Source organism: Mixophyes fleayi, chromosome 6 (genome assembly GCF_038048845.1).
Source record: "Mixophyes fleayi isolate aMixFle1 chromosome 6, aMixFle1.hap1, whole genome shotgun sequence".
Classification (NCBI taxonomy): domain Eukaryota; kingdom Metazoa; phylum Chordata; class Amphibia; order Anura; family Limnodynastidae; genus Mixophyes; species Mixophyes fleayi.
The window spans coordinates 54,024,105-54,083,788 of NC_134407.1; the positions used below are offsets into that span (position 1 = coordinate 54,024,105).

Consider the following 59,684-nt stretch of genomic DNA (forward strand, 5'->3'; position numbering starts at 1 on the left):
TATACAATTATACAAGATCTTAAAGTGCCAGGGCATTTCCTTGTTACTGATTGGCTGATGAATCCACACAACCTTACCTGATGGGGCTCATGGACCATCCCATTTTATATTCTGTCCAATGAAGCTTTATTTTGATAGTAATCATTTTGATGGCCAGTGTTGACAGTTTGTTTGAAAATAAATTTACTGGCCAGGTATACATATCCACAAGGAGGCTTTTCTTGCTTAACAGCAATGAGAACTGTTTCAGTAGACATTGTCATAAGGTTCATGGAAACTGAACTAAAGTGAACAATGTTCATGGGAGTACTTGCCCAGGGCCACCTTAACTACTTTATGGGCCCCCGGGCAATGCAGTGCACCGGGCCCCTAAAAAAAAAAAAAAATATATATATATATATATTTATATATATATATATGTATATATATATATATATACTAATGTGTGTGTGTGTGTGTGTGTGTAAAAAGAAAAGTGATTTTATATATATATATATATATATATAAAATCACTTTTTTTTACATATATATATAATATATATATATATATGGGCCCCCTTAACTTACCATAAGTCCCTTCTCCTTTTTTCTGCACCGCTGAGTCTCTTCTGCGCTCTTCCGTGCTGTGCTCGCAGTGAATGCTGGGCGTGACGTCACGAGCACAGCACGGAAGAGGGGTCCAGGGAGGGAGCCGGATCGCTGCTGATTTGACCGCAAGGTAAGTATTTTCATTTTTATTTCAGGATTTTTTTTTTACAGAGCTGCCTCGGACAGGCCCCCTTGCCTGCAGGGTCCCCCGGGCACCTGCCCATTGTGCCCAATGGAAAAGATGGCCCTGTACTTGCCTACTTAATCCGCACAGAGAAGGGTTTTGTTGCCTTAACTAAAAATGATTCTCTATGTATTTTAACTCTATGGGGGGTATTCAATTGTTAGCGTTAACGGAAAAAACGAGCGCTCAAAAAATTAATATTGCGCGAGAAAAGCGTTAATACGGTAGTTTACTCGCAGAATTTCAGCTCGCCGCTCGGGGAGCGGCGAACTGAAATTCCGCGAGTAATTACCGTATTAACGCTAAGATTTTTTGAGCGCTCATTTTTTTTCCGTTAACGCTAATTGAATACCCCCCTATGAGGCAATACAATTCAGAGCAAGGTGACACAATGTGTCTCTGGAGACACATTGGAGGGAATTCAATTGGCCACGTTACTTTCAAAAGTAAAGCAGCCTACGAACTATTACCGATATAACGGTAATAGTGCACATAATTACCGTTAATACTGTATTTTAAATGCCAGCTTTTTACTCGTGGCTGCAGCTAGCAGGGTTAAAATTACTGTATTAACGGTAACAGGTTTAGCACGGAGTTACTCTGGGGGGAATTCAATTCCCCCCATTGCGTCATAGTTTTTACAGAACTCTTTCCTCATTTTCTCTTGCGTCACATAGAGGTGCGCAAAAAAATGAGCAGAGATTTCTTACCGTAATAGTTTGCAATATGCGCATCTGAAAAGTGAGGCGAAGTTCAGCGGCACTTCACACTGAACTGAATCTGCCCTATGTGTTGGCTTACAGGACAAGCCCTATGTTTATAAACAATAAGAATAACAGGCCCTCCAACATAACCCTTTCCACATGGTAGAATGCGCTTGGATCGCAAACTTCCCACTCAGTATAATGTTGGAGTTTTCTTTGGTGAATTCATTAATTGATGATAGAAAAAAAAAACATTGTGCTTTTCAGTTAATGAATTCGGCCCATGTGCCTACAATAGTAAATTAAAGGGAGAGTTCAGAACAGTTATATCCGTTACACTGATTGATTGTCAGGAATGTAGTAGACAGAACATGCTACTGATTAAGGAATGTACAGATTACCCTGATACTATGTTAATATTACTACTAGTAGACTTTACTAGTGAAGACTGAGTGCTTGGCGGTTACATACTTTGTAGACACTAACGAAGTGCGCAATATTAATCAAAAGACAACCAGTTATGATTTTGTTGCACAGACCAGACGTGTAAGAGCCGAGTGACTTCGCACATACCCGGAACATTTCGGGAGCAGAAGTTTTTGGCGCATGCGTAGTAGCCTCCTGGATTGCGCCTGCGTTGGTTGTCCGGGCCAGTGTGAGGAGTCTCACGTAGGACAGACTGGGGGGCTGGAAGAGCAGCTTGTAGAGGGGGGTGGAGGGGACAGCGCTGTATAAAATACGGGCCGGAGCCTTGGGCTGACACTCTGGTGGGACTGGGCACGGACAGAAGAGGAGAGTGGCGCAGCACTGAGCTCATCCTGATTTACAGAAGTGACAAGAGGTGAGAGCAGTCACTGCCTGTGGGACACTCACTCACACACTCACCCATGCAGATCACTAAACTTTCACTCCCGGCTCTGCCGTTACTTACAGACCATTCCTCCTATGCATTATTATCCCATGCTTTGCATTGAAAGCATAAATCAAAACCTTACATCTCTGCAATGTATGTTCTCCATATTTGGGTGGAAATTATATGATCATACGTAATTCTCGTATTGTATTTGGTAAGAGAAATGTATGGACACTGATTGCATGTTTTAGTGTCATGACAACTCTTGTTGGACCTGGGCAACTTTACAAAACCATTAGCCTTTAAGTATTGAGTTCTTCTGCTGTTGGTGACCGCTTTGGCCATTGGATAAGTAGATGTGAGATGTTGTACAAAGTAGCTAAATAATCTCTTTCTGCTTCTGTCACCTATTGAACTGACTGAAGTGTATTTCTAGTGTTTAATCACCTCTGACTAACCAGACTGTAATGATCTCTGGTTATCAGCAGACTAATCCAGATGTGCATTTTAGTAAACTCTACTTTACTCCTTAATCACACTGGGATGTTGTTGGCTGGTGTGGCAGAGCAATGCCGGCTGATTCATTGTAGTCCTCTGCAGGAGATGGTTACTGTGCAATGCTGTAGTTGTCTCTTATTGGTTTCCCCGTCTTGCCAAGCACTTACCCATCTAGTGTGTGTGTTAATGTAATACAATGCCAACATGGGCTGTATTCCTTTTATTCTGAACAGTAGCAGCAGCAGCAGTCAAGTCTGATAGAAACTTCTAGTCTGATCATTACGTTTCCCTCTTGGCAGTTTGTAGAGATTGGGATATAAACCGTAGACCTATTGTAAATGGAGACGTGATGTGCGAGAAGGCAGCAATGCTGGAAATGAGCGATTTTCTGTGGAATATAGAAGGGCTCTGGGGGTCTATGTGCAGAATGACATTCCCCAGCTGGGGGAGGGGGCTGTATAGATATATACGTGGCAGAGGCTTCCACAATCAGCCTTACTCCAGAAGCCCTCTCCAAACAAGCTGTTTCCGCTACTTTGTTTACTTTTACACTGATTTATACAAAGTCTTCACTATTTTGTTAATGACCAGGATGTCTTCATTTTCTTTTTAATCTTTAATCGCGTATACCTTTAGAATGTCTTGTGTTTCTGTAGGAGGGTAGTGTGATGGTTGAACTGTTGCCAGTCTGAAATTTATTTTTATTTTATTATTGGAATTGCTTTTTGCAATTTAATTTTTTCTCTTTAAATACAGTAATACTATGCTGTATTTCACACATATCCATCACTTAGTATTTTGTTACACATAATGTTTCAATAGATTCTCTCCTTCTTTTCTGAACTATTTAATCGTGGTATTTTGGTATTCAATGTTGAATATTAATTTCTGAAATAAATGTGCCAAAGAACATGTCACATCTGGCTGAATATAAAATGCCAGTACTTTATATGAAGAGGTGGTTTGTGTTTTTTGTTTTTTTTTAAATGTTCATTTTTCCATTAGATTGTGCCTATGTGTTGTCATGGCTGTACTGATTATTGGCTTAGTGGTTGCAACAACTGGATTTCCAAGGCAGCACATCTGTAAAACTCATGATGCTCAAATTTAGGAGTAGTACTCGGCCCACCAAAGGGGTGTGGCCAAGACCCTTTGATACCTCATGACTACGTGACTTGTACAACTCCAGCAATGGTTTACCATGGAGATGGGCTACATGTAAAATGCATTCTATAGCTTCAATCTATTGCATTATGTTCATTATCTGTGATTTAAAATATGTGCTTTGTTAGGGAATTCCAGTAACAAGCATAAATCAACATAAAATCTGACTACTTGTCAGACATTTTAGGACTGATTTAAGATACATTGGTAAATAATTGCCATTAATATTGTATGCTAGCAGAAAAATACTGTTCTGTTGCAGAGGGTTTTTTTTATTTAACTTTTTTTTTTTATAGCTAAATCTAATCTCTAGAGTGAAGGTGGTGGATAGGGAGGACTCCAGATGTTTGATGCTGAGGTGTCTGGAGAAGATATTGTATTATGAAGCAATAGTTTCAGCTGCAGTGTTTTTGGTCTGCAAGCAAGATAATGTCATCCTGTACCCAACATATTTTTCATACACTTTGTTTAGCTATAACATTTTTTTATGAACTATACAATGGGGGGTAACTTTACTGTTACTGCACCTTGGGTCACCCTCACCCCCTACCGGAAGAGATCCTAAGGTAAGGACGTACCATTACAGAACGTGTAATGGCTACTCAACCATAGTTAGTTAATGCTAAATAGGGTGGGGACATTATTTTATTTATTTACATATGGCCTGCACTCCTTGCTGTGCAGCTATAGGGCTTGACAACCAATAAGGATTTATGTGTTTGAACTGTGGGATAAGCACTCCCTGGAGTAAATGTCAGTAGTAATCTAGCAGTCTGCATTTCTGTCTGCACACTTCAGCACAATGTCCCACACATCAGGGTCCTTGTGTGCTGGACAAGCCACATTTGTTTCTTGAAGCTAGATGGCCGTAATTGTAGCTCGTCTAAGCTTGACTTTTCCTGTGCAGGTGTTTGTATACACGTCACCTTCTTTTTGCCTTTAAATACAACATACTTGTGTATATTATTATTATTGTTATTGTTATTGTTATTATTATTTCATTGTTCTTTATCATTTTACATCAAAACTGAAGGCTAGCATTAAAGGGCAATACAGGAATGTGTAACTTATGTAGCAATAGCCTGCAAGACAGTATGAGATATTAGTCTGCCCTGATATGCCTACCAGAAAAGGGGTTCTTCTGGCTGATGCAATATTAAACTGGATATAGAGGATTCCCATAAGTCTGTTGTATATTTGTACTCAATTTTTTTACTGGAAGTCTTTTTTTGTTTGTTTTTTGCTTTAAAAGTGTTATTTTCCTCACACTGTAGACTTGAATTAGATCTTTTAGGTGAATGTGTACAAAATATTGTAAAAATAAGTCAGGAGTCAGCAGGATCTTTTAAGGAAACCAGGGAAGATATGCATCAAATTACCTTAATGGAAATTATTTCCAAAGGTTGTTCATCATTAGTGATTTTAGGCACATTTGCTACTTAGCTTATGGAAATTGTCCAGACATGTTTACATAAGGTTTACTATGTCCCTCTGCACATGGAGGAAAAGCAGTCCACAAATGGATCCATCCATCTGAGCACCACCTATGAATGCATACCAATGAATTTATATTTGCTTAAAATAGAAGCACACAGAAAATCTACTTATGCAGTCTTATGAAATGAGCATTCACGTTCTAATTTTTGCAAAGCAGTAAATCCTCATTTCCAATGGGGATTTTCTGTGACAATTTAAGTGCTTTTAAAAATTGCATTTCATTTGAAACTGTGTCCCCAAAAACCACTTTACTCTACATGTCTGCGTTCAGAAAGGACCATGAATTAAAAGTTGATCCACAATGGAAAGGCATCTGGTAATATTAATTTCCCCATAATATAATACAATAATATTGCACCCTTAATATAATGAAAAATTTAATTTGCCCCATAAGTTAATTATAAACTTATTTTGATAAATTTTAATAACTTATTTGGCCCATTAATAAGTAATGATTGCATCCATAATGTATATGTAGATGGTGCTTCCACTTATCTTCTGAATGGCCATATATTTCAGCATGTTTCAGCTATATCTCATCTCTCACAACCACCTCTTTTGTTCTGGCAGTTTTCACAGCGTTTTGTCAAACAGCAGCTTAGTTAACCTGTCTGTTTGTATTTTGATCATGTTAAAAATCAAGTTGGTGATTTACATAGTGGTGGTTTGTTGAACTATGGTTTTCAGCCTTTTAACTTGCAGTTTGGCCTTTAGTATAGCCAGGCCCAAGTGTCTCCATCAAGTACTTCAGAGTTTGAAACCTAAATTGTGTTTCATTATCAGCAACGTAAAGCAAATGTGCCTAAAACATCCATCTGTCTCCTCCTGAATCGTGTTTAAACATCAGTTGCATTGTTATAATCTACTATCGGACTCTATTTATTTTTATTTCTATGAATTTATAGCCAGATTTGTCTAAGACAATGCTTTTTTATTTGTAAAGAATTCACAGGCTATATATCAAATAGTATAATCTTTTCTGCCTTAAACTGTCTTCCTAAACCTATTTTTTTTACCCGAGAAGTACTGATGAAAATATAGCTTTCATTAAAGTATACAAGGCTTCTATTGCTGCAGGGTGTCCTTGAGATTCCTGCTAAATTCCAGCATGCTTCTAGAATAAAACTGTAATCTTGTTCAGCTGAACAGAATTGTCGTGATAAGATGACTGAGAGTAGCCACTAAAAGCTTTAGCAGCCAATGGGTAGTCCTTATAAATAAGTTACCTAGCATTAAAATAAGGTATTCACAAACCACAGAATCCAGTATGTCAATGTGCAGAGTACTAAAGATGTCCATCCAGGGTCATTCTTCCCTACAGCTGTGCCACTGCCTAGCTGCTTACAGTTAGCATGTTGCTTGCTATTCATTGTCTTGTGTAACTTAAATGGAGCCTTCTTATACCCTACATAAATTAACTTCCCCTTCCCCTACAGAATCCTTTTCAAACTCCTCACCACCACTTACAAGGCTCTCTCCCAGTCTACTGCCCCTTATATCTCTAACCTCCTCTCCATTCACACTCCCGCCCGCTCCCTGCGCTCGGCCAATGATCGCCGCCTCTCCTCCACTCTGATCACCTCTTCCCACTCTAGAATACAAGACTTCTCCCGAGCTGCCCCCCTTCACTGGAACGACCTCCCTCGCTCCATCTGTCTCTCACCCAATCTGTGCTCCTTCAAGCGGGCACTTAAAACTCACCTGTTCCTTAAGGCCTACCAACCATCCACTTAACCTCTCACCTCTTCTGTTTCTCCCCTGGCTCCTTTTTACTCTCCCCTTTGCTTCACTGGCTCCCTCTTGTACCTTATTTTGTTTACCCTCCCTTAGGATGTAAGCTCGTATGAGTAGGGCCCCTCTCCCCTCCTGTCTCCACACCTGTTCTTCCGCTCCAAATTTACAGTATTGCCTGCCTGGAGTTTCTGAAGTTCTGGAACTTTGTGTTTATTGTTCTGTATTGTTTTACCCTGTATAGTGTACTGTTTGTGCTGTGTACGGCGCTGCGGAAACCTTGTGGCGCCTTACAAATAAACGATAATAATAATAATAATAACTGGATGTTTGTCTACCTAATAGTTCCATTGTGCATCATAGAACTCCCTACAGCAAATGACTAGATCCTGTGCCATAGGTTATATAACATTTACAATGGAAAGGCAGTCCTTACCTATGGATACCCAGACAAGCAGGACAGAAATCTAGTAGGATTTATCCTCAGCTGACATGAGAAGACCAGGCCTCAGAGTGTGGATGTCTATCAGCAGGTAGTGTGTGTCACTCTCTCTCATTCTTGTGGGTTTGTGACTCCTGCCAGGTTACATCACTGGAATGAGATGAATCATCTGTGGTGATTCAGGATAGTTTTGTAATTGGTTATTTCCTCCCTGCTCTCATATGAGCTAGGAACCACCACTGGCCCAATACGTGCCCCAGGGCTGAACTGGAAGGGTAAGCTTTTTCAGGGACACAAGGAGACACGGTGGCTAAGTGGTTAGCACTTCTGTCTCACAGCACTGGGGTCTTGAGTTCAATTCCCGACCATGGCCTTATCTGTGTGGAGTTTGTATGTTCTCCCTGTGTTTGCGTGGGTTTTATCCGGGTGCTCCAGTTTCCTCCCACACTCCAAAAAAAACATAGTAGTAGGTTAATTGGCTGCTATCAAAATTGACCCTAGTCTCTCTCTGTCTGTCTGTGTGTCTAAATTAGGGAATTTAGACTGTAAGCTCCAATGGGGCAGGGACTGATGTGAGTGAGTTCTCTGTACAGTGCTGCCGAATCAGTGGCGCTATATAAATAAATGGTGGTGATAATGATGTATTGAAGCCCAATGCTGTTCATATTGGTAGGTAGAAAACAAGGCATTGGTACAAAAGAAATCTAGGAGATTCATATAAGAAACCACTTTGCCATGCTTGCACTGTACATGTGGTCAAAGAGGAGACAACTTTTGTTGTGTGTGTGTGTGAGTACACGGAAGTGGTATATTTACTAAACTGCATGTGGAGATGTTGCCTATAGCAATCAGATTCTAGCTGTCATTTTGTCGAATGTAGTAAATAAATAACTAGAATCTGATTAGTTGCTATAGGCAACATCTCCACTTTTTCAAACCTGCAGTTTAGTAAATATACCACAAGATGTTTAGAGGACTGGAAGGAAGAAGTAAAAGTCTTGCCTGTTCACAGGACATAACCTCATACATAAAAATAATGACAACCCAGAGAAGCTGTTTGTTAGCAAAGCTGTGAAGAGCAGGTCCATTTTTGAAGAAGTTTCAAAATGTAGAAGACCTAGAAACTAATATGTGTCTTTTAAAACGAACATGAGGAGCCTCTGGGCAATTTTCAGCCAAATACAGGCTTGAGCTGTGTAGACGGAAAAGCACTTCTGTGAAATATGTTCAGAAGAGTCACATGGTCAAAGAACTCCTCCTCTAAATAGACTCTGGTTTTCTGTTTGAAGGCGAGTAATTAAGGCCACAATTGGATACTACTTTATAGATGCAGCAGATGCAAGAAATATAATGCCAGAAAAGAAGAACTATTTGTAGCAGGATGTCAAGGACTCGCTATTGCACACGTATAGCACTGTGACTTGGGGGGTTACATACTGGTAACTGGGTGCCAGAAACTCAGGATTTCAAAAGTCGTCTTGGTCAGGAAGCATGAACATCAGAAGTATCTAAGGAGAGAAATAGCAGTAGAGCGCAATCGTGACATTTTCTAGTTCGCAAGTCTCCCATTCAGTCTTCAGCTCAAAGGATCTTCATGAAAGTAATGACTGAGATTGAAGCCTTCAAAAATATTTTTTCGGCACATTCTTCTACGTGCTTTCCAGAAACAAGAATTCTTCTATATGAGGTACCTCATGTTGTAGTGGGGCTGATAACAGCCGGCATAACGGGGGGTGAAATAAGCATAGTTTAATTCAAGCACTGAACTTCCTTATAATGCAAATCAATGTAAGAATGGGGAGTCCACAGTAGGGACTTCTAGGGCCTTTGGAAAGCCTAATAAAAGAAAATCTGTTCCAACTGCAGAGAACTTGAAGTATGCGAAGCATTGAAGACTGCTCAACTCTGGTATTCAACAAAAGCGTTTGAGTAAAACCAATCTGTTTACCTCCACAACAAACTGGAAGAAATATTTTTCATTGAACCTCGGAGGTCTACTGGCAGTAGATGACGTCCCAGAAATGGTATTTCAGCCTAGCTTACCTTACCCTCTTTCCCCTTGTTACTGAGGGTGTTAAGGAAAATATAGAAGGAAATCAATCCTTTATTGCCACATTTTGGCAGATTTTGCAAATCATGCTTGACGCACAAGATATTGAATACTGTACTTTACCCCAGTTATTGTGGGAATCCACTTTTAGCCATGACTGCATTGATGTTGGACACACTTAGATGCAACTGTTGTTCCCTTTACAGTGAACCCTATCTGACATCCTGTGAATACTGCCAACCTTTTCAACCCTGCTTCGCCAGTACTTAATAGCCTTGATGTAATACACAGCAGCTGTGTTTACCAGTTTTATTTTGAGTGTACATGAACAAAACATCTTTTTAGTTCTGGGATTCTCTTTCATTGGGATTTGTTTTCAACAGGTACATTGTGTATACTTGAACTGCTCAATAAAAAATGCCATTCCATTTAAAACCCTCTAATATTTTGCAATGAAGTAACATTTTAATGAAAGTGTATGCATTTATATGTGTGTGTGTATATGGATATTTGTGTATGGATAATATGTATACACACACAGTACTGTGCAACGTTTTTGGTAGGTGTGGATAAATGCTGCAAAGTATCAAAAACATAAGTGTTAATAGTTTATTTTTTTATCAACTAACAAAATCAAAGTGAATGAACAGAAGAGAAATTTAAAGCCAATCAATATTTGGCTTGACTACCCTTTGCATACAAAACGGCATCAATTCTTCTATGTATGTTCACACAAAGTCAGGGATTTTGTAGGATTTTAGTCTGGTATGATTGGTTAATCATAAACCTAACAGGTGATAATGATCATAATTTACATATGTAGGATGAAACAGTCATTAACTGAAACAGAAACCGTTATGTAGGAGGCTTAAAACTGGATGAGGAACAGCCAAACTCTGCTGCAACGGTGAGGTTGTGAAAGACCGTTTCATGTCACAGGTCACACCATGGCAAGACTGAGCACAGCAACAAGACACAAGGTAGTTATACTGCATCAGCAAGGTTTCTCACATTCAAACATTTCAAGGCAGACTGGGATTTCAAGATGTGCTGTTCAAGCCCTTTCAAAGATGCTCAAAGAAACAGGAGACGTTGAGGACCATAGATTATTATTATTATTATTATTATTTATTATTATCGTAGATTTGTAAGGCGCCACAGTGCTCCAAAGCACCGTACATTAGGGAAGACATGGACATACATAAAACAAGAACAGACAAGGCAGATAAAATGAATGGAGGCATGAAAACAAAGGGTATTGAGGACCTTGCTCATTAGGGAACTTACATTCTAAAGGGAAGAGGGCACAGCTGAAACAAGAGGGGCAAGTGTGGCTCAGAGTGGAGATTGGGATAGTCGTGAGTGCATTAATGTGAATAGTGTTAGGTCACCTCTTGAAGAAAAAAAAAAAAGAGATGGGTTTTCAAAGAGGATCTAAAGGTTTGAAGGCTGTGGGAAAGTCTGATTGAGCGTGGTAGGGAAGTGGGGAGCAGCACGGGAGAAGTCTTGTAGGCGGGAGTGAGAGGTGGTTATCGGAGGCAAGACAAGACGCAGGTCAGAGGTAGATCTAAGAGGACAGGAGGGAGAGTATTTTGATATGAGATGTGAGATGTATGCAGGGAGTGTTGTTTAGGGCTTTGTAGGTAAGGGTGAGTAATTTGAATTTGATTTTGGAGGACACAGGGAGCCAGTGTAGGGATTTGCAAAGTGGTGCAGCAGATGTGGAGCCGTGAGAGAGGAAGATCAGTCTTGCAGCAGCATTTAGGTTGGATTGAAATGTGGATATATGGGTGTCAGGAATGCCAGATAGCAGGAGGTTGCAAAAGTCAAGACGGGAGATGATGACAGAATGGATAAGCGTTTTGGTAGCTTGATGAGTAAGAAAAGGATGTATTCTGGCAATGTTAAGATGGAGTCGACAGGACCGGGAGAGAGTCTGGATGTAAGGAATAAAGTAGAGGGTGGAGTAAAGTGTGACACTAAGGTAGCGGGCTTAGTTGACTGAAGAAATTGTGGTGTTTTTAACAGTGAGGGAGATTTAAGGGCAAGTGGTGACTCTGGCAGGAAGTAAGATAGTAAGCTCTCTTTTGGACATGTTAAGCTTTAGGTAGCGTTGGGACATCCATGTGGCTATAGCAGAAAGAAAGTTGGTTACACGAGATAGGAGAGAGGTCAGGGGAAGAGATATAGATTTGAGTGTCATCAGCATAGAGGTGGTACTGGAGGCTGAATGAGCAAATTAGTGGAAGAGAGGGAGCGGAGAAGTTGGGAGGGAATAGGGTCGAGTGGACACGTTGTAGGGTGAGATGATAAAATGTATTAATTTCTTAATGGAAGGTTTTATGTAAATTTATATACTCTGTGTGAGGCACTCAGTATGTGCAATTGTTTTATTTTTTGACACAGGTGTAGATGCTACACATTTATTCTAAATTTGCTATTGCATTTTATTGAATATTTTATGTTATTGGTACCGTTAATTATTAAACAGAATTAAACCACTAAGGTCTCAATTATTAGGAGCCAGGATACAATAGCAATTAATGAATATGTATTAATTGCCAGGATAGGTAAGATCAAAATTTATATACAATAACTGATTGGAGACATTAATCAATGTAGCATAATCAAGCTAAGACTGTAACGTCAGCCAATGAGCGCATAACCCCTATTAACTAATTGTTTTATTGAGGGAGGGATACCCTTTGTTTATGCAGTTCTTGCAACATTGGAGTAGAGCGCAAATCCCCCCCCCCCCCCCCTTGTATTTGGCACACCTATGGAGCTGCCTATGCATGTCTTTATCTTGATCAGATTGGTCTTAGCCAGTGTGGCCATGGCTCTCTTACAGGTATAGTATTAGTACAAGCATGGACACAGTTTAAACACATCATATATGAATACATATTATTTGAAACCTGGAAGGGAAATCCATGCCTGGTTCCAGTCTATCCTTGAATCTGGGGACAAACAAGGAAAAAGTTCTCCTAACCAAAGTCCATACTTTGTTGGAAATGAGGTGCATTCATGGGGGGCTAAAATGAATCCCTGTTTTGTCACATGATGTCCAAAGAACTTACTAGCTCCCTCTGTACAGTCCTCCTCAGGATGCACTGATGGAACCAAGCAGAGTGGTAAGAGACTGCAGCTTGGCCTGTGCACTAAACCACATGATCTCCTCCTGTTTGGTAACATTAATTTGTGACAAATTGCACCCTGACCCATTCACATGGGACAAGCAACAGATTCTTTCCTTTGTAGCTGTGAAGGTAATGTGTATGCTTGAATGGCAACTTGGCCAAAAAAACCAAACCTCCTTATTTAGAGTTGACCATAACATTCACAAAGGTATATGTAAAATTATATTTACATTGAGATGTGCATTTGCTATGCAGATAAGTGCAATCTATTCTGTGATTAGCTATTTTGTGGAAAGGCTGTCTAGTATCCTTCAAAGGCGTTACTGATAAGTCTACTGTTAAGAAAAAAATATCTTCTCAAGATCACCAATCTTGAGATTGTCTTAAATATCTGCTGTTCTGACAGATTGTGTTATATTTTTCCATCTATATTTGCGATCTCTTGTATTTTATTTTTCAATGTATATAATAGTATGCAGCATGTCTGTTTATTCGCTTCTAATAAACATTAGGACTCATATACTAGCATTGCATTTAGGTGCAAAGTGTGCACTGAACTACATCAACCAGTCAGTTAATTGCTTTCAGGGCTGCCATCAGAAACTATGGGGCCCAGTACTAATTAATCTGGCAGCCACTCTCCCCTCCCTCTTTGCCATACATGCTCCACCCCTCCCCTCATCAATTACATACGCCCCATCACAGTACATGCCTCCCTTTTCTCCCCTCTATCCCTCATAACCCTAAACGCCCCAGCATGCTCTGGGCCTTCCCTTCCCCATATAATCGCTCTAGTTCACTTACCTTGTCTCTGCGATGCGGTGGCACCCAGACCCTGATAGACTGAGAGCGAGCCATGCAGTGATGTCACCGCGCTGCACTCCCAGGTTATTACTGCCTGGGAGCCGCTGCAATCACAGGCAGCTGGGCTAAGGGGTCCAGACAGACCAGGTTGGCCCTGACAGAAGGAGGGATCTGGTCGAACCCTCTAGTCTGACCGGCCCTCTCACAGCCATACCGGCCGTACCCTCCCTGATGGCGCTCCTGACTGTTTTTACTGTCTAACTTGTACTAGACAGATGAAAGCTGATTGGTTGCTGTGGGTCACAGTAAATGTACAGAACTTAACCCTTTTGCTTTTAAATTGGAAACACTATTGACAGTTTTTTTTTATTTTCTATCTTCAGTCACCATAGTGTTTGTTGAAGTGGCTAGATCTGTCCGTACAACCATCTATACATAGCAGCACATTTTACACTGCTGTTAGAAGTTGTTTAATAGAATACATTTTTATTTTTATTTTTTGATGTGGTGTCTTGGATGTGCTTATGTATTACTAGCATGTAGGCACCTAAATTATTGTCAATATTTACATTATTCTCCATCATATAGAATGTTGTGCTTGTAGCAATTAAACGTAACTCCGGAAATTCTAACACTGTTGACAAAGTAATATATTAATCTACCCTAGGAAAGACACAGGAAGCCAAGTCGCATTTTCTGCATAGTGTACAAATATTTAATAAAACAGTTTCAGCAACTCATTCAGTTTCCAGAGGGGTCTGGTTAATGGTTAGTTGTATATTTAGGAAATTCTGACTTTAAAAAGCTGCAAAGATATCAAATATTTATTAAGAAATTATCTTCTATACATCTGAATCGGGGTATATCTGGATTTTTATTTTTCATTTATTATTATTAATGTATACAATTTCCTTTTCCATTTTTTTGTTTTAATTAATGCTAAAAATGTGTTTACCCATAAGAATATTGTATCATGAGTGCTTTTTTTTTTGAATGTCTGTTAGCTAAATTAACTGTGTAACCAATAATCTGTAACCATTGTGGATTGTGCTTGTTTTATTTCTGTTTATTTTGTTCTTGGTGTGTTTTGTGTTTGTCTGCACATGGTAAATTGTCCCATGTGGTGATGGTACATCCTTGCTTTTAGACCATTTTCATTCTATAGTTCCTCCATACATATGTCTTGTAGTATACATGTTTCTAACTGGTACATGGCACTATGATTGTGGAGTAATTGTGTAGTTTGGTAACTGTGACAGGATGCACTGCCTTTGCCACCCTGTCCGTTGTTGCTGGGAACCGGATGGGCTTACTTTGCCACCGTTCACTAAAGTTATCCCAAATGCACCCTCTTTCCGCAGTAGGATGGGCTTACAAATGCTGCCACCACTGACCTCCTTACCGGCATCCAGAAACGGGTTCTTTCTGTGTAAATGACGCTGCGAGTGTACCCCTTTACTGGTATACCTGGGCTGGTACTCCTGACCTCTTCCTATGGATCAGGATTGTTGTGTATGGATCCCCCCTGGCATATCACACTGGCCAGAGCTGCTGGGTAGCGGGCAGAGTGGTGGTACTGGATGCTGGGTCCAAACCTCAGAAACAGCCAGGAACGGATTCGATTTTGGGTCTAATCTGTAGGTCACAGGATTTTGAGCATATAAGACATTTTCAAGCAGGTCTTTGAAGCAAGTGATGTCTATTTGCAGTCACACTGATTGAAGGTACCAGGGATCAGGTCAAATGGAACAGAAGAATAATTTTCAATACAAGTCAGTGCTTTTTATACAGATTTGGATACCGTTTCACAGGGTAAGCCAGCATCCTTGAGGTCTGAGCTATTTTTAGAATCAGATTGCAATTTGTTTACCCAAACATGGATTTACATGCATTGCAAAGCTAACAATATTTACACTTATCTGTGATATCCTAAAACTTGCAGTGATTTCCTGCATCTTGTACTGGACCCTCACACATCAGAATGTCTAACATAAGATTAACATGGGTCCTTTCTTCAGACAATTGCAGAAGACACATTCCCAAAGAAAGTCACAAAACCCCATGCAAGTCATTTCCCCACATCAGGATACTCAAAAGACTTCCTCCACAAAGGCTTATTGTATCAGATATATACCTCAGAAATCATGCATTTCCTCTAGCAAGGTTAAAACAAACAAATTTCTTCCCCTGCTCTCAGAAATAAAGATATCTCTTTTACCAACATACCCACAATATCAAAAATAAGTACATTTGCGATTTTATATAAATAAGCACCCTGCGCTATTTCCTTTAAATAAATTTACACCATAAGTTATTTATAAGTGATCCATTCACAGTAACTATGAGAGCATTTCTTAACGAATTAATTTTGGACAGTCAACAGCTGGATGGTGTACAGTATATAAAACCATTAAAGCTGACTATTTTGTTTAAAAGAGTTTAATGTTTATTTTTATTTTTTTTAAATTCTTCATGGAAACCTAGATAGATTAAACAGTCTCTTTACAACATGAGCAGTCTGACTGGACATTATTTTCTTTGGCAGTTTACTGTTTCATGTGTCATCTAGACAAGAGTGAAGCCATGTTTTGTTTTTTTTTCATTCGATTTGTATGATCTCGGTTAACATTTCCAGTAAGTGGAACATTGATATGCTACACTTTTGCAGCATCTTCCAAAAGTGGCAGGGTTTCTTGTTTGTTTTTGTGTGGTGTGTTGTGTGGTTTTTTTTTTGTTTGTTTTTTTAAATAAAGCTAAGCTGCATTCCCACCTTAAGTGGTGAACGTTTTTGTTCACCAATGTAAAATGGCTGCAGAACGGGGTGGAGAGTGGGAGGATAAGTGAGAGAGAGCACAGATTTTTTATTTTTTAATTTTGAAGACTATATTAAAACCATTTTAAATTGTTCTGATGGGAAATCTATTGTTTAGGACTACTGTTTTGAATTTGTTAACATAATAAAGCTGCAATTTCAAAAATGGCTAACCCCTGAAAGTCAGGGCTGTGTAACGCTGCAAATGTGGATGGGGCATTGTGGACCAATATGAAGACACAAATACAGAGCTTGTGGCTTCTTATCTGTCCTCCAGTCTACAACATCCCTGCAGGCCTTTTAGAATGGTGAACGATAATTCCAATGGCTAACCTGGAGTGCAGCTTTAAACTTTTTTTTGTTTTGTTTTGTTTTGCTGAATATTTATAGTAGAATAAATACCCACACTCCTGTATGTCTTGACTATGGAGCCCCTCTACCCAGCACCCTTCTAGTTACCAGCATTCCAGAGCTGCTGCAGATCACAACTCAATCTGTCCTGTGCTAGTGACAGGCTCATCCTGCGCGGTCAGCGGCAGCACCTGCCTTTACATAAACTATATATGGAGTGTGGCCAATGTACCAGCTGCAGGTATCTAAGCTGGTAAATGGTGAGGGCATGACTTGGCCTCTTTTACAAAGCACCAAACAGCCAAGGTGCAGTGCAAAATCTTATTTGTGTGCCTTAATTTGCGCAAGTGTGCCTACGTTTCCTTTACAGGGCATTGGTTTGCAGAGCAGGTGGCAGCATTTGCAGAAGTTAGGAGTAGGGAAGAGACGAGGACAAGTAGAACAGAGTAGGTGCATCTATATGCCTAGTTTTGTGGAGCAGTAGATAAATATGATTTCAATGAGACAAAGTGTGGAGAGGGGCGTTCCTTGCAGTGCTGAGGGGCCTGCAGCATTCTTACTCTGCTGAAAGACTTTTATATTTGCACCACCTCTTGACTGGCAGATATTGGGTCTTATCCTGTACTATTAATATGATGCATTTTGCTCCTTCCAGTTGCGCTATAGCAGAGAACACATTTCTAGGCACACTTTGCCTAATGTTAAAAAAGCAAACTAAAAAAAAATCTTCATACACCCAAGACTTTTGATGTGACATTTACACTTTTACATGCGTCTCTTTAGATTTGTCCATCTCTCCGCAAATCCAGACACTCTTCTACTAGTTTGGTCCAGTGTATATCAAGCGGCACTCTTTGGAGATGCCTCTGACAACGAAAAGTATATCCACCAAAATCTAAGGCCTTTAATATACACAACTACTTGTGGTGTTAATGCAGTGTTAGGGTTTGTCAGACTAAATATTCATGTAGTAAAATGCAGTTTTTTTAAAAGTAATGTGTACAAAATGTAATGTCTTCTGTTTAGTAGCAAGACCTTGTGATTCCTAAATATTTGGAAGCCCTGACATTTCTATGGCTTTTAAGTAGAAATACTCAGTGCAAATGAAAGTCTTGGTGAGTGTCCAACTTTATAAGCAGTGAATTGTGGCAGTATGTTTTATGCCAAAATGTGTGTTCCTGTGAGCTCTCCAGAAAAAGTTGGCTTCTTCTAACCAACTGATTTTATTGTTTTGTAATGTGAGGTCAGGTTTGCACTATATTTACACTCGCCCCCAAAAGTGTTTAAAGGATTTTTCTTCTTTGAAGACTTTAATTGCATACAGCTATATTCAAAAAGTGATTGGTATTTCCACGTATTGCAATATATCATAGACCAACCAATGTTTGTCATCCCCGATTTGGTTAATGAAGTTTCAGAAGTTTTAATTAAAAGAAATTCTGGACTTCCCCTCTCACTATACTGAACATTTCTTAAAGCATTAGCATTACTGGTTGGGCACAAAAATTACTTGGTGGTTCACTAGTTAAACTTTAAAAATGGTGATCTATTAGTACTTATCCTTGCCAACTAATGCGGTTGGGTGAAAAGTTAGTGTCTTATGCATCTGGCAGCTTGTTAATGTCACAGGGATACAATGGCTTAGCTGACTTCCTACTCTGTGTGAACTTGGATTTCATGCCCAGCCTCCCCTGAACTTCGTTTGGGTAATGCAGCTCAGAGGGGGTGGGACGCCAAATCCCTTTTTCAAGCAGAGCTCATCTTAGACGTGGGAGCATCAGTAGAAAGTGAATTATGGGGGTCAGTGGGGGCGTACTAATAATATTTAATTAGAAGTACCTAGTTATTTAAGTGTAGGTGCAGAATGTATCTAACTGTTAGGGGTATCTAACTGCTACAAGAAGAACTTGTCATTGTGCCTCATATTATGCTGACTTTCGCTGGGATGCAAATACATGATTATTTTTGGGATGTTTAAATGCATGAGAAATTACTTTTAATGCCAAATATTATATGATGTTGATACATCAGAAATGTAGATACTTGGTCACACTGACAAATACATGGATAAGGGTGATTTTGCTGAAATAACAGACAACCTGAAAACCAATACAGCCCGGTTCAAACACAGCCTTGGTTTGAGACGAAGGGGGACCTCTGAAACGTCGCCTTGTAAAGACACTGTAATCTGTGAAGGTTTATTTTCCACCTCTGAGTGAGTTTGTCATATGCATCATATTCGAAGTATTATAGATGGATAGATAGAGCAACTTTGTGAACATATAACTAGTTAAAATATTTTAATTGCATTCCATTTTTATATTGCAACAAAACAAATGCCAGCAAGGAAAGGGGGGGGGGGGGGGGTCATTTCTCTTGGCATCTAGAAGTTGCAGGTACAGTAGAATCCTGACTATGCCAGCTTGGCATCTGTTAGAAATATAATAGGCTTGTGGGGGTGGATGGCTTTCATTTTCTGCAGTGGAAATGAAACTGCTGTTGCCACAGACTCCCATTGGCATTAAGTAAATATAATTAAAGTAAAGTAAACATAAGAGAGAAGCTTCAATAGATTCCGGCTTCTGACATACTGCATCAGATCCTGTATGGGAAGGCGCTCTCATTTTCACATCTATACTGCTATCAGCCCATGCTAGTTTCTGTTTTTATCAATCTTGACTCTGCAGGAGAAATGACAGTAAAGTGTTATGTGGCAGATATTGTACAGCATTTATCATCCAGTATGCTGTCAGTTGTGCTGTATGCATGCACATTGCATACAAGTAGTGTACAAACTGAAAGAGAGACTACAGTGGACCTGCCCATGATGGCTAACTCCATCAGATAGTAAGAAATAGCGGTTACTAAAAGCATTGGTGGCGTTTAGGATGGGAAGGAGGATGAAGGATAGAATTTTCTGAAAGGCATGTTTTGTGCACACATTTGTAGTTGTTGAGTGCCACCTCTGGGTTTAAAATGCAGATTGCTGATTTGCTTTGAGTTACTATTGACCAACAATATGCTGCCTTCTACAGCACTGAATGCCCACTCCTGTTCTTTGCTGTGAGAAAGCATCAATCAACACTTTAAAGATTGAGAAACTGGAGGAGAGTGTAATTTAGTTGTTCAAAGCTCAGGACAAAAGATGCAGCTCTAGAGAAGGGTTGAAGACACACATGCGATGTGTCCAGTCCAGAGACAAAAGCTAGATTACTCGTAATATATGGGATAAGAGCAGAGGTTGCAGAATTGTGGCTGTTTTAATATTTAAATTATCATGCATGGTACAAAGAACAAGCACTGACAGAGGATGTGCAGTTGTGGTGATGAGCTTGGTAGCTGAATAATGGATTGAAGTGTTAGACGTTTGGGGAGACTGCAGAAATGTGCAGTAAAGAAAGCTTTTATAAGAGTGAAACAGGATATGGGTGATATCAGGTGTTAGAAGAATGTGTTTTGGAGATGAAACTTAGAGCAGAATGGCCAGTGATTGGATGTGTGGGATGGAAGTGTTCCTAAAAGAAATGTACTTAACCAGGTCTACTGCTGTATCTTGAATGCAGTGGGGTCCTGATTCATTAAGACACGTAAACACTGATACATGCCGTATTTTATGTAAAATAACACTCCACGTGCCCAGAAACTAACCATACGCCAGTGAACACTGCATCGTCCAGTTAATCTTTGAGGGAAAAGGCTACAGCCTATGATATTTCCTGAGCAGAAAGTGGAGGGTACTGAGCGTATGCATGTAGTCACTGTGCAGTAAGGATGTGCTAAGGACGGGCGCAAGCGACAGAGCTCAATTCAAGCTCTGGGCCTCTCTAAGGTATGTGATTATCAGTCGGATCACTTACACCAGACTTGTAGCTGGTGGAAGTGCTGAGTGATAGTGAATGAGGGTCGCGTGTGTTTGCAATCAGAAGTAACTGTAAAATATTACTTTTACGTTTTTATGGAGGAAAAAAAAAAGAAACAGAAATAATAAAGAAAATAATTTGTTTTGTAATTTAAAATCCATATGTGTATGGTTGTATCCTGCAGTGTCTTGTCTTATAGTGCAGAGTGTACCTAGACCATACATTAACAGATCCGCTCCTTGTTGAATATGGCCAATGCATATACACATTTAGTAATGAATCAGGCCCTGTGTGTCTTCAATAACATTCGCTTACATTTATTTTTTTCTATCTTTTTAAATGTACATTTGAAAGGATTTAAGAGTACATGTTAAATGCTTTAAAAGCAGCCATCATATGTACAGGCTCTAACATAGTTAAAGTTTAGATTTGCCTGCAATTTTTAATTAAAGAAACCTTTAAATATTTTACCATATTTCAAGCAAAAAATCAAACTTATGCAGGGGTGATGCTATGTTTTCTCATTAGTTTGGAATGACTAAATTAAAGAACAGATGCTCTTGGCATATCCTTAAGTTATGTGTGTGCTAACTTTTACAATGTACTTGGACTCCAGCCGTGTGCTAGTTATATAATATTGTATTGTAGAGAAAGGAGGTACATTATTTCACTCTTTTTTTGGCATTCATGTTAAAATAGGTTATATAACACATGATAAACTATGTAACAGTTTGTATACTGTAATTCAAACTATTATGACCCCACAGTGTATTTATTAGGATGCTCACGAAAATGGGAGGTTTTGTAAACCTCATTTCCTAAAACCGATACCTGTGGCTTAATAGAAGGGACAGTGGCAACTGTTACCGTTAACATAGTTTAATTGGCCGTAGTGATTTGTGGTATTGAAATGTGTAAGTGCAATGATACTCACCATAGCTATATATTGTGAATGTAAAATGTTGAATAATCTCCAGTATTGTGTAAAAAAGAAAAATAATGCTGTGTCTCACAGCTGGTGGAGGTTCTCAAATATCACTGCTCAGTTATGAGGGTATATTTACTTAATTGTGGGTTTGAAAAAGTGGAGATGTTGCCTATAGCAACCAATCAGATTCTAGTTATCATTTATTTAGTACATTCTACAGAATGACAGCTAGAATCTTATTGGTTGCTATAGGCAACATCTCCACTTTTTCAAACCCGTAGTTTAGTAAATATATCCCATGGAGTGGATGGAGCCCATCTGTTAAGACGGGACTCGGAAATGTGTTGTGTGTTTTTGTTGTTGGTGGGGATTTTTTCCGCTTTTAATTGTGATTCTTACCGTCTCTGTAGGTTTACAATGAAGGCCATGAAGATCCTCTACATCTTGCCCGTCTTGGTTCTGTTTTCCTTATGTCAAGCACATACAGACTTTTTCACTTCCATCGGTAAACCTCCTTTCTCTAAATACTGTTTTTTTTAAGAAGAAAAAAGCGTGCGACTCCTAAATTACACACAAGAATACATCCAGGATGCAAGTAAAATGATCATGAAAAATATGTAAAGGCTTAATAAAAAATTGTATCATGGACCTGTGATCACACTCTAAATTGCTTGATAAGGACAGATGAAACTTGGGCACCCAATTTGCATGTTTCATATATATAAAAAGCTAGTTATTACATAATGACAGCCTGGCTACAAAAGGCTCGAATTTTAAAGCATTAAAGCTTTAAGCTACTATGGTGCTGCTAAATGTCCTCTTTACACATAGAAGCTAGCAAGAATTTATGGTGTAAATCTGATTTATATTTTATTTGCATTCGCAGGTCATATGACAGACTTGCTCCACACTGAGAAGGACCTGGTAATATCTCTAAAAGAGTACATAAAAGCAGAAGAAATTAAATTGGAACAGATTAAAAAGTGAGTTTATGCTTTTGCCGTACATACTGGTCCCTGTGTGACAAGGCATTTTGTGATCACTATATATTACATCATCCATAAAATGTCTTGATAATACCTGCTTACTGCATTAGGATAAATTTGGACATAAACGTATGTATGGTGGCTATGTGGTTAGCAATTCTGCCTCACAGCACTGGGGTCATGAGTTCAATTCTCGACCATGGCCTTATCTGTGTGGAGTTTGTATGTTCTCCCTGTGTTTGCGTGGGTTTCCTCCAGGTGCTCCGGTTTCCTCCCACACTCCAAATACATACTGGTAGCTTAATTGGCTGCTAACAAATGGACCCTAATCGTCTGTGTGTGTGTCTGTGTGTCTGTGTGTATGTTAGGGAATTTAGACTGTAAGCCCCAATAGGGCAGGGACTGATGTGAGTGAGTTCTCTGTACAGCGCTGCGGAATTAGTGGTGCTATATAAATAAATGGTGATAATAATAATATATGCAACACATTATAGTACTATAAAGATATTATTTATTTTTAAGTGTTCTAAATATCTTGAAAAGGAAGTTAAAAATTTTGGTGGTCTAGGAGGCAAATTCATACGAAGACCCTATATGCATTCCAAACACCCACAATTTGCAAAATCCACCCACTGGTTATTATTTATTTATAAAGCACCAAAAGTTTGAACAGAGTTCACAATTTATTTCTTGTCTGGGGTTTTCTTCCATTTATAAAAAAAAACCCAAAACCCAGCTGGAATGACAATAATTTGCTCCGTGAGGTGCCGCAATGCTAATGACCTTACTAAGCAAAACAGAGCAACTTCGCTCTGATTGGACAGAGCATGGGAATAGTTGCTCTGTATTGGCTGGTAATGGGGACTAACCACAATGCGCCAATGGAGTTTGTGTGTGTGTGTGTAGCCAATCTGGACAGATTCAGTTATTCCATGTAGTTTTGGGTTCTAGTTTGTAAATGAAAGAGAAATGGTATTTTGATCCCTCCTGCTGCTTGTACTGTCTTTGTGAGCTGCTGAGTCTATCTCTAAAATGAATTTTTGTTTTCAGATGGGCAGAGAAATTTGATGCAGTGTCAGAAACTGCTATACAGGACCCCGAGGAGTTCCTGGGTCACCCAGTCAATGCTTTCAAACTAATGAAGAGACTCAACACAGAGTGGCTAGAAGTGGAGAATCTGGTGCTCAAGGATGTGTCAGATGGTAATGACCTAATTAGTTAATTGCAAATGCCGTGCAGCAAGGCAAAATATTCACATACACTTTTGGTATTTTTAAAATGTAATTTTCTTGCATCATGGAATGAAAATTGCTTCATTTGGGAATTCTTACCACAGATCAGTGCAAAATACTCTGTCAAGTTTTACAAACAAAAAAAAAAAAAAAGACGCTTTTCCTAAGAAATAAGGAGAGCATTGATTACATAAATACTTACCTTCGTGTTTTATTACTTCGTAGAAGCAACCTTGGCTGCACTTACATCTAGCAGAGATGTTCACCAGCAGTGAAAAACAATTTTCAGATCATTCCACAGATTCTAAGAGGGCTTAAGGTCTGGGCTTTGGCTAACTCGGGCCTTTATTTTTTGTAGGCAGCAGCAAGTTTTCAAGATTTGTCTGTCACACTCCATCCATTTTTACAGGTTTTACAGTCTCTGAAGCAGCGAACATTTTATGTGAGCTTTCTTCAACCGTACGGTGATTTAGTTTTTTCCTAGGCAATAATCGATTTACATAAGTATTCACCCCTTTTACTGTGTTTTAATTTGTATTTATCTTTTTTTTTTTTACAAAGTATTTTGCGTTGATCCGTGTAATACTTCCTGTATAAACCAATTTGGCTTCCATGATGTCAGAAAATGTGAAAAAATGCTGAAGGGGTGAATAGTTGTTACACGTATGGTGTATGTATAGAATATACACACATATTGCACCAATTGGTCTTTGTCTGCCATAACTATTCTGTGTTTTATTAACAAACTATTTGGGTTTATTGTATTCTATGTTTTAAGGATTCATTTCCAACCTAACTATCCAACGTCAGTATTTCCCCAATGATGATGACCAGAAGGGGGCAGGCAAGGCTTTACTTCGTCTACAAGACACGTATAACTTGGCTACAGACACCATCTCCATGGGTAACCTGCCAGGTAATGCAGTGTATGTATGTATGTATCTATCTATCTGGGACATTTAGGTGCCATAGTTAAGTAATTATATTTTTAATTTATGAACATTGTATGTGAGGGTGGGGGGTAGTAGCTACTATTATGTAATTGGACACTCAAACATTAGAACTTGCAACATAGAAGTATTTAATTTAAATCAAAAGGCATTTTTTCTAGCTTGATGTTTAAATTCTTTTTATTTCACTACTCTGCAAATCTACTGGTTTCATTTTAAGTACTAAAATGCCTTCTAAATCTGTATCCTCATTTACATTCTATGTTGCTGGCATTAGGAGGGTTACAGAGTAGGCATCTTAAATGTTAACCGTTGTTTGTAAGAGTTCCTAACTCTGACTACTCATAGGTGTAACGCACAAAGCCACACTGACTGCCGGAGACTGCTTTGACTTGGGAAAGGTTGCCTACACCGAAGCTGACTACTACCACACGGAGCTTTGGATGGAGCAAGCTCTGAATCAGCTGGAGGCTGGAGAAGAATCCTCCGTGGACAAGGTCTTGGTTCTAGATTACCTCAGCTATTCAGTGTACCAACAAGGAGACTTGGACAAAGCTTTAATGCTAACCAAAAAGTTACTAGAGCTAGGTAAGTTATTTGTTGGTGCGCATTACAGTCTAATAAAGGTTTTTCTAATCTGAAACAAAAACGTAATGGCAATTAATCCGTTAGGTCGGTTTCACATTTTCTGGGGGGGGGTTTGTATGTTGGCACTAGGGTGAATGTGTCACAGCATTTTGGGTGCGACGAGTGAAAAGTCGAAAATGTAATCGGAATTCTATGTGAAATCTACTTTGTGTTACGACTGAAAGTGGTTGGAAATCGCATTGATGCAGTACAGTTTCAAAGGGGCAGTATATATATATATATATATATATTATTGAGATCAGAGGAGCTGAACTGGAATTGACAGTTTACTAATGAATCAATCTCTATAGAAGGTATCCTTGCTCACCATTTAGGAATAGTTATGAAACACTTTCCATTGATAGTAAATGGATGTAATGCAGCATTGTGTGACTTGTACATCATAATTTGAACTAAATGTTCAGTTCTTTTTGCTCCATTCTATTTGATTATCTGTTTAGGAAAGTGTTAGATTGTAATCTAAGTATATAAAATATTCTTATGACGATTTAAAGGCTGACAAATTATTGTTTCTGACCTAAAAATATTTACCTTCCGTCATATTCAAATTCAGAATTTGTATATATCTTATTATGTCACACCGCTATATTGTTGATTTATTTATTTATATATATATATATATATATATATATATATATATATATATATATTATACAGTCACAAATACAGCACAGCGTGACTTTGAAAGAAATGTCTCATCAGCTTTAAGTCTCTACCTAGTCTCGCAGCAAGCACTTGTACAGCATAGTGGTTAGAATTAGTGGCATGGGTTGATTCCAACCAGGGCCACCAATCTGGATTTTGTAGGTTCTCCCGGTTTTTGGATAGGTTTCCTTCCACTGTCCAAAAACCTGCTGATGGGTAAATTGGCTACTGTAAGCTCCAATGGGGCAGGGACTGATGTGAATGATTAACTGTTCTCTGTACAGCGCTGCATAATATAAACAAGCAAGAATAAATAAATGTACTGGTCTGCTCAGAAAGATTGTTCTTTTACACCTTAAAATGATGGGCTTGGTAAAGTTTCAAAATGGCTTTTTATCCTATTCTATATTTCAGTTTATATAAATTAGGTACCCGTCGTTCCTGGTTCTGTGTAATTAAATGTTTGGACAGTTGAAGGTCACTTTCAAACCCTTTTACAACTAGTCTACAGGATATCTATATGGCTTAGAACACTGCATTTAAGGGCACTTATAATTTGAAACAAACTTCTTTGGAAAGTGATTTAAGCTATGTAATACATTATGTTTTATCATTGTATTTACCAATTGAAGCATAACCTGATTGTAGTAAAGATCTTTTGCAAGTTCTAACAAATTCAGTCCTCTCTGACTAACATGTTGACAGTTTATGTAAAGTATTGTTAACCCCTCAGTGTATTAAGTTTTTTACATTTACCTATTCTTACTCCAATTTAACTTGTAGATCCTGAACATCAAAGAGGAAATGGCAATCTAAGGTACTTTGAATATATCATGGCAAAACAAGCAAACCAGTCCGCCACGTCCGATTCTGAAGGCGTAGAGGTTACAGAAAGGAAAGGTCGGCCCAAAGATTACCTGCCTGAGAGGCAGAAGTATGAGATGTTGTGCCGTGGAGAAGGTATTAAAATGGTAAGAAAACAAATAAAGTGTCAGAAAAGGATGGTTGGCTTATAGCACTGGCCTTACACTGTATAAGCCTTACCCTTTCCTTTATCTAATCTTCTTTCATCTTCTTTGTCTCAGACTGCTCGTAGACAAAAGAGACTTTTCTGCCGTTACTATGATGGGAATAGGAATCCTATATTCGTCTTGTCTCCTACAAAGCAAGAGGATGAATGGGATAAACCTCGCATTGTTAGATTCCATGATATCATTTCTGATGAGGAGATTGCAAAAGTCAAAGAGCTAGCAAAGCCCAGGGTGAGTAATGGTTGCTTTCATGTGTAGCTTATGTTCAGATTGTGAGGAGTTTTGCTTCCCCTTGACCATAGATAACTGCTATGATCTTCAGTGTCCGGTTGTCTCCTGACCGCACAGTCACACAGGAGTGTATGGCCAAATTGGACAATGATCCTGATGTTTGCTTTGAGCAACGGGATCGCTCACCTAGCTTTAATGACACATTTATAGTTCTAGTGAATGGAAGCAATTAAACACATATGGTATAATCATATTGCAGATGAATACAGCGTAGATCTAACACAACTGAAAATAGCTTCCTCTAGTTATATCACTCCTGTCAGATTTCTTATATATTTTAAGCATGCTTAATATTTAAAAGAAAAAAATTTGTGAGTTGCTGTTAGAATGTATGAAATCTTATGTAAGGCTTCAGATATGTGTAGTCTTATAATTTTATAAAATGTTTTTAACATTTTCTAATGTTGTCTGTTTTTTTATTTGAAGGAAAACTTTGGTTAAAAAAAAATAATAAACGTTTTCTATCCCCCAGTTTATCAATTTGCAAATTATGGTTGTTTACTTTTGCCTGCCTGATGGATTACATAAAAGGCTAACAAATTTTATGTTAATTTGATTGTATTCTGACGTTGAAATTCCAGATGACCTTTCTAAAATTTAATATGTTGGTTGCGATGGAGTTGCATTGACCAAAAAGGTAACTCAAGCTGTTTCTTGCACTTTTTGGTTGGACAGTGGCCCCACGCACAGATCATGATTAGGGTCATTGTGTAACCCTTTTTCCTATCTGTTTCTGGTCTGGTCCACATACAGGAAATCAGCTGGTCATATTTGGTTGTTGACCAAACTGACAATTAAACTGGTGTGGCCATCTTAAGACCTCTGCAGAAAAGTGAACAACCATGATTTGCAAAACATATATATTTAGCATATGATGAGTATATCTACCAGTTTTAATTTTAATATAGCTTGCTGTCCACTTTCATACCTTAATGTGCATCCAAAGGGCTTCTGATTGGTTGGGTGAATGCTAGCTAATGTTTGTTACAACTTATGTGATTGGTTGGCTTCACAGTTGAGGCGAGCCACCATATCAAATCCTATCACAGGAGTCCTGGAGACTGCACACTACAGAATTAGCAAAAGGTAAGATCAAAGTGTTCTATAACCCTCTGTGTAATGCATTTCTTGGGGTAGGCAGTGATCACTACATCAAAGAATTGACATAACAGGATTTAGTTCCTGCTATGTCAGTTTCATTCAGGAAGCGTCACTGTATGGGCAGAGTTATTTTTCCTATTTCAGGCTGTTTCTTTGGGCTTCCCCCTCCTCCTTTTCTATCCAGAAAATATAAGATACAGGCTGCTTCTTACAACTTTTAAAGAAAACCATCAGGAATAGTGGATAGTAAAATGCGCTTGATCACTTTGGATCTGCAGAATGAGCAGGCATCACCCTTCGGTTCTTCTGGAATATGATATTTTAAAGAACATCATCATGAATTCTTCATTTCAGATGATTGGTTCACAGCATGTAAAGCTTAGTCATCATGTTCATAAAGACTTGAGACATTGTAAAATCACACAAATGGTGTTTTTAATCAATACTTTTTTTTAAGTTTATTATCTCACCATGCTAACCAGAAGTAACCAAGGTTCTATTTGATTTTTGTCATGTTAATAGAAGGAAAAACAGAAGCCACCATTTTATTTTTATTATTTTTAATACCCTTGTACCATGAGGAGCTACTCTATTTTGATTGCCTTCCAGAAGCCTAAATAAACCTTGTTTTCTTTTAATTGGAACTAAAAGGACTTTTTGATACTCTACACCATTAAGTGATACATTTTCTGTGTCTCAAACAAAAAAGTGAAAGGACGTTAAGCTGCTGATCAAATATCAATTATCTTCCTGAGGAGAACCGAACTACCGCTTGCTTAAGACTAAATTCACCCAAACCAATCAGAACCAGTGGCACGGCACATATCACGCCTGCTCCCAAATTAAACCCCAGTCCTTTCTCTTTTTGTAGCTGAAACGGGCTACAGTTCATGACCCTCTGACAGGACAATTGACCACAGCACAATACAGAGTCTCTAAGAGGTAAGGTAAAGTCCTATAGACTTGGACATGTGCATTGGTGAGAATACTAATCCAGAGCCATTTGTGTCATTGTTCCCAAATTGTTAACAATGCAGCTAAGGAATTGGCTAAAGCTGGGTACACACTACAGTTTTTTCATCCAATGATCGTGCGAGCATACGATACAGGACTGTAATGTCTGACATCGAATTAGTTGATCATGTTTTATCTATAATGTTGTCTCCTTTTTTTTTTTTTTCTTCTCTATGGTTAATTGTCCACTTTGTTGCCAAGAACACGAGCGTTGTCTTTATTTGAGCAACTCATTATATAACGATAATCCTACTTTGTGTACAGTTATGAAAACAGTTGCCGAACATATTCTATACACGAAGCAGAACAAAGCAATGAATGGCAATGATGGTATTTCCTGGTCCTGGATGTTTGTGGGCCCTGAAGTTCAACCCACTGTGTAAATTGCTTTGCATATTGCTGCAGGAACAGCAGATGTCTGTACAGTGTTTATGGAGTCACAATTGTTTGAGCAGATGGTTATGACAGACCAAGATCTGACTGTAAACCGTGTAGGTGTGTGCGCATGAATTGGCATGTTCATTGGGAATTTTAGTCGTTGGTAAAATTGTTTCAGATATCACATCGGTAGAAAACTTCTGTACTGTGTACCCAGCTTAACTCTTCAAATTGTGGCATTTTAAATTGGCAGACCTGTTGTCATTGTAATCGCAGAATTTTCTCTTTTTCTAATCGTTTAGTAGGACCTACTGTAAGGGATTCTATTATGGCTGGGGGGGGCAAAGTTTTGGAAGCCATTTAATTTATAATGGAGACTTTAGTATGTCTGATATGTGGAGGTGTTTTCTACATACTGTTCCCTCACTGTAAATGTGTCCCAGGTAAAGCTTAATTGGATGACAGTGAGAGTAGGCATCAGGGCTCTGTGTTGATCTCTAAAACATGGGAACTAATTGGGTTTTTGTTTTGTTCCCTTCCACTGAAGACTCCAAGGACTTTTATTATGAATGAGCTTTCTAAGAATCTTACTTATTCAGACAATGTTTAATTATTTAGACTCCTATTTCCTTTCTCCCTTTGTTTTCTATTTAGATTTTAAACCCTTTACTTACTTCTGGTTCCTGAGTTCATAACATCTTTTAAATCAGGCTTTTTAAGCAGAGTAACCCACAGCAACCATTGAGACATCAGACGTTAGCTGTCATTAATCTAGTACATTTTCAGCTACTAAATCTAATGTCTATTTGCTGTGGATTAGAACACATTGGGTGCGATTCAATTAGATGCAAGTTGCCTCTTTTTTTTTTTTTTTTTTTCTGGTGAAATGTGACAATAGTAATTCAATTACAAGCCCCATGGTAATGATGGCGTCTGAAAATAGGACTTAATTCGCACATTTTTGCTCACTCCCCTAGGAGTTGCAAGCAAAAAAAATAAACCCTATTTTCAAACATCATCCTAACCGCGGGGCTTGTCATTGCATTACTCTTGGCACATGGAAAACTAATGTGTGAGGCAACTCTCATCTAATTGAGTCTCCCCCATTGAGTAGCGGTTTGACTTTTGTAATGGTGCTTTGGAAGGATACGATAGTATGTTTGTTTGTTATTATTTTAATTTGTATCCTGAAAACTTGGGCGCTACAATCTAATCATGTTTAAACAATGCTCACAAGCACTTACAGTCATTTATTTGTTTCTGGGGTATATGCATGTCTATATAAAGTTTACAAGTGATATCTTAGATCTTGCTGAATGTTTAACAATGTGATGACCATATGTACTGTATAAAGGGCTTCATTGAGAATATCAGAAATGGGCACGTGAGGAGCACTGAGCAGTTTTTATATAAAAGGAAATCTCACTCTCTTTACACTATAGAAGATTGGGGTGATCTTAGTCATTTGTAGTGTTTATTATTTATAGTACAAAATGAAGAGTGTTGCAGATCATTGGCTATTGTTTAAAACTGTTAATTTAGCCTCCTTGTTAGCAAAAGTTCTATCAGCCAGTACATAAGAGAGTTAAACACATTCAATTTCTATTTCCTTGAACATTTGTCAGTCTTGCTGTCCTAAGCACTTTATTTCAAGGCGGTACTGAAAACTAAACTGGGGAATAAAATTGTACTATTGAATATTCTATATAGTTACATTTTCTTCTGGATATAAACACCAGCTGCAAAGCTATGTTTTATGACTTACAGGCTCTGTTATGATGAGATGTAGCAGAACTTCTAACACCAGTCTGGGCAATATGCTGTAACTTTATGTATGCTGTGAATCTTATTTTGTAGGAGTGTTTTCTGTGGCACAGACATAGTGGATTCCTTGTGTATGTAGTTCCATCTTGAGATCTCTTCTATTTTAATACTCTACTTTTGGCCTACTCTGAATTACAAAGCTCCCTTGTGCACAGTACGTGGCAGAATAGGTGGAGTAAACCATACTCCCTTACTTAATGCAACAGGGCAGCCTGTGATGTCTCATACATGCAGAGTGGAAAGTACTGCTGTTTTCTGCTGGCATTCTAGGAATTCTGACTCTCAAAAGGGTTACTGTACTTTTATGACCGTCACAGTGCATATTCCAGCTCAGCCTCTTCTCCTCCTCCCCCGGCATATCCTTAGTTTCTACACTCAGTTTGCTATACTAACAAGTTTGTGGAGTGGTATGAAAAGCTATGGTTTAGATTGATATATTTACTTGTGTTTACATTATCTACATTTTAGCACAATTATTTCTCAGATGTAATCATAAAGTCTGGTATTGGGAAAGCTGCAATTCACAGCACAGCTGCGGAATGTAAACCACTTTCAGCAGTTCACTTATTTTATAATCCACAAATAGGCTATGTAGTCCCTTCATTTGATCGACAAATTAAGTTCTGTTCTGAAGTTTTCATGATTTAATATCATGTTTTCTTGTTGATGTGCGACTAGTCTTAATTTAAGATTAAGTTTAACTACAATCGAGGAACAAAATATAAAAAAACAATTTGGAAATGAATACTATAAAGTGATGTATGCAAAAGTCCTAATGTCTAGTACATAATCTACCATGGCTTAGATGGAGACCTGGGTGAGGGATGAGGAGGACCACTCAATTTGCTGATCTTTCCATAGGAACAGTGGCTAAAGTAATGTTAGCAAGTATGTTTGAGGAACAAACATCAAACCTAGAGCAATTGTGCAAAGGTTTTTTGCTTTTTCTTTTGTCCACTAAACATGACTGAGCATTGGTTAAACATGCAGCGCAGACAAGCACATTTATTGTGTAATCATTTTTTTTTACATCCGTTTTAATAGAAAAACAAGCAGACCTATACCATACAGTAAATTGGTACAATAAAGCTGTCTCACAAAAGGCGTGTGTATGTGTGCGTATAAACTTTTCCGTAAACATAGTTTTTGGGTGTGTTTTTTTATTTATTTTGTTATGTAAAATAAATATAAGGCAACATAGAGTGAAAAACAGGGGTCATTGGGAAGGGGGGGGGGAGGGGGGGAGTGGCAGGACTATGGTTCTGCCAGGAGTGGTTTAGCAATATGAGGTATATAGTTCCAGTGAGCTTGGAAGTATAGTGACCCCTAGAATATTGTTCAAAAGCAAAATTTGCCAACAATGCAGGCTGGTGGTGGCAGTAGGTGTGAGGTGTGTGTTGAAGGTATACACTGGGTCCCTTGTAATGTGAAGATACTGGAAAGTGTGTGAGTGTTGCTGTGCTTCCTACACAAGAAGCAGGTTTAGCATGAAACGTCATGGAAGCGCATAATTAAAAAATAAAAATATTGATGGAATACATTCAGTGTTGGACTGGGGCATGAAGGGCCCACCAGGGGACTGCAACGCTAGGGGCCCACCAGAGAGGGTGTGGCCAGCCATCATAAAGGCGAGACCAGACACTAGAGGGGGAGTGGACAGCCCACGAAGGACAGATAGCACCCATAGGGGCATATTCAATTAGCTTTCCGGTCCGCGGGATCGCGCCGGAACGGGCCACGTAGTCAATACACGGTACCGCAATAACGTGGATTTTCGTTCGCAGCCCATAGGGTTGTGAACGAAAATCTGCGTTAATGCGGTACCGTATTAACGGCAATAGTGTGCAGGATTCGCGGTAACGCACGTTACCGCGAACCGGAAAGCTAATTGAATATGCCCCATAGTGTAGTATATAAAGAATGCAGTGTGTATATAAAGAGTACACAGTCTTGACCTGCACTTTAGATTGGGCAGAACAGTCACCAAAAATCGGGATTGTCCCACTAGAATCAGAACATTTGACAGACTGTCCTACCTGTTCTTGTCACCACATGTGGCTGCTGGTTTCTTTAGTTGCAGCTTGTCTGGACCCTGGAATGTTGGGGGCCCTATTTTGAAAAAAAAATGGGTACATTTAGAAAATTCCAACCAGCCCTAGCGTTAAATCAATAGGACCCACAATTAATAGTTAGGCCTTCCTCCAACCCCAACATTAAAATAATAGTATTCATATTTAATAAATAAACCTATCTCCCTCCTCCAAACAAGCCCAGCAATAAATTAATAGCATGAAAAAACACACTACCGCGCAAGTGCAGAGAGCCCAGACGCGGCTCTCTGCACTTGCGCGGTAGTGTGTTTAACACAAGTGTCGCCGTCGGGGGTCAGCCGCATGGAAGCTCCGCCCTAACAGCGGAGGGGGCGGAGCTTCAATGCGGCAGGGCCTACCGGTGGATAGCCCTGCTCCCTGGCAAGCCAGTCTGAGGCTGAATACATTTTATATATACAAATACAGCCTATATGGCTACCAAAGCCCAGTAAACGAATTCTAAAATGATATTGTGAGGGTATTGTGTCCCTGCAGTATTATATGAAACCTCTCCTACTGTACTTATCCAGGGAATGATGACCTGTCTGCTAGGCACGTCCCCTAATCAAACCATTCTGAGATAAGGTATTTGGATTAATTGAAGTGTTTATACATTAGCCTGAACCATATACTCCGCTTCTATGAATGCTCACCTGTCACATTTGATCATTTAAGAAAAGCTTTCTCTGCCATTTGCTTGCAGGAACATAAAGCTCTATCTTTCCAATGGAAATGCATAAAAACTCCAGGAATATCAGAGTTAGTCAGAGGATTGCCAAATTATAAGAACAGAGAAGCTAATGGGGATTAGTCATGGCTAATCTGACAAATGTATGCCATATGGTTTGAATAGTTTCTGTGTTTGGACACAGATGAGTTAGTAATGTTATATGCAGATGGAAATTCGTTGTCTACTTTCATAATTTACATATACCCAGTTTGTTTTCATCTTGTAGATACGCCATTTGAGATATAGCCCCAGGTATGCAATTTAACGTATAATGTGAAGATTCTTTAAATATAGAAGTATCATTTCCCCTCTCTCCTCCTGACCCCCCTTTTCTCTCCCCCTTGCTTCACTGGCTCCCCTTTGTGCCTGTTCTGTTTACCCTCCCTTAGGATGTAAGCTCGTATGAGCTCGGCCATCTTCCCTCCTGTTTCCATACCTGTTCTTCTGCTCCGTCTTTACTGCATTAGCCTGCTTGGAGTTTCTGAAGTATTGGTATTTTTTGTTTATTGTTCTGTACTGTTTCATCCTGTATAGACTACTTTTTATACTGTGTACGGCGCTGCGGAAATCTTGTGGCACCTTAGAAATGAACGATAATGATAATAATCATTTGTTAAATGTTCAGTTTGTTGTCACAAATAAATGTTTGCATACTAGTCTATTAATGTACATCGGAGACATGGGCCATAATCTCTCTCCTTACTACTCCTTCCGTCCTTCCTTCCTGTAGATCACTATAGATGCAGAGCTACTTATAGCTCAGACACTTGTTCCCTTGCTACACTGCATTGTGAGTTTCTTTTTCACAAGTAAAAGGCAGAACTACAAATGATCACATTTACCTAAAGTGCTTAGTGAAGTTTTTTTTCTTTTCAGTGTGTGGGAAATTGTCACTTTACAACATCATGTTTAGTATTCTGTCTGCTACTGAAATACATCTTAATTAGCACTTGTTGAGTGAACATTATGGGAGCTTGTCCAATGAGTGAGTACTGTATGACCTGCACTGAGGCAAGCAATACACTGCATTAATGCACAATTCTGTTGCTTAACCATCTATTGTTAAACTGAAGAGTCTGGCAACAGCTTTGTTTTAAACCAGTCTGGTGACAAAGAAGCTGTTACATTGAAGTCTATATGTATTCAAAGCCACAACATTGACCTCTGAAATGGCACTATGCGAGTACAGACTTAAGAACTGTGATGGGGCGTAGTATGGGAACTAATGAGCAAGGGCATATAAGCCAAGAGCTATCATCAACATGCTTTATAATGACCTTGCATAACCTTATCCAGGTGACCTGTGCCAACCCCTCACATGCCCTGAGCCTGGTAAATGACGATAACCGTTGTTTGGCTACTTGCATGCAGCACATCTACATTGTCTTCACTTTAATTAATTAGCAATAGACAGCACAGAGACTAGTCAGATAAACACAATGCTAAAAAAATAAACATTTTATTAATAATTAATGTGACTTTGATATCACATCCATATTTATTAAAAAATTACATCCATATAATAACACAATAAAAATATTTTCTTTCTGAATCCAATACCTGTAATAATTTATGATAATAGATATCTATATAGTCAATTAATTTAGCCCAAATGTTTAATATCCCATTAGGGTTTTGTTGCCTAGAGTCCAGATGACAGTTTTGTACTAACTCCAATATAATAGGTTACTCACAATAACCCTTCTATATTAAAACGTGAGCTGTTAGTCTGTGTCTTATTGCAACACTTGGAGAAGATCACTTAAGTTCTACAATGTGTCCACAAGAGGGAGCTCTAAAAAAAAAAACTATTGAATGCAATCGTATTATATGTAGATTTTACTGCAGCCCAGATTTCCTTTAATTGCATGGAATGGTATCTGAAGCATAAACTGTGCATCCAAAAAATAAAATGTAACCTCTCAAGCACTATTTTAGTGCATGGTCTCTTTACAACCCACACCTGTGGAGGTCAAAAGTTTTATTTATGATTTATCATTTGGCAGGTTTGCGAATAGCACACTAAAGTAATAAAAACTGCTGGTGAATGGTTTAGGTCTCTAACAGTTGGCTGCTCACCCGCAGCCTTCATCATCATCACCATTTATTTATATAGCGCCACTAATTCAGCAACGCTGTACAGACTTTTTTTTCACCCATCCATTGTGGGCTTAGAGCTGAGATATTTTGCCCCTCCCCTATTCCTGGTTCTACTCTCTCTCCCATTTCCTGCTATATTAGTGTTGTAACCAAAATTGATTTTGCATGTCCTGCAATATTCCGGGTACTGATATATTCTGGGTACTCGCTGTTTGGCATTGCACAGTATGGGAGTCTTGACTTTTTGCTGTATCTGAATGTGCGTTAAATTGTAATTCAACAAATTCCATTGTGCTATCTGCTACCATGTTCTGGGAAGCCTATGAAGTAGTAGTTAGGGAACTGCATATTGACGTATAATATCAGCCTAGAACTAGGAGCTAAGGAGGGCCCAGAAAAGCACACACGACCCCACAATCTGGAATGGTCTTAATCTGAATTAGAGAGGCACTTAATGTTTTACTATAACGTGATGTTGAATGAAAGCTGGTGTGGGCGGAATATAAATTCTATACCATAAAGAATAAATCAAACCCCTTATTTGCACACAGACTTGGCCATTTTTAGATGGCCTCCATCCTAACTGTAATTAGAGAAGGGCAAATCCATTAGATGTTCAGATCAAATCTGTGAATGAAATGATGGTTTTTACAATCTCCACTCATTGGTTCAACAACCTGGGGGTAAATGTATCAAACTGCGAGTTTCTGTCGGGTTTGAAAAGTTGAGCTGTTGCCTATAGCAACCAAACAGATTCTAGCTGTCATATATTAAGTACATTCTACAAAATGACAGCTAGAATCTGGTTGCTATAGGCAACACCTCCACTTTTCATACCCGACAAACTCGCAGTTTGATACACTGACCCCCTGGAGTGAGGATTTTGATTAAGTTCTGGAAACTATTACACTCTTAAAAGCAAACCAAACCATAGGTCCTGATGATTTCTAAGCCTCTGTTTTAATAAGGATTGAAATATGAACTATAATTTTACACCCCAATTCTTGAAACCTTTGCCTTCTGATATGGAATGGGCAACTTTTTGTTCTGTTTTTTTTTTTTTTGTTGTCAGAGGCTTTTAAGAAATAGACCTTTCATTATTCATTCTATAAAAACTTGAGGTCTCCCTGCATTGGTACTTAGTCTTGATACAGAAATGGTTTTTGGCATGGTAGGATGAGGATTTTTTACTTCACCCTGTAAGTCAAGAAACTTGCCAGCTCCTTGTGCCCACAAGTGGAGCTCTGTACTCCTGCTCCACCACTGTAGTATAATTGGGTTCTTACTTTTTATAACCCATCCCTTTATGGAATAATACCAGATAAGGATATCCGCTGTCCCCTCTATTATTTTTGTCATAGTGTTCAAACCCTTACTTAATCACAGAAGTGCTGCTTGCAAATGGTACAAGGGCACCATATTGTTCCCAATATCTTTTGCTGATGATTTGGGTGGGGTACGAATTTACGGAGGTGATAAACTCACTTGCCCGACTCGTAATAAATGCTGACTGAGCTTAAGAATGACAAAACAAGTCCCCGACAGTGTGCTAAGAAATCACGATCAGCAGTAATAACGGCAGCCTGTTTTGACGTCCATTAAATTGCGACCTGTATATCAGTATTTTTAAAGTGGCAATGCCGTGTCCCTAACCCAAACCTTATTCCTAACCCTAAGCTTTAGAGGTAGCTCCGATGAGAAGTGACATTGCCGCTGTCTTATGCATTGAGAAGATACTCCAAATCCAACATGTTGGATTGTGCTAGAAACCACCTGCTAAAGTAGGAGTTTCCGTTTGGTAATACGCAAGATGAGACCGGAGTTTGGCCCTTCAACCCTCAGATCGAATTTCGGGAGTCTACCGGAAAGTATGGCTGCACTTATAAAGTCCTATATCCCAGACAATGCATGCACAGGATGTTCCCATCGGCCTCTTCTTGCTGTTGGCATAACTGGGGGGGGGAGGCTACACTTCTATGCTTTTCTGGTCTTGCCCATCCCTTGTCCCCATTTTGGAAGACTATTTTGTTAATATTGAAGTGACCTCTTTCTAAATCTTTGGCATACATCCGCTTTTAGGACTTGTATACCCACAGATGTCCATAGCTCTTAGCGCATTTGTTATAAATAGAACAATGGGGTGGGCTACAGTGGTACAATGCTGGTTCACCTATATAGGTCCACGGAGACTGGGTAGTTCCTTAGTCCCTATGTAACCAAGCTCACATAGCCTTGTGGGTGCCTATTCTGTATAAGTCACCTAAGCTATTGGTTCTGTAACAATGCTTTCATTTGCCTCTTATACTCAGCCTCATTACTGCGTTGAAGTTATGCATTACGTTATCTTATTTTAATATGTGCATCAATAAAACTTTAAAAATGTAGGCGGCTTGTTATCAGTGTAGATGCTTTGTGCGTTATGTCATTGTGCATACGTTGTACATATAATATACCTTTTTGAATAAAATATATGGGAAAAAACTGATGCTTGTTTGAGTAACATAATAATGTTTCCATTTCCTTTTACCCCAGTGCTTGGCTGTCTAATTATGAGGACCCTGTGGTTGCTCGGATTAACAAAAGAATACAAGAATTAACAGGGTTAGATATGTCCACTGCAGAAGAACTGCAGGTAAGTTCTAAGAATTTTTCGGGAATGCACAAATTATCATTGTAGGCTGAATACAGTAAAGGCACATTCATGTAATTGTGCCACGTATCAGTAGATATGCCTCTAACGAGTATATCTTGTGTGTGCTGGAGGGCTGGTGCAGTGATGATGGCGACTATCAGTGGCTGCTTCCGATTGGCTGATTGTGTATTTACGCCTCCAGCTTATGGTACTCAGATGGTCACAACTTCATATAGCTGCTAATGATTTATTTGCATTATTGCATTGATAACCCCGCCCCCTTGTAGCAGATTGTCCTTTTCATTTTAGCTGATTATTCAGATTAACGATTCCAGAACTCTTCCTGAAAAGTTGTTTCTTGCATGTGAGCATTTTGAAAATGCAACAGGATATTGATCCTCTACTCATTTGGCAATGTATTAAAGAACACTAGAGAATGTTGGATGCTGTAAAGCTACTTTTATATGCACTGTGAATTAAAAAATGATTCTCCTCCAGCTCATCTCAGAAGGTTCCCTTGGTGTTCAATAAATACTGCTAATGAGCACTTGTTTCAAAGCTGTGTTATAGAAGACTCTATAACTCTATAGAAGACTGCCAATTAGTACAAAACATAGCAATAATTGGTTTGGCATTCTAATTTCATTCATTTTAGTAGTGTGTAGAAACTGGACAGATTTTGGAAGAATTTAGCATTGGCCACCTTAAGGTTTATTGCAATATATGAAATTATACTTCCTTGTTTGCAATAGACTGTACATTTTAAAGCAACTATAAAGGCTTCTAACATATATTAGTATTCTTTAACAAACGTGAGGGTAGAGGACTGATTTCTTGTATGCAGCATGTGGCCACACCATTGTTGCACCCCAGGTTTGTTTTAATGGCGGTGGTGAGCACTGTATATCCCTTTCTGCCACTGCATTGCAGTCTGATAATCCCATTCACATACTGGATGCACATTGGCTCTTATCACAGTTCTGGTAACAAAGTAACTCAAGCATACAGGTTATTCTGTTATTGATTCTTTTAATGGCTGCACCGGTTACCTTCACTTAGTGATCTTAGTATCACATTGATATCTATTCACTCTCAGTCCGCACTGTGTTCTGCTTCTCATAGGTGGCCAACTATGGTGTCGGAGGCCAGTATGAGCCCCATTTTGATTTTGGAAGGGTAAGTGCAGGTTTCACATTGCACAGCTAAATATTCCCATGGTATTGTCTTTTATCTCTTTCAGGTGGCAAATTATGGAATGGGAGGACAATATGAACCCCACTTTGACTTTGCACGGGCAAGTAACGCTGTGAGGTCATGCAAGCAGCACTCTCACCTCTATGCTCTTACATATAACTGCAAAAGCCTATGAGCTGTTACTCTAGTGGAACAAACTTAAACGAGAAACTGAGCTGAAGTTGATGGGAATGCTGTTTCAATGATGCCTCTATTCTTGTGTGTCATAATGCGTCTTAAGTCAGTATTTTAAACTGTTCTAGTAGAGCAATGTATAAAACAACCACACTACAAACTAGAAAAATAATACTGAGAATACTTTACTTGCATGTGCAATTGATTTGCAGTTTTTAGTAATTTTTTAGTATATCTCACTGTGGTTGTTGATGCATGGGATGAAATTGTTAGTTTTTGACTCTCCACAAAACCTTTTAATTAAAAATCAGAAATTATGGTGTTTTAAGGTTTTCTTCAGACTTTAGTGAATGTTTGTGTAGTGTCAACTGTCCTTTTATATCTATGTATTCTGCATATGTTTTTAAGCATGTTTCTGACGTATCATAAATTCTATTCTATACTTTCCCAATCATCCCTAATCTGGTAACTGTTGTTCGGAATGTCCTTACAAACCAGATTTTAACATGTCCGATACAGGAAATGAAATCATTCTTCAGATTTCTGTGGTTACAAGGAATGTAAACGTGCATGTTGCTAAAGTAACATTTATTATTTCATACTAATGTGTTCTTGTGTATTCCACAGAAAGATGAACCTGATGCTTTTAAAGAGCTTGGTACAGGAAACAGAATAGCTACCTGGCTATTTTATGTAAGTTGGTGCCGAAGAACTAAACATTACACTTGTATTCCTTTATGTTGCCATGTTTGACTGATTCACCCCTCACATTACATACAAATACAACATACCGCACAACTGAAACTTTGAACCAACCAAATTGTCCCCAATCGTGGTCCAGAGCCTAAATTGTAATGATGCTGACCACAAATTGAAGTTTATTTACGAGCGTGCAAAACATGGGGTAGCACAAAGGCCATGATGTCAGCACCTTTGTGGGTGGAAAAGTTGTCATCTTCTACTGGGAGTAGCTGGGCGGAACAGGGCTGTTCCGTGTAGAGTGCGGGAAATGCATGAATGTGTATAGGTTTACCTTATGTGCAAAAATGAGAGGAGAGATCTCCAGTACTATTTTTGGAAAAGAAAAGGGTTTTCCACTTGTATTGTGAAACTTACTTAAAAACATAAATAAGGCTAAACCGAGCAGTGTCCTAGGGGGAAAACCATATTTGCTTAATTTTTAAACTTGCCCTCTAGGATATCCCAGAGGGGAGGTGTAAGGGACAAGCACGGGGGACGCAGTTTATATCATTACGCCCCACCCCCTGGTGCGAAAAGATATAATTGGCGTCATGATGACGCCATTTGCATCTCATAGTGTCATTGGGGGCTGCACACTTCCAAAGAAAGGGATGCGAGATCCGGGACTGTGGTTTACACTGCCGGGAGTAATTCAGGAGTCTGACGTTCTGGGGAGAGTAAGCAGACTGAGAACAGGTGAAATGAATGAATGCATCCAGTCATACTGCAGGCCCACAAACAGTAGGTGCAAACTGATTTTCTGGGGGCAGTTTCCAAGACTAGAATGTTGTGTGCATCTGTGAGTAGATGGGGACATGTTGTTTGTACAAAGCTCTCCATCCACATGCTTTTACTTTCATAACCAGCCTTTAATTTTATGCTCCTGACAGAACAATGTATGTTCAGTTCTCAGTTCTTCAATTCCTTATATGTAAAGTTGCATACGTCCCTTCTTATTGGAAACTTTTTTTTTTTTTTGCTATTGGGATATTTCTGTTTTACTGGTATTGTAATCTTGTAAGCCTCCCCGCCCAATTCTTTAAGAAAATCGTATCCCTAAATTATAGTCTGTGTAGAATATAGCTGAGTTTATAGCTTCCATCCTTCCAGTATTTGCACTTTAAGGAGTTTATAAATACTTTCCATACATTTGCTTTGATGCATTTTTATGTGTTTGCCGGTTTCTCTCTCAAACATTAAATAATTAGCATCCAAGTCGCCGTCCATCGACATCCCAGGTACTGCGGGAAGCATTGTGTGCAAGTTCATTTTGAATTGATGAACGTTTTATTTCTTTGACAAGTGGAAAAATGTACCTTCAAGGGGATCGCCTTGTGATCTAAACATTATATTTAGTCTGTCAAGAGGAGGCAGCAAAAAAAATGAAATGTGTCATTCTTGCAGATGAGTGATGTGGCAGCAGGTGGCGCTACAGTCTTCCCAGAAGTAGGAGCTGCGGTTTATCCTAAAAAGGTACAACTATCTGAAATAGTATCCTGTGACCGTATTTTCATTCTAGGTTGCAAAGTCCTTGATTATTTTATTTGCTACTAGTAGAAATTAAGGTGTTTTTGTTTTGTTTCTTGCATTAGTCCTGCATTAAACAAAGCTTTTCACAGAGGTTTTTCTAATGCTGGTTACAGATGGTATTTATTTGGCCCAAATATTGTAGTTTAGTCATAATTGCCAACATTGGCAATTGGTGTTTTGGGAGGGGTGGGCATGTTGGGGGCTGGGTGTGTCATTTGTCCCCGCCTCCTTAACAGCAATCAATTGTTTGGACCAATTACAGCAGGGGGCAGGACCACGATCACGGTGAGATTCACGTAATAAGCCACGCCCCCACCACCTTACTATTGAGCTGTTTGGTAATCGGGAGGTTTGTTTACTATCCCGGGAGTGCGGTAGGACTCCGAGAAATTCAGGAGTCTCCCGGACATTCCGGGAGAGTAGGCAACTATGAGCTTAGTGTTGCATATGTTATGGAGGATATACTTGGCTGTAGACTGCTAAGATGTATAACATAATGTGTCTGCAGTTGGTTGATAAATAGGCTGTCATTTCTGGCAGTTGGGAAAGCTCTCAATTATTAAAGTCGATAGAAGACACTGCATGTTATAAAAGTAGCTCTGTCCTAATGGTATAGACTCTGCATGTTATCTCCATTCTTATTTCATCATGTAGTTTCACAGACAGACTTGTTCTTAGTACTACTGAAAAAGACCACACAAAAAGGACTTTGATGTCATGGTTAGAAGTTAAAAGTGGACATGTCTGCTAATAAATGGCAATTTACGCAAGATCAATATCCCCGTGTCCTGGGAGTAGCCTTCCATGGATTTTAAAATACAAATGAATGTTTTCCTTTTTGTATCAACCTATAAAACATGCTTTCTATTGGTGATTGTACTATTAGGGTATTTTAGATTCAAGTTTTAAAATACTGCATGTCTCTGAAAAGGTCACGCACAGTAACTTATACTGGCACATATGTATATTTCTAGGGAACCGCAGTCTTTTGGTACAATCTGTTTGAAAGTGGAGAAGGAGATTATAGTACAAGGCACGCAGCTTGTCCTGTGTTAGTTGGAAATAAATGGGGTGAGTATGTGGATACATCTATCTAATATTACAGCCTGTTAGAACTCTCACACATACATATCTGCATGGTGTCGGAGTGGTTCAGTTAATTAAATTGACTCATTTCTTTTTGTATTGCAGTATCCAATAAATGGATTCACGAGCGAGGTCAGGAGTTTCGAAGGCCGTGTAAATTGTCTGAATTGGAATGACCCAACCCTATGTGAAAAAGAGAAACGCATCTCAGCCACAAAGCTTTCCAGACTGTACTTTGCCCAGTTTGCTAGCAATGAACTATAATGCCGTAGTCCGAGAAACCTTGGGGGAGAATCCTTTGCGGTGGACACGATCCATTATTTTTATTAAACCTATCTAATATGGAGATCTAAGTGTAGACAGTATTGCTAGTATACATTGATTAAAACGGGAGGTCATGCCATGCAAAGATCTGAAACCCTCAGGCAAAGAATGTCCCAACCTTACCTTTGTGCTTTGGAGACCCCAAGAGAAAATATAACAATGCAGAAATGTTTCATTGACCACCCACTTGGTGCAGGGTTTGTTTGTTTGTGTTTGTCTTTCATTCTATCTTCTAAAACGTCAGCACGTGGTTAAGATTTTCTAGGTGAGATTTATTTTTTACAATCATGTAATATATTGTGAAATAGCCTTTCTTAAAGTTTTACAAATATCTGATTTGAAGTTTAATAAAAACAAAGAGCCTAATTAGGTGTAGCCTCGCTGCATTTGGAAAAAGCTAATCGAATGTTGTATTCCTGGATTGATTTCTGATTTTCCTGGTTCCCTAACAAGTAATGGTGATTATTTTAGATATATTCCGAAGGCATTGAAAAATTATTGCTGTGTCTATCACCTGATAAATGTATATTGCGGACAATTTGAAATGCAAACAGGAGAAACTCTCTTAGTATTTGATTATTTTCTTTGACACGTGAAAATTGATCAATCCACCCTTAATAACGTACAATAATCAATTCATTTTAAAGTTGTGTGCAGTATGTTAGTAAAAGTATGGGGTCGAACTACACACTGCCTTAATAAATTCTGTACAGCAGGAGTACAAAAACCAGTAACATAGAAATTGTGCTTTATATTACATTGCTGCTCAAAGTGTTGGCAGTGGTTACTGGCTTTTGTTCTGTTTTGGGGCACGTGGTTGTGCCAACAGAAAATTTACATTTTGCTTTTACCACTTTAAAACTGCCCCAGCCAAATTGTGTGGGGTTTTTTGTTCCACCAACCCCGCCCCCATTTAATTTACATGTACCTGCACAAACTACATGGACTCACTCCAGTTGAAGAGGTACGATTATGGTCTGGTGCTTCAGTGATACGTTTTTGTAATTCAAAATCTATTTTTGTGTCAAAAAAATGACCTATTTATAACCCTTTTTAGATGACTGTTTTTGTATGTGTCTATGGGGGTTAGGGAATGTGAAGTGATCTTTATTTAGATAACTCAATGTAAGAACAATCGGTTCAAATAGTGACATTTATGTTGTCGTGCACTGCATCCTTCCCCTAATTACATTTCTTTACAAAAAAAAGTGTTGTGCTTTCTGTGAAGAGGCAGATTCCAAAGTGTAAACAGAATGTACCAACTGTTTCTGCATGACTAATAGAAGATTAATTGTGAAACAGATTGGTTAGATAGACAGAATGGACCCAAGTACAGGGGATTTTGATATCTTGCACCTTCAATCTACAGTTTCAGCGTTTGCTATGTTGAGCTCTCAGTGGTTCCGAAACTACTTAGAATTTTTGGACATAAACTGGTACAGGAGGTAAATAAAAATATTACCTGTACCTTGCTTTAACAATACATCGTTCTTGAGCAGAGTCTGTGTGTTGGGAAATACTTTCACCAAATACCAACAAAGTGCCACCTGTGACATGAAGCAACAGTTGGTTAATTTCTTTAGAGGGTAAATCGAATGTTCAAGGAAATGCAAACAAAGTTCATCATTTAAAGGAAAATATCCACACAATACCAGCAAAAGTAGTGGGAAACTGAGACCAATCCGAGAGCAAGGCTGGCACATTTATTCAACATGAACATGCTGCTTAATGACATCATGTCTCCGTCTTGCCAGTCAGCTGCGCACGTCTTCAGGCACACTGTGACTGTTTACTGAGAGGAATTGCAAGTCTGGAAATATGGCAGAAGTTGATAAATTCTACTCCACTGAAAAAAACATTTTCACAATGGAAGCAGCCGTGCAAGCAGCAGAGTAAAGGGCTGTAACTCTAGTGAGTGAACTGCATTTTTATTTCAAAATGCAGCCCATTTTTACATGTACTTTCAGTTTGTGGATGTTACAACATTGTTTTTATCAACTTTTAAAGGCCTGTTACTACAATAGTTAGTGCTGGAAAAAGTAGTAAGAAGTATGACTGGGCTAAAATAGACCTTTTGCCCCTGCCAAAATTGCATTTTACTGCTACGTTTCAAAAGTTCCGCACATAAAAGTACAGCAGACCTAATCAATGTGAATGACCCTGGGTGTCCTGGTCACTAGGGTTGTCTTGCCAAATTTCCAAATTCAGGTTTTATCAAATCGGACAGAAAATGTCTAGACAAAAAAAAAAAAAAAGATATACATGACCTGCTCTGATATCTGAATACCTTCCTTAATGCACAATCATACATTTTAAAAAAAAAGCATATACAGAGAACAAACGTCAAACCAGTATACCAAGTGCCATTATTTGTATAGCAACACTGACTGTCACCATGTGCTGGAATATGGATCTCCAATAGAGAAGAATGAAAATTTTGCATTTGGCTGCAGAATTTCAAACATCTTGTAAATAGAATTTAGGATTCTATTGATCAGATTTGCAAAGCACACTAAAAGCATGCCTAAATTATGCATTTGGAAACATACAGCATCAAACACAACCGCCATAAAAGTATCATATTTTACAGTGATGTTTGAAAAAAATACTCTTTCCTGCTTGATAAATGTAAACGTATAGATTCAGGTAAGTTTATAGACCACCATTACTATTGGGATGTAATATTCTCTAGACTTGGAGATAACACACTGTAAATTTAACAATATTTACATCAAACTGATTTCCCAAATCACTTGCTGTTCCATTAGTCAGACAGTTTCTAAGACAGGATAGACCCCTTGCTGTGCATTCAGACTAAAAAAGATTCTCTGAGATGAAAAGACTTACTTCGCATGGGTTTCCTGCTTTCAGATTTTACAAAAACAAATTTCGTCCAACATGACATATCACTACATTTCCAATACAAATATACAACACAATATAAAGAAATCAGTACATTTGCAATGATATACAGCAGCGCACTGTCCCACTAATTAAAATAAATTTCTATAATAAGTTATTTATATGTGATTCAGCCAAAGGGAAGTAGAGCATAGAGTTGATGATGCAATTTGCATGCAGTTATATTTTTGGTCACACAGATATAAGGTCCCACAATAATTGACACACGCAAAACAACACTATACATTAACTATACTACAAAGCCAGAAAATTAAACAAACCTGGACCCAATGCAAACAGTGTAGTGCAGTGGTTCCCAAACTTTTGCAGCTGGCGGCACCCTTAGAATCTCCAAATTATTTCAAGGCACCCCTCCAAAATAATAACTGAGCAGTCCTGTTTTAGAAGTAGTTGGGTCAAAAAATTGTAATAAGTATTTAGGTCACGACAGAAATACTTATTTAGTTGTATGCAAAAATGCCCCTCTGCATCCAGACACTCTGCCCTCTCTGCATCCAGGCACACTGCCCCCTCTGCATCCAGGCACACTGCCCCCTCTGCATCCAGGCACACTGCTCCTTCTGCATCCAGGCACACTGCTCTCACTCACATTGCCCCCTCTGCCCTCTGTCCCCTCCTCTGCCCTCTCTCACGCTGTTCCCCTCCTCTGCCCTCTCTCACGCTGTCATCCTCCTCTGCCCTCTCTCACGCTGTCACCCTCCTCTGACATCTGCCCTCCTCCTCTGCTCTCTGTCCCCCTCCTCTGCCCTCTGTCCCCCTCCTCTGCCATCTGTCCCCCTCCTTTGCCATCTGCCCTCCTCCTCTGCTCTCTGTCCCCCTCCTCTGCCATCTGTCCCCCTCCTCTGCTCTCTGTCCCCCTCCTCTGCTCTCTGTCCCCCTCCTCTGCTCTCTGTCCCCCTCCTCTGCCATCTGCCCTCCTCCTCTGCTCTCTGTCCTCCTCCACTGCCCTCTGTCCCCCTCCTCTGCCCTCTGACCCCCTCCTCTGCTCTCTGTCCCCCTCCTCTGCCATCTGTCGTCCCCCCTGCCATCTGTCGTCCCCTCCTCTGCCATCTGTCCCCCTCCTCTGCTCTCTGTCCCCCTCCTCTGCTCTCTGTCCCCCTCCTCTGCTCTCTGTCCCCCTCCTCTGCTCTCTGTCCCCCCTCTTCTGCCCTCTGTCCCCCTCCTCTGCCATCTGACCCCCTCCTCTGCCATCTGTCCCCCTCCTCTGCCATCTGCCCTCCTCCTCTGCTCTCTGTCCCCCTCCTCTGCTCTCTGTCCCCCTCCTCTGCCATCTGTCCCCCCCCCTCTGCCATCTGTCCCCCTCCTCTGCCATCTGCCCTCCTCCTCTGCTCTCTGTCCCCCCTCTTCTGCCCTCTGTCCCCCTCCTCTGCCATCTGACCCCCTCCTCTGCCATCTGCCCTCCTCCTCTGCTCTCTGTCCCCCTCCTCTGCCATCTGTCCCCCTCCTCTGCCATCTGTCCCCCTCCTCTGCTCTCTGTGCCCCTCCTCTGCCATCTGTCCCCCTCCTCTGCCATCTGTCCCCCTCCTCTGCCATCTGCCCTCCTCCTCTGCTCTCTGTCCCCCTCCTCTGCCATCTGTCCCCCTCCTCTGCTCTCTGTGCCCCTCCTCTGCCATCTGTCCCCCTCCTCTGCCATCTGTCCCCCTCCTTTGCCATCTGCCCTCCTCCTCTGCTCTCTGTCCCCCTCCTCTGCACTCTGTCCTCTTCCTCTGCTCTCTGTATACTCACAAAAACGGAATATCAGTTTCTACTAAACCAACACCCAAGATTGCCTGTTATCTACTGTTTGCCTAAAATACATAAGTCCATCACCAACCCACCCGGCCGACCCATCATTTCTGGTATAGAGTTGCTCACTACACATCTCTCCAGCTACATTGATACTTTCCTACAACTGGCAGTGACCAACCAAAGGAGCTATCTTAAAGATACCAGACATGTCCTACAAGTTTTACAAAACATAGATTGGCAAACTGGGTATTTACTCATGGCATGTGATGTCTGTTCTCTGTACACCATCATAGATCATAAGATAGGATATGAGTATGTACAACATATCCTCTCTACAGAGACAGACATTTCCCCAGAGCAGATTCAATTCATCATGCAGGCCATTGATTTTACTTTGCTCCACAACTATTTTTGGTTCAGTGGAGGCTACTATGAACAGGTTCGCGGAACTGCTATGGGCGCGAAATTTCGTGCCCAGTTACGCGAACCTGTTCATGGCCTATTGGGAAAACACCACCATTTGGCACAATAACCCATACAGTCCATACATCTTGGGTTGGCACAGATACATAGACGACGTCCTGTGCATATGGACGGGAACTATGGACATGCTCCAAGAGTTCCTTGGCTATCTCAACAAGAACGACATCAACCTCCGGTTTACTGCCCAGATCAGCGATACTAGGGTGGAGTTCTTAGATTTAGATATAGCTATCATAGGCAATCACATTCAGACCAAGACTTTCTAAAACCGGTGGACTGTAACTCTTACATTCCAGCAACAAGTGGCCATCTGAAAAGATGGCTCACCAACATACCGAAAGGCCAGTTCATCCGCATCAGATGGAACTGCTCTAACTTGGCGCTATATGAGGATCAATCCAAAATCCTAAAAGAGAGATTCCTTGAACGGAATTATGATAGGGATACCATCAATATGGCATTCGAAGAAGTTAAAGGGATAGATAGGGACACCCTTCTTCTATCCAAAACGTCCACCACAGATGCAGACGACTCATTACCACCAGCACTTATCACTAAGTACAGTTCCAATCATAGGGAATTCGAAAATATTGTACGGAGACATTGGCACATATTGCAGATGGATGACCAATTGAAGGACATCCTTCCAGATCACCCTAAGATCATTTATAAAAAATCTGACTCTCTTAATACAAAGTTAGTGAAATGCTGTATCCCCACCACAAAGGGAGAACAACAACAAAGCTGGCTTAAAGAGAATAGTGGGGGTTTCTATTTCTGCAACAGATGTCAGGCTTGTACCATGACCAACCATAAGGGAATGAAACCCATTACCACTTTCAGATCCTACACTACAGGGGAGTCGTATAAAATCAAAACCAAAATCACCTGTGACACCATGGGTGTGGTCTACCTGCTGGAGTGCCCCTGTGGCCTCCAGTATGTTGGACACACCATTCGGAAATTACATGTCCGCATCTCTGAGCACTTACGGAATATTAGGAACAAGTTAGAGAATCACACCGTATCTGCTAATTTCCTTAAACATCACAATCATGACCACACCGCCCTCCAATACATAGGGATTTGTAAAGTTACAAAACCTTGGAGAGGTGGTGATTATGTATCACTCATTTCAAAAGAAGAAGCCAGGTAGATTTTTAATCTTAAAACCCTGACTCTGAAGGGACTCAATATAGATTTCGATTTAGGATACTTTTTGAAATCATTAGATCCCTTTCTCATCTATTGTCCTCATTCTGCTATCCCATTTTACCCCTATAACTGGGGTTAGTCTGTACACTATTTGTATATCCATTCAGGGCCTATTGGGCCTAATTCATCATATACTATGTTCATGTATATATTCATAACTGTATCTTGTCATGGTTACATCCAATGTAATATATTGTTTTATTTCTGGCACCACTCACAATTACACAGAGACTTTATTGATTAACTTGCTTCAAGTGGTCTATGAAAATGTCCGTTGTCTTTGGAAAGTATACTTATCAAAAATGAAAATTGTGTTATTCATGGCACCCGATATGTCATTAATAACAGTCACACTTTTTTACGTTGGGATGTACTATATTCATTTTTTATTACATTTGTGCAAGCGACAGACTGTTATTCATCGTTTATACAATATCCAATCATCTGATGTTCACGCTTCATTGCTACCAGCTGAGCCTCCGGTCAATTAAGTGAAACCGTTGCCACCTAATTGAAAATATCCGGGCTCCATAAAAACTGGAAGGAAGACCAGTTCCATTATAGCAATCCCTGAGGAAGCTCATTGGCATTCTGGCCACGAGCGAAACGCGTTGGGTTAACACAGCCACTTTACTGATTCAGCACTGTTAAATATTGGAAACCTGTTTCTAGCATGCTAGACATTCATCTCCAGCACACCGACTAGGCATTCGCTGTCCGCGAGGAATACTAAGAGCGTGCATACGCCACCTCCGTCATACACAGGCTGTGTGTCTGCAATCTGCACCATCACACAGGCCAGAGGTAAGAGACACTGCCGCACCACAGGAGGAATCCTCGCTCTGTGGAAATCTATTGTCGAGCGCCACAAAGTAAGTCACTCTGGATCATTTATAGACATTTTGGGACATGTGTTTTACATTGGTCCATTGGACAATACTCTGTTATTCATTGCCACATCGTGCATGGGCTTTAAGGTCCATTCAGCGGACCAACCGATGTGTCAGGATTTTTTATGGGACATTTGTTTTTGCTATCAAACAATACAGTTGGAGGACAGTTGGTTTACATTGTTATAACGGACAAACTGATCATCAAGTTTCATATCGTGCACGGGCTTCACAACCCAGTGGATTACCGATGTGCACGGACTGATACAGTCACCCTCTACCTCTCGGTTTTAGCCGTTGTTTGTTTGTTTTATATATTGTGTATTTCAGTACATATGCCAGTTTATTCTTTTTCCGGCCGGAAAGTACTCTGTGCACACCATGTTGTAATAAATAACATAAACAACCCACTCTGCCACATATGTTATACCTACCAGCGCCCAGAACCTGATATACATTACCAGGCTTTAGAGAAGCCTTGGTTCAGACCAGCTTATAATAATTTAGATCCTTGAGATCGTTTATACCTATAACCATGCATGGTCTTGGATATTAAAGCGAATTGGGGGACCAATAGTTATCTACAAGTTATCTACAAGTTCTTTGTTTGTGGCTTCATTTAGGCCCACGTGGCTTTAGGCTGCACTTGCACCATAGCAATGCTGGATCCCTGGGAAAAAACTATTTTAGAGTGTAGTTCATGGGGCTCCACTAAAGGGAAAGAGTAACTTGGTTAAACTTTTAACGTGTTTACTGAAGCTTTAAATATTCACTGTGGTTACCTAAGCAATGCACAGAACTCAGGCACTTATGATAAGTCTAGCTCATAAAATGGCTTAAATTACTATGTATAGTAATAATAACTAGATACTTAATCATATTTCATAGTAGTAAGTCACTGTACTGCTTCTGTACTTTGTCCCAATTGTTGATGATTTAATAACCGCATAAATAAATTATTAAATAAGAGTAACTGTGATGCCCTATTGCCCAAGCTGATTAGGACAGTAATAAACTATTGAACAATACATCATCACTTGAATAGCTGACTTGTTTTATGTTATTTATAGCCAAGCACCAGCATTAATATTAGCTTGTAGTTTGGGTAGGATTGAAGTTGCTAAGCCCATGCATTTCCAAATAAAGCTTCATCATGAAAATCTAAGAACGGGAATACAAGAAAAGGCTATTAATAATCACAAATCAGTGAAATTATATAGGGATATTTTAAAGGTGTTTAATTTTACAAAGAGCACCTTGCGGGGATCCCTATTGAACACTGGGAGCATGTTAGACTCCATGCCTCTTGCTCAGTAGCGTCAACTACTAGCAGGTATACGTCCATTTTTCCTAGGGAGTTTATTACACAATACTCTGACCTTGTCATGGATGGTGCTGGAGATCTATCACCCCATGATTTGCATCCTAACTAGCAATATGGGTGGATGAGCTGGAATCAAACCAGGCCCAGCTCCTCCAATGCCTGCTGGCCACTTGCCTGCATACTACTCAAGACTCTCTGACTCCGCCAGTACATGTTTCTACTTAGATTGTACTGACCGTCATGGTTTATTACTTTCTCCAACTTGCGCATACCTACTCCAGACAAATTTGGATAGCACATTGGTTGAGGCATCCCTGGCAATTTTGTACCGGATTCCCTGTCATCACTATTTACATCAGCAAGGATAGATACTCTATACTCAAGAACACACCTGCACACACTGGCATTGTATGGGTCAATTTTTTATCCTTTGATCCTACCACTAATTAATTATCCACTCCTTGGGGTGAAACCAGCACAGTCATCTCCCCTATTGGGCACAACCCACTAAGCAGTGGACAGTCTAAGGAGCATTACAGATAGATATATTAGATAGATAGGTTTTCTTTTCAAAAGTGGCCATATCAGTTATGCAGACCTGTATCCAAGTAAATAAAAACAAAGACTTGGGGGTATGGCTTGTAGCCATCACAGACTGATGCACTTCCATACAGTTCTGTAGTAAGCGGTGACTTGATCCCCAGAATCCACTGATACCCTTTTTCCAACTATCGGGGCTATCTGACTACCAGTCGCTGTAAACTAGGAACTAACAGCATCTATGTCTCCCATTGGTGTCCGCCATCTTGTCCGCCTATCCGAGGCATACTGTACCGCTACATAATCAGGACTTTGGTCCATTACTATGGAGCTCTCTCTGTCTGGGACCCACTGCAACTTCTCCAGCGATATTACCCCTACATCCGGAAGTGATCCTGTTGCCCCACGAGAAATTCCGGCAACAGGAGTCCCTGAACTCTGCTACTGGTTTTCCACCATATGTCTAACAAGTATCCATCTTGGATTTTGGGTAAAAACCCACCAGGAGACAAGTGTGACTGTTTAGTGAATATCATATCTCATCTTGTATGTGACTATAGCTTGCTCCCTACTACTATACCACAGATAACACTCCCTCAAACGTAAATTTTCCCTTGTACAGCAGAATTATCATCAAGGCATATTTCTGATTTCACGGTCCATGCATCCTGCCCCAGATAACATTGTCTAGCTTTATTCTACTCTTTGACTCCAGTGCCCTCGTGGCCACGGGTGAGAACACAGCTTTACAGTTAGGGCCTGAGTCATTACTGAGAGCAAAGCAAAAAAAGGAGTAACTTTGATCCTGGACAAACTATGTTACAATGCAAGGCGTGCAAATTAGTTTATTATTTTACATGTAAGAAACATACTGGCTGCTTTTACATGTAGCACACAAATACCTATATTTTTACATTTTTATACACCAACTATAAATTTGTCCCCACAATGTACATATCTCTCCAATACAACATGGTTTTGCAAGGTGCAAAGTTACTCCTTTTTATGCTTTGCTCTCCTTAATGACTCAGGCCTTTAGTATCTATGTCTGGGGTGAAAGTGCTGCAGATTCCAACCTAACTTACCAATACAACTTCTAGTGGAATCACTCAGTGACAATCTCCTCCCATATAAATACTGTCGCCTGTGAGACCTACTCTCCTTTCCTGACACAAGTGGGGCCATCACCCACACTATAAGTGCTCGCCACTAACCTTCATTTATGGCCAAGGCCCAGATGCAGATCTTGCTCTACCCTAGTCCTAAACTCATCTTGGATTTCGTGTCTATAACTCACACACAGCACAAATCTTGGACACTGAATAGTCCCTTACTCCAAGAGTAAATATGCTCCACCCTGAGCTCATGAAACTGATCCAAACAACAATTCAATCTGAAATGCGTGCTGTTATACAGGATCTCAAAGCAGAAATATCTTCAATAGGCTCTTGCACTGACACTCTTGAGCAAAAAGTAGACGACATATGTAATTTCCAGAGCTCTGCAGACTGTGAGTTTTCTGCATGGAGTTTGAATCCATGAAAGAACACCTTGAAGATGTTGAGTACCGCAAAAGCCAGAACAATGTTCAATTCAGAAATTTCCCCGAGTCTGTTGATGCAGACTTCCTGCCAAATTACCTGGAAGGTCTATTCCATTAATGTCTCTCAGATACTCCGACAGAGTTTTCAGTTGGACAGAGCTCACAGTGCACATAGAGCAAAACCCCCATCTGATCAACCTCTGAAGGATGTAAGAGTATGCATCCACTACTCTAGAGTGAAAGAACAATTCCTAACATCAATCCGAAATGCTCCAGTAATCTCTTACTTGGACCGCAACTAGCAAATATACCAGGATATTGCACCTTCCACTGAATAAATTTAAGGAATTTAATTAACCAAAATTCATGAAAGCACTATGAAACCACAAGAGTCACTACCGCTGGGGGTCCCTTTCCACTTCTCCATATCACGTGAAGGCATCTCATATAGGATCAAAACCGAAGAAGAAGGCCTTGATGCACTTAGACATTGAAATCCCACTAACTCCTCCTGCTACTTCAGCTACAACCTCTTTCTCCAGGAAGCCACCCTCACCTGAATAGTCCAAAGCATAATTTACTCCCGGGACCAGTCTGCTCCTTATTGTATAAGATGACTTACACAACAAGTGAATGGGCAGAGAGACTTTATAGTAATATCGCACTTTTTTTTTCTTTTCTCTCCCTTTCTCCTTTTCTTAGTACTATGCATGTGTTTTTTCACAGGTGCACCATTTTAGCCTTATTAGGTCTGGGGGGACGTAGCCCCATGTATCCCCATCTTGCACTGCTCACTACTGTCCTCTCATGGAGCACTCCTGTACTCCCACCCCATCTTCCCCCTCTAAACTATTTTCTATTTTTCCCTTCTCTTTCTATCCCCTAAAGCCAATAACTCGCAGGTTCTTCCCTCTCTCTGTTCATCCCCTCCGGTATTATTTGCATTTGCAACCAAAATTCCCAGATGATGTTTATTGATGAACATTTTGGTAAAATGTTATTGTTAAAAACTTGTTTTTACTGCTATTAGATATGTTTTCAGACATGTTTCCCATATGCTTTAAACAGTTCCAAATACATTTACACCTCATTGTTTCAGCTTTTACAGCGGATTCTCTTGATCAACCTCTATATCATTATTCTTATCTCTCACTCACCTTCTTTGTGCATGGCTCACTCTACTATTGTAAGCTACATAGTTATCATACCAGCTGTGTCTGGCCCTCTCAGGTCCCATTCACCAATCAACACAACCCCCTCCTTAGTCTCTGGCACAGGTCCGCAGCCCTCCTGCACCCCCCAGGGACACAAGATATGCCTACAAGCTTGCATTGAAGCTGGTTTCTGCTAATCGGTCTCCAGCTTCTCCCTTTCCCCTCTACCCCTTCTTCCCATACTAACGCTTTCCCCATATGTCATCATTTTTCACCTGCCTACTCGACACTTTTCTCTCCCTCTCAAATCCCAATTATGGCTCTGAATGATAATAGGCTGAATTAGCGTCAAAAACAGACCACGTGCTTCAGCCCCAGAACAATCAATAAGGGGCCTCAAATCAGCATTCCCATTTAAATGGCAGTCTTCACATTTTTGTTATCTTGGGGTTTCTATCGCAAGGTCCAATGACCAGCTATTCCAATTGAATTTCCCCCCTCTTATAAATAAAATTAAAAAAGACTTGGCAACCTGGTCGTCCTCCAAATTCTCATGGTTTGGCAAAATGAACATCATAAAAATGAATGTTCTTCCCAAAGTACTCTACCTGATGCAAGCACTTCCGATTATAATCCCTCAGAGATTCCTTGACAGTCTCCAGCGCTTGATACGCGACTTTGTCTGGGGAGGTAGGAGACCACGATTTAAGCATGCTCTTCTTTATAGGCGGAAGCATCAAGGAGGGGCGCAATTGCCAATGCTCCAGGGTTATCTTCAGGCAGTTTTCCTCAGCAGGATAGTGGATTGGACCAGAGGGGGTGACCTCAAACAATGGGTGGTTATTGAAAATGAATTTAACACAACTCCGCTAAATGTGGTACCTTGGTTATCTAAGATACCCAGAATCCTCCACCCAACCATCGGTCCAACCTTAAAGGTTTGGAAGAAAATCCGTTTTGGAAAAAGCATCTCAACCTTTCCTTCACCTATCACCCCCTTCGTGTTCAATCCAGACTTCCCACCAGGCCAATCGGGTTCTGACTTCAGAAGGTGGTCTCGGGCGGGAATCAAGGGCCTCGGCCAGCTGGTGACGAGTGGTAGACCTCTCTCTTTTGCGGACCTACAGTCAGCTTTTTCGCTTCCCTCCTCTGAACATTGGAAATATGTTCAAATCTTTCATTACATTAGTTCTATTGGAGGAACCAGAACTCTTAACAGACCTCCAACTCCATTCGAAAACCTATGCTTGTCCAAATCTGCTCCAGTCCATATTATATCTGAAATTTACAAAATATTGATGGAGGACCAGTTCAGCTCTCCGCCTCCTTTTGTTAGATTATGGGAACGGGACCTAGCGCCACATATAACCTCGGCATCCTGGCAAAATTTTTTCACAAATACACACTCCTGTTCACTAAGCATCTCAGTAATAGAAACTCACTATAAGCTCTTGACCAGGTGGTACAGATGCCCTACTCTGTTACATAAATTTAATCTCCAGTTATCTTCTTCCTGCTGGAGATGCTCCCGTTCCCTGGGTTCTTTAATCCACATTTGGTGGGAATGTCCACTTATTACCCCATTCTGGAACAAGGTCATTAGATTATCCAGTATTATTGTGGGACATGAGGTTCCCAGGGATCCTGGCTTCTGGCTACTTTCATACTCCTCTACTCAATCCTCAAAATATAAAAAATCTCTACTAAAACATCTCAACAATGCGGCCAGGGCAGTTGTACCGACGCGCTGGAAATCCCGAACACCCCCTCTGATTATGGACTGGTTCAACAGAATTGACTATTATATGTCCATGGAAGACATCATCCTCTCAGCTAATGACAAATCCACAGAATTCTTGGCCACATGGTTTTCCTGAATTGAGTTTAAAAATTCAGAGGATTTCAAGATAGTTTGTTCTTTACCTGTCTGCGCTTGTTAGCTCCCCTCCCCTCTCTTCACCTTCCTTATGTGTCCTCTATCCCCCCCCCTATTTCCCCTTTCCTTTCTTGTTGTCCATCTTTGTCTCCCCTTCCCTTGGGGAGTGTTTTTTCTTTCTGAGTCTGTGCCTTATTACCAATTTAAAACTTTTGCGTAGTGAGTTATGTCAATGCTCCGGGCTATTGATGGTCCATTTGTTACAAGTGTTTTGTACTGACAGTATTTTTTCCTAATGGATCATTCTTTTGGTCAAGTTTGTAATAATTCTTGCACACTCGCAATGAAAATAAAGAATTTAAAAAAAAACAAAAAACAGACCACGTGCATATAGTACTTTTACAGGAAACACTTTGCATGCTCCCACCCCAACCCCATGGGCAAACGCTACCTTCACGTTTTCACATTTTCTACTCGACCTTGGACAGTAAAAAAAAGGGTACAACCATATTGCTGCATAACACAGACCCACCTATAAATAGAAGTCTCTATCTCTGGCAAATTAGGGAGATATGTAATCAATGGAATGATTTGCCAAGAACCAATTACATTAGCTTCAGTATACACCCTCAATATGGGACAGGGTGCTTTCTTTGATGATTTCTTCCTAAAACTTTAAAGGTAAAATCATAGTCGGAGGAGTCTTCAACGTAGTGCTCGACCCAACACTTGATTGATTTACAGATCTGTCATTCCTGCCTTGGTCAGGGCCGGATCAACGGAATGGAGTTGTTACGGACTTACCTTATCCCCGCCGCTCCGTCCAGCCGCACTTCCGCATTCAGGACCATGTGACCGCACCCGGAGGCGGTCACATGACCACAACCTAGAGGCGGGGATTTTGAATCCCCTTCTGTATAAAAACCTCACTCTGACACTCGCTGAGTGTCAGAGCAACACTTACCTGTTCCTGGCTCCTGCTCTTCGTGGATTGCAGTGTCTTCCTGTTTCCAGTGTCTCCTGTGTGCTGATCTCTGCCTGTTTGACTTCCCTGGCTCTCTAATCCCTGTGTACCGACCCGGCTTGCTGACCATTCTCCTATTCTTGTGACCCGTGTACCGAACCTGGCTTGTTGACTCCGAGTTGCCTTCTGATTCTGCCTGACTCCAGTCCTGTGTACCGAACCGGCTTGTTGACTCCGCTACCACCGCTTCACTCCGCTGTACTACATCTTGAGGCGAACCTGGGGACCGCGACCTGCGACTCCTGGCAGCGAAGCCCACCCCGCCTTGCGGCGGTTCTTGGTGAACACCGGGGAGATCGTTAGACTCCGCACCTCAGGTAAGCCAGCGCTAATCAAGATTAGTAATATAGTATCCAGAATCTGTTACAGTTTGCTCTGACCATGGATACCACAGCTAAAGATCTGTTGGAGCATTTAGTAGGAAGGATGGATAAACAAGAAGCTAACCAAGAGCAACTTTTAAAATTCCTCAATAGTCTATCCACTCGCTTGGATGTTGTCCAGAACACCCTAGTGGCTGGTGGATCACCTGGGCCGGCAGTGGCCCCTGTACCTCAGGCAGCAGCAGCAGCTTCTTCCTCGCAGCTACGGTTACCTAACCCACCTAAGTTCGATGGAGACCCTAAAAATTGCAGAGGATTTTTAAATCAATGCTCCATACAATTCGAGCTTCTACCT

General features: G+C 40.0%; 1 protein-coding gene across 4 annotated transcripts; it reads left to right on the forward strand.

The window, feature by feature from the left end:
* Positions 1–2,114: 2,114 nt before the first annotated feature.
* P4HA1 (prolyl 4-hydroxylase subunit alpha 1) lies at positions 2,115–44,713 on the forward strand. 4 transcript variants are annotated; one of them, XM_075216575.1, is made up of 15 exons: positions 2,115–2,317; positions 22,017–22,111; positions 22,493–22,589; positions 23,643–23,794; positions 24,603–24,740; positions 25,123–25,362; positions 26,851–27,038; positions 27,153–27,329; positions 29,362–29,432; positions 39,159–39,258; positions 40,381–40,434; positions 41,254–41,319; positions 42,772–42,840; positions 43,872–43,968; positions 44,089–44,713. In XM_075216575.1, exons 2-15 carry the CDS (start codon positions 22,024–22,026, stop codon positions 44,157–44,159), a joined length of 1,608 nt encoding a protein of 535 aa, XP_075072676.1. In that variant the 5' UTR covers positions 2,115–2,317; positions 22,017–22,023; the 3' UTR covers positions 44,160–44,713. The 4 variants fall into 4 exon arrangements, with proteins under 4 accessions (XP_075072676.1, XP_075072675.1, XP_075072674.1 ...); XM_075216574.1 differs by lacking the exon at positions 29,362–29,432 and adding an exon at positions 28,405–28,475 and having other exon boundaries at positions 2,116–2,317; XM_075216573.1 differs by lacking the exon at positions 40,381–40,434 and adding an exon at positions 40,499–40,556 and having other exon boundaries at positions 2,116–2,317; positions 41,258–41,319.
* The last annotated feature ends 14,971 nt before the right edge of the window (positions 44,714–59,684 follow it).

What these genes read in the sequence shown, in the direction of transcription:
- P4HA1 (XM_075216575.1), top strand. Translation starts at nt 22,024, where the DNA reads ATGAAGGCCATGAAGATCCTCTACATCTTGCCCGTCTTGGTTCTGTTT. An exon ending in AAATTGGAACAGATTAAAAA is followed by an intron (nt 22,590 to 23,642) that starts GTGAGTTTATGC and finishes TTTTGTTTTCAG; the next exon opens with ATGGGCAGAGAAATTTGATG. An exon ending in CAATACAGAGTCTCTAAGAG is followed by an intron (nt 29,433 to 39,158) that starts GTAAGGTAAAGT and finishes CTTTTACCCCAG; the next exon opens with TGCTTGGCTGTCTAATTATG.